Source organism: Sardina pilchardus, chromosome 9 (genome assembly GCF_963854185.1).
Source record: "Sardina pilchardus chromosome 9, fSarPil1.1, whole genome shotgun sequence".
NCBI classification, from domain to species: Eukaryota; Metazoa; Chordata; class Actinopteri; order Clupeiformes; family Clupeidae; genus Sardina; species Sardina pilchardus.
In genome coordinates this window covers 20047219-20118840 of record NC_085002.1, presented here as the reverse complement: position 1 = coordinate 20118840, position 71622 = coordinate 20047219, and the positions used below count along the sequence as shown (strand labels likewise).

Sequence of the window (71622 nt, the reverse complement as noted above, 5' to 3'; positions counted from 1 at the left end):
TGGTTCATCAAGTGTAAACAAGTTCATTCAGCTGTGCAGCTTTTGCGGCTGAGCGCCAGGAACAAGTTGACTCTAAAGTTTGCATGTATTTGCATGAAAGTTGTTTACATGAAGGCATTATTTTGGGCCTTTTTATGGCTCCAAAAATTCAAGTGGTGTGACTGGAAAGACAGCTCCAAAACATGAGTGGAGCAATGCAAAAAAGAAATTATTCAAATGTCAATGGTGCAAGGTTGGAATGGGGGATGTACCAGAGGTGAAGAGAGCTGGACGAAAGCAAAGCCACGGTTCTGGCCCGTCTGCTTGTCCTTGATGAGCCGGATGTTTCCTGCCGACAGGTTGGCATAGGGCGACAGAGCGGTCATGATGCCCTCCACCGTGGACAAAGAACCGATGTTCCTCAGGATGATTGCTGTTACACACACACAAACACACACACAAATTTAGCACTCAACTTGAAAAAGGTCCTTTTCTCAAAGCAGTAAGGATGCTTGTGAACACTACATTTTACTGAACACTTCCTCTCCACGACAGTTATGCAAATATTAGCCACACTGTTTGAGTATGATTATCAGAGCTGTCAAGGTCCGGCTTCAGAGAGTGAAAGTCCTGTCAACACACAAAACTGGAGACAAAGTCGGGACTGCCTGCGGCCCAAACAAAAACGAAACAACGCGTGGAATTTCTCTGAGAATATTGAAGGTAGGGGTGAGTGTGAGGTGAGGTGAGGTGTGTTACGTTTGGTCCTTGGATAAAATGTAATGTCATTCATTTTTCACATATCAAGAGTCTGCTAATAAATTTAAATATGAACATCAACACAAACAAAAGCGACTTCCTACACAACCCCTGACTGCAGCTTAAACGCAATCAACACAAACAAACAAACAAACAAATGTATGTATAGAGAAAAGGCAGCAAGATTGCTTACTGTCGCCATAGTAATCCCCACTGGGCTGCGTATCCGTGGTGCCAGTGGTACTCGGGGTGTCGGCATCTGCGGACGCAAACAGAGACAAGACACCTCAACCTCACCGCAGCTTTTGAACGCTGCTCTGTCAAACCAGAGGACATGGGGGCCTCAGTCCAGTAGAGTGCCGCTAACGCTAAGTAATGGCTGAGGCACCATCAGCTGGCTGCCTACTGAATAAATGGTAGTTAGCCTAAGCATTAGCAGTGGATGCTAAGTGTTTTAGAGTAGTCCCCTTTTCAGAGGGTGGTTAACATTTGTGTCAATAAAGATCAAGGCCCTGATAACAGAGAAATATGGGGAAATGACACCAGGGCATGGCTGAGACTGACTTGACAGTAGTGGAGGGGGAGGACATAGCGATGGGTGTGGCCTCCAAGTTGGACTCTACTTACCTGCTTTGGCAGCGCCACACCTGAAGCACTTCAGCCTTCTCCGGAAATTGTACAGGCCGCACTGCAAGTAACCGGTCAGAGCGTTTTTTTAATTGAAAACAGCAGCTACTGGCTAACGTCTTCTCTCAGGAACACAGTACTTACCTTAGGTTCAACATAGGGGTGGGCAAGGTTACCTGGGAAAGGGCTACTGGAACTGCAGGTTCAACCCTGCCTCATACCAGACCTCTCAAGAGTAAGCTTGCCCACCCTTTTCTCCACAAACCCCTACTTCTACCAAAGCACTAACACCTGGCTACGACAACAGTATATATAGTTCTGGAATACAACCTCACCTGAGCATGACCTGCAATACTATTTACTGTAAATAGCATTGGGGATTTCTGGAACATTTGGACTTGGCAAGTTGTTTGTTGTTGTTTTTTTTAACGGCAAATAACTGGATTTTAGCTAACCAGCACTGATGGCACTGATGTTTTCAATACCAATACAAAGACACATCATACCCTCATCACTATACATTTGTAGTGTAAATTTAACACTGCCTTTTCGCTCGGGTTGTTTAGCAACCTGATTAACCACATTCTGACAGGTCACACCCACATAACTGCATGTCTGATCAGATTCAGGACATGGTAGCCTACTGCATTTTGAAAACACACTTTTTGTAGGTACAGACTACACACTTGTAAGCTAGCTGCTTTCTTCATCTGTGGTTGTGTGTGTGTGTGAGTGACTGGGGTGTGGGGGGGCGGGGTGCATGTAGCCGACTTGGCAGTAGTTTCCACTTACTGAGTTGCAGAGCCAATCCTCAAACTTGTGGCGGGGGTTGCTGTACTGCATGGCCACGCTCTTCCCCTGGATGATCAGCAGCTTCTGTGGAGGGAAGTCAGAGGCCATGGTCATTCAGGATTCTTGTCATGTGCCTTCCAACTCTCAGCCCAAGAACAGCCACTACTAGGCAGGCAAGGCAGGGTTGGGGGGTGAGGGACCCCCTTGCTGGCTGAACTGTGTGTGTAGGTGTGTGTGTGTATGTCTGTGTGCATGGGGTGCATGTGTTGACGGTGTTTGGGACCCGAGTGTCCGGGAGGAGCCGGAACAGAGTGTACAAAAGAAGGGTTCGTCCTAGACTCTCACTTTCCCGGGAGCTTTCACACAACCCCGTCAGGTCTATATAAGCACAAGCTATGAATGCATACAGAGAATGCTATTAACAAAATGATCTTGCAAAAGTCTTTTTGAGTGACCCAAAGCTTAACATGAGACCATAAGAAACAGATTTCGTAGAGTGGGGACATTTTCAAAATTGTGCATTTTGATAGATGCACACTATTGAGAGAGGCTTTTCAAGTAGTCTAACCCTTAGTATAGTTCTGATAATGATCTTGAAAGCCATGACAAGAGACATTACTAATAGTAATGAGTCTTCATTTAACAAATTCCCCAGACAAATCTTGTCATCATGCGTTTCTGAAAGATTTTGGTTAGCTAGCAACTTATCCACTAACACTTCAGAGAAAAAGACTTCCCAAGAAACTTCCAAAAATCCTAACACAGTCCATTCTTTCATGGGGTTTCAGTCTTTTATTCACTTTTTTTCCCTTTCTTGACTTTTTTTTTTTTTTTTGATAGTTGCATTTTTGATCCCCAAGGTATAACACTAGACTTGGTGATTAGGAAGCAACCTGATTGGTCTCCATCCATCTGGTAGCATCTTGCAAGTGATAAAACTCCACGAAGGCGAAACCTCGGCTTATACCTAGAGAAGGCATTCAGATATAGACGGGAGGCGTGTTAGTTCAATAGCTCATTGGCATAACATTCAAACTGTCACAAACTGCTTCGTAAAACCCCTCCAAGCCTGATACAGGCCAAAACGGTGGAGGAGTAGCGGATCAATCGTTTGCCATAGCAACAAAGTCTTGGTTTTCCATTAGGAAAAAGAGAAAAGAAAAAAAAAAAAAAAAACTGTACACTGCCCAACTTCATGTCGTCTATAAAGGAAATCAAAAAGGTCAGTTCAACGCAAGCACACAGCTGTACATGCTTATTTTGCTATTTATTGATGAAGTATTTCTAAGGCACAGCAATTCAAAGGACAGAAAGTCATTTTTTTTATTATTATTACTAATGTAATACATTTCTGATGTATTTAATAAAAAAACAAAAGTTAAACTGACAACTGGCTAAATGAGCAATTCCCTCTAACACACTTAACTCAATAAATGTGACTACTTTGATGTCATTTATTAAAAAAAAAAAAACATTTTAAAAAAGAGCATCCTCCTCTTATAATGGGTCTGCTTGCATCGGACTACACACAAGAAACTTACCTTTGGCAGAACCATTAATGGAAGACCATGTTTACAAAGTCACGTGTTTCCCTTAGAGAATGAACTTAATTTCTACAAGGTGGTCCTGACATCTTTTTTGCTATGGCAAAACGGATTGGGAATGGAAGCAGAATGGCCCAGTGGACACAGGATTTGGGAGAGAAGGGAACCTCGCAGCGCCAAAGCCTCACCTGTTCTCTTCTTCATCAGGCGGATGTCCATGGGCTGGGGTCCCTCAAGCTGCTCAAGGGCGGACCGAATCTAACACCAACCAAGAAGAAGACATGTTTACTAATTAAAATAACTACACTTAAGTGAAACAACACAAACCCAGCGCCCAAATGTCCTAAGCTAGAATGAACTCTATTCTTGTCTGAAGATGATCTAGGAAGGCAACACTATGTTGACAATCTAAGTGACTGTTAGCGGATGAGGACCCTTACATCTTGCTCAGTTACGTTGAGTGACAGGCCCCGCAGCATGATGGTTTTGCTCTCCTTCTCTTCGCCAGGCTCGCCCCTGTAGTCCTGCTCACAGTAATCTCCATCCGAATGATGGCCATCATCTGAGCCATCGCTGTTACGCCTTTTTCTCCCCCTCTGCAAAGAAAAGAGTATTCAGGAAATCCTACACATTTACATTTATTTACATTCAGACTTTTTTTTATCCAAAGTGACATATAAAAATGAGGAATAACAATCAACTGCAGAGGAGACCTTCGGTAAAAATGATTAAATATCAACAAATTTCAACGAGAGTGACAGAGCACCAACCTCAGGACTGTCCCGACCCCACCACCTTTCTCCATCTCCGTGACGATCGCTGCGACGATCATCGCCCCAGCGATGAGAGTCATAGCCCCTGTCCTGATCGCGGTCTCGTCGATCCCTCCAGCTACCTTCGTCCCGGGACTGCTCTGAGCCATATCGCCCACTGCGTTCAGAGCGACTCACCCTGAAAGATATTATATTGACATGATTTTATTCCATGAAACTGAAAGAATGAAAAGTTATGAAAAGGCATAGGAGGCACTGGAGACAATGTTGACTAGCACTCACCGTTTATCTCCTCCCATTCCTTGCAAATGTCAGGCAATTAATGAAAACTGAAGGTGAAAGAGGAAGAGAAGCTGTTAAAAAACTGTAAAACTGAAACCAAAAACTGACCTAATCAACTTTGGCAAGCATGCACAATACACAAAAGTTAAACATTAAGGCTTGTCCAATTTCCAAGAGTACCTTTAGCTGCTAGGTCATATTTTGCTGAATGACATTTTTTTTACAATTTTCATTTTCTAGCCAAACCCGCAGCTACATTTTTAGCTAACACTACCCAAAGCCATCGATATCTCATAAATAACTTTGAGATATCGATGGCTTTGACACTACCTAAATAGATTAGAAGTCACATTTCCTGGTTCACCACCACCTTCAAGTAGCACAAGCACTCTCAAAAGCACCGTGGTAGTTACTGTAACACTAGGCCTGCATACGTTATCATGCTAATTTCCTTGCCATTTGACAGCTTCAATAATTATTACAGTAACAGCTAGACTGAGAAGTTAAATTCCATGCTAAGGCCTCTAAGATGAGCAGTAGGCCACACTAAACTAAACTTGATCCAAACTATTCCGTTACATCAAACTTCAGATATCTGTAGAGGCCGGTCTCTATGAACATAATTTGTATCATAATGGTATTAACCTGTCTGACCAGCAGAGAAATAACATTACCATTGGGATTGCAATGGCCTAGCGTTACGTTTACACTATGACGACGTTAACAGCGACTACTGCATTGGCACAGGATTTTGCTCGGCTCTTTCTGAATTCTCTGTTTAAGTGACATTTAGGGAGATCAATCTCACAATAACTACCCAAAGCACCAACAAAGTTAATGTTAGCGCTATATAAAGGTAACGTTACAGCTGTCTGCTACGAATGTTAACGTTAGCTTGCTGCCTCAAACAGTAACGTTAACGTCAATCATCAGAGATCACATTACCGATGTTTGTCCACGTTAGCGCGTTAAACGACAAGGTTTGAAATCTGTCATTACACTTAATCTATTACTGTTACACGTCTATTAAATCCATATTGAAGGACATGTTTAACGACTAAGCTTGTCTGGTCGCCAGTTAACTTAACAAGCTAACATAATACAACGTTAACGTCGCGCGCAGGGCCCAGGCAGTCAAGATGGAGACGTCCTGTTGTAACCACAAGCGCGTTCGGATTACCTTTCTCAATTTGCAAATTAATCATACGATTCAGTATTTTATGGCTTACCCTTATTTCGAATTATTATATGCAAATTCTGTAATGCTTCGCCGACAGACGCAACTTGAAGCCCTGCAAAAAGCCACGTCTAGGCTTGAGCGTTTGCATGTAAATGCTTGTTCCAAAAGCTAACGATATGATAGCCTACAAGCTAAGAGAGAAAATGGTTCACACTTCTCTTTCCCAGAGTTCTCTTGGTGAACGTCTCTCTTGCCGCATAGGTTGATGGGTAATGGAGTCCTTTGCGTTTTTGATAAAATGACCATTTGGTCCCACAGTGATAAAATGACCATTTGGTCCCAGTCATCTTTGTCTGTCTATGGTCAAAACTAGGCTACCACATAAAATCACAGTAGAGTTAAATTGCCAAATTAAGTCAATTGTTCAATGTCATGTCAGACTGAAATGGATTAAAACAAACTTTCTCTTTCAGTCATGGCCATGCTACCTAAATATAGACTGACTCAAGACAAAGAAAGTAGAAATATTTTGAATGCTATGTAATTGCAGTTTAATTGCTTTATCTCTTCACAAGGCTGGGCTTCTCAACAATGAAATAGCCTACCTTCACAAAATCCTTAGGCCTATCAAAGGGGCCACCGAATAACTTCACATCTTTGAAGTTTCATTAGGCTACAATAAAAATAACTATCATTAAAAACAAAGAATACAATTCCCAAGTTACTGTAAATGGACACTTCATTGTAGTGATGCGCAGGTCGTTGCTGTTGTTTTTTTTTTTTCTTTTTTCATATAAACCACCACGCACGGCCAACCCATTTTGGAGGTCCCATCCAACCCAACCCGACAACAATGCCTCTATTAGGCCTAACCCGACCCGAAATTTCCGCCGCCCAGTCCAGCACATTCTCTCCACAAAAATGAATCACGCTTGTCAATTTGTCTCCATCTCCTACAGTACTTTTGTGCATGTAAATGAGTGTGTACAGAGTGTGTGTTTGTTTTTGTGTGCTTATGTGTGTTTATTTGTATGTGTGTGTGTGTGTGTGCCTGCATGTGTGTGTTTTTTTTTTGTGTGTGTGTGTGTGTGTGTGTGTGTGTGCACGCGCGTGGGGGCGCGCGTGTGTGTATGTGTCTGTGTGTGTGCATGTGTGTGCGTGTGTGTGTGTGTGTGTGTGTGTGTGTGTGTGTGTGTGTGTGTGTGTGTGTGTGTGTGTGTGTGTGTGTGTGTGTGTGCATGCATGTGTGCATGTGTGTAGCTGATGGCCATGAATGGAATTCCACAAGACTTGGCATGTATTCAGAGAGTGATCCTAAATTTTGTGCAGTTTTTAACCTGTCAGCCAAAGATACCTGCGATTACGATGCTTTGTTTTTTTTTTAAAAGATAATTTTTTGGGGCTTTTTATGCCTTTAATTGGACAGGACAGTAGAGAGAATGACAGGAAGCGAGTGGGAGAGAGAGTCGAGGTGGGATCCGGAAATTTTTCATAATTCAATCATTTGTTTGACTGTGGAAAACACCACAAGCCTTGGCAAAAATAAAAAAAATAAAACAAATACCCCAATTGTCCCTAGATATGAACCCGCGCACTGTTGACAAAGGAGATTCAGAGCCTGACACGCTATGAGACACTATTGAGCTTGTATACAACAACATTTCTTCAACCTTTTAGACTTATGCTACCTTACCATGTTAACTTGGGATAGAAGCCAGGCCTAGATAACGTTTTCCACAAACACATCAACGCTGCATTGCATTATCTTGCTGGGTGTAAGAGGGATAGCCTAATCTCTTCTAAAGAAGAAATTAACCCACAAGAACCCACCCATGGATGTATTTTCTGAAAAGAGGATTGTGGGAAATGGAGAGGGAGGGTGGGGGGGCTTCTAGGGAAAGTGGCACTGAATTGGTTGTGGCACCCGTGTCTCTATGGGGCCTTATGGGTTTCATCAGGTCCGTTTCCATGGCTGTATAAAATCAAGCATTTGATTATGAACAGAGACGGTTGATAAAGTGACATGATCCATAAAAGGGTAATTTCCTGTAGGAGTCCGGAGCTAGGTCAACTCCAAAGTCTAATTGGGGGCCAAGCAGCGAAGCTGCGAGGACCCCATTGTGTTTGTTAGTTTTCTTATTATTATTATAAACTATTATTGGGGGCCAAGCAGCGAAGCTGCGAGGACCCCATTGTGTTTGTTAGTTTTCTTATTATAAACTATTATTATTCCTCTGTGCATTGAAACCAATGGCAGCCCATAGAACCGACTACGGAAAAGTTGTGAAATTTTGCACACTGATTAGGGTCAGTCTGAATATTCTTGTGACGAAGTTTCATGTTGGCAGCTCAAACCCTCTAGCGCCACCAACAGGTCAAAGTTGGACTTGCGTTCACGCACGTAACTTTTGAACCCTTGGGCCATTTTTCAAAAAACAGGTATCTTTGTAATCCTTGGGCCAGCCCGAGTTCAACGCACCCTATGACGTCATTTTCCGCCATGATGGATTTTCCGCCATTTTGGATTTTATCAAAAACACTTAAAATGTATTGGAGGTCACAATTTTTCTCTGATTTTCACCAAATTTGACAGAGAGCATCTTCTGACCAAGACAAATACAGCTCGTGCTTTTCATCTTCGGAACTTTTACCGTTTGCCCATAACAGCCAATCGAAATCCACGGCGAAGCCGCCAAACAGGAAGTGGGATCATATTTCAGCAACCCTTGCACGCATCAAAACCAAAATTAGTACATGTACTCTGGACCCCATTAGAAGGAGGCTCAAGAAAGTTGGTGACCTTTGACCTCTAGGGGGCGCTGCAATTAGCAAAAAGGCCTTTTGGCCTGTAGCTGTTGATGTGTTTGGAATTAAAACTTGCTACTGGTGCCTGGTTATACTGTTGGAGGTCCTTAGGTTGACCCAGCTCAATTTGTGACATTATCATATTTGAATCGGCCTCCATATTGGATTTAATGAAAATCCTTTAAACATTTCCACATGTCGCAAAATGTATCCGATCTGCACGAAACTTCACACAGATGATCTTCAGCCCGAGTCTAATATAGGCCTTGCTTTTCGGAGGGATATCTTAAACCGTTCGCCCGCAACAGCCAATCGAAATTGGCGGTGAAGCCGCCGAACAGGAAGTGAGCTCGCTTCTCGGCCAATCTTGGGATGTTTGACATCAAAATTCTTGCGACTGTTGAGAACTACATACCTGACGTAACAGCATTGAGTTACCGTGGCAACTCTGGCCTTTTTGTCCTGCCTGCTTGGCCCCCACATTGCTGCTTGCAGCTATATTTATTGTTATTCCTCTGCCATTGAAGTCAATGGCAGCCCATAGAACCGACTACGGGAAAGTTGTGAAATTTGGCACACTGATTTGGGACAGTCCCATTATTCATATCACCAAATTCCATGTCGGCACCTCGAACTCTCTAGCGCCACCAACAGGTCAAAGTTGGACGTGCGTTCATGCACGTAACTTTTGAACCCTTGGGCCAATTTTCAAAAACCAGGTATCTTTGGAATCCTTGGACCAGCCCGAGTTCAACGCACCCTGTGACGTCATTTTCCGCCATGATGGATTTTCCGCCATTTTGGATTTTATCAAAAACACTTAAAATGTATTGGAGGTCACAATTTTTCTCTGATTTTCACCAAATTTGACACAGAGCATCTTCAGACCAAGACTAATTCAGCTCGTGCTTTTCGTCTTCGGAACTTTTACCGTTGGCCCATAACAGCCAATCGAAACTCGCGGCGAAGCCGCCAAACAGGAAGTGGGCTCATATCTCAGCAACCCTTGCACGCATCAAAACCAAACTTAGTATATATACTCAGGACCCCATCAGGGGGAGGCTCAAGAAAATTGGTGACCTTTGACCTCTAGGGGGCGCTGCAATTAGCAAAAAGGCATTTTGGCCTGTACCTGTTGATGTGTTTGGAATTTAAACTTGCTACTGGTGCCGGCTTATACTGTTGGAGGTCCTTAGGCTGACCCAGCTCAATTTGTGACATCATCATATTTGATTCGGCCGCCATATTGGATTTAATCAAAACCCCTTAAACATTTCCACAGGTCAAAAAATGTATCCGATCTGCACGAAACTTCACACAGATGATCTTCAGCCCGAGTCTAATATAGGCCTTCATTTTCGCAACAATGTCTTAAACCGTTCGCCCGCAACAGCCAATTGAAATGGGCAGTGAAGCCGCCGAACAGGAAGTGAGCTCGCATCTCGGCCAATCTTGGGTTGTTTGACATCAAAATTCTTGTGACTGCTTAAAACTACATACCTGACGTAACAGCATTGAGTTACCGTGGCAACTCTGGCCTTTTTGTCCTGCCTGCTTGGCCCCCACATTGCTGCTTGCAGCTATATTTATTATTCATCCTGTGTCCGAAAGAGTGTTTCATTGGCATCACACACAATGGGTATATAATAGTACATATCACATTTTAAAATATATATATTTATCTTCTCTTATTGCTTATTAAGAGAACAGTTTATGTTTGACTTAATGGAGTCTGGAACTACGTGCCATTTGTTCCATTGGCAAATCCCTTTATGATTAATCTTGGTGACTATATAAATGCAGACTGCATGGTGCACTTGATTAATACAAAGGGACCTGATGAAACCTATGAATAGGTTACGTGCCGAAAACGAATGGCCTCGCTGTAGGCTATGGGTATTACATTGTCTACATTTAAATGCTGTAGGCTAGCCAGCAGCCAGCTGACATTGTTATAATCTGCTGTATTGAGAAGTCTGAGATGGTGCTCCTGATAGCGTGTCAGCCGACCATGTGTGGATGTTTTGTGTGGCAGGTTCAAACCCAGCTGATATTGTTCTTGTTTTGACAGTACACTTGTTTATCATAATTTAAACTCTATATCCTAGCAACACACTCTTCAGGAGCCAATGACAAGTAGACCTACTGAAGCGAGGCTATATCTCTCCACCTCCACAAGTTAACAGCTGCTTAGGCTGCACTCTTCCAAATTGATATGAAAGTAGATCTGGTGCAATGGCTCCATGGTCTTCAACTAATCGCAAAAATAAGGTTAAATTGCATGTCAATTTATTATGGACACGTCAAGACCATGTATGTTCACGCAGACTTCTTTATTGCACAGAAGTAGGCTTAATTGATTATTTGTCGAGTTACATCCCGACCCAGGCAGGGTAAACCCTGAACTGCTAGCTGATCCAAAAGGTGCACCCGGATCGTCCATAGGGCACTAGGCTGAGTGAACCCTGCCTGACCTGCCGGCGAATTTGGATTCTGTCTGGCAGCTCAGGCTGTAAACCTGCACATCTATCTCCTCTGTCTCCCCTGCCAGAACCTTTGGCTCCAATCACAAACTAGTAGCTTATCCAAAAGATGCACTGGATCATTGGATACATGTTCAATCTTAAGAGATTGAGTTTAGTATGGTGACAGCCAGACTAGGGGCACAAGACTTCCGCATGAGTCTCTGAGCAAAAAAATCTGACTCAACTTTGTCAACAAAGTCATTTTTCCTCCATTGGGGATTGGAATTTTGGAAAATCCAATGTGGCAGGAAGGCGCTAAGAGTCATTTGAACTATGCCCATTGATCACACCTTTTGTGCAGTAGAAATGGAAAAACACTGTGTTCGTTTTAAGAAAACCTGCTAGCAAACATGGTTGGTTCTCAAGTTTTCTGACACACACCATTAATTAACAATGAAACCTTATAGCCTAAAGAAAGGCGTGCCTCTGTCAAATGAATTAGGCACAGGTGGACTCCAATCTAGTTGTAGAAGCATCTCCAGTAGCCTAACTTAGAAGTAGGATGCAACAGAGCTATATTGCAAGCGTCATAACAAAGGGTGCATACTTATGTGAATGGAATTTTTTTTGCTCTTCCACTACTTCCTGCACAGGGGCAGCACAAATGAACTTCTGTTCACAGTTCTGTGACACTGAATTTGGAAATGAAGGAGTGTGGCGTCTATACAGATATGGCTGGTATCTCTAGACATTAGGGAAAAGAGTACATATATACTATTCAAATAAAATATATTTTATTTTATTTATTTATTTGCTATTTGATAGGTACAATGCTCACTGATTGACAGACAGTAACTGTAAATAAGCAGAGTTAGCTTGTGAGTGCTAATTTTCATCCGATGCCCTAGCCAGTTCTTACAAAGGCAGCCTATTAAGAGAGCAAACAGAAAAATCAAACAACAAATAAGGGAACCTCTGCACACTAATATTATGTAAACTGTATAAACTTTACTCTGGTTTATTTCAAGTGAACAACATGTTTTTTTACGGGCATGGAGCGTCATCAGGTAGGTATGATCATTCACATGATCAAATATGGCAGGTCAACAATTAAGCAATTTACCATTTCAAATATTTTGACAATAGGCTAAATCTGTGTACTTAGTCTGTTGCTATTGATACTTCTGTCTGAGCACACTGAAAAACAAAACAATCCGAAAAAATACAAGTAACTAGACAAACTGTGCAAACTGGTTCCTAGACACCCATCAGACACACTTATGAGTGTGTGTATTGGGGTAATTCCAATTTTAGATATCTGACATTAAGGATGGGTCGCTATTCCAAATATCCTGTGTAATCCTGTTTTTGGCTGCATGCATAAAGGCCGACATGAACAATTCTTTTTGTTCTCAGCTCGGGGTGCTGCTCAATAAATTTCTTCAAGGTTGACAGTTTCTTGCAAACAAAGTCAAACTTGGCACAGCACTTGCTCATGTCCTGGAGACACCTGCCAAGCCAACCAGACAAATGGTTTGACAGACATGCGAATAACACACAAGCTCACAGAGAGGAAGTAGCCTGGCATAGCCCTCCGTAAGCATCCGCTCAATTTTCATTTCCCTTCGCCATTACGTCTGGGTCTGATCCCTTTGAACTCGATTTCTCAGGATGCATTCCGAACAGACCAATCAGCGAACGGGGGGGATGGGGGGAGGCGGGTGTTAACGATGATGTGTAGCATATGCGCGTTGTATAGTCTCGAATTGGGGAAAATCAGGCCCAATCGTTTCAAACTTCAACAGAGTTCACGCCTCCTGCCTGAAATCGATTCTGAATGGAGTAGGTCCAGACCCTCTGAACGATATACGAGGGTTTGGTATGTTGGAAAATTAACATTTTAAAGAATATCTGGGTTCATTGAATTCTACATAGAATTTTAGAACCTTGAATTGTTGCGGAATGGAAACTTGTGTTAGAATGTTCAAAACCCACCCTTTTAAAGGTTATCAGTGGCGACTACTGACTATGCGCTTAAAGGTATGAGAATATTATGGTTTTGCAGTGATTTGCTGTTCTGCATGGATGCATTCCCTATGCTAGACGCTGTCTGATATGGATTGCCAGGTTGGCACTAATAAAGGTCTGATTTAGTGTGGTCCAGCAGGTAATCAAAATGCTGCTACACGAAAAAGTAAAAGTGCTTGGGGCATCTGCTAATTTAGTCAGACTATCAATCATGCCAGCTCCTTGTTTTGCAATGTTTATCTCACGGTACAGGCTCTTCTGTTGAATCTCATTATGCATGCACACCGTTGAAGGTATGATCATGATATGCGTCATCCTTTCTTTGAAAAGCACAAACAGATAAGCATCTTGTGACTAAATATTAGCATACCTCATACCCCACCTCATTACGTAACAACCTACAATGTTGTGTAAGCAGTGCCTTAAGGCTATAATAAGACCATGGATATTGTTTGTACCAACTCCCCTGACAATGTAGCTGGCTTCACCCACCTAGATCTTCGTTCAGGGAGATCTAGTCTGGCAACCCATTGCATAGTTCAACAACCGTTTCTCTCAGACAAGAAAAAGTGATGAGAGGGAAAGAGAAAATGTAAAGTTATTGTGATAAACAGAGGCAGCAACACCTGCAAATGTCAAATGCAGTTGGAAAAATGCAAATATTTATTTACAACAAAGGTAGACCCACATACATTGTTTCCTGACTGTTGATGCTGTTTATTGTCAACTTGTAAAATTGAGGCGAAATACGAACTAACGTTAGGAATCTCTGGTCAATGTGATTGGTAGGCTGGACCAATGATTTCACAGTTAGTGCTTGTCACAAAGCAAATGTTGCAAGCCTTGCAAATGTTTCCCAATCGAGCATTCCCAATAAGGTTTAACATTTAATAGCCTACTTAATATTTTTCCAGAAAATTAAATTTAAATTCAGATCCCGGGAAAAGACGACCCATTTCCCGGGAAATAGCTGGTTTTGTTTGTTTGTTTGTTTGTTTTTAGCCCAACAAATGTACTGATATATCATCAAGTATGCGTTCCAAATCCCAAACTGACATTTTTTTTCCGATTATTACATTACCGTACAATATCAGCATTGCATTGGACTTGTGACAACTTATAGGCTACATTATATTGCCAAAAGTATTTGCTTACCTGCCTTGACTCACATAACTTCAGTCCCATCCATTCTTAATCCATAGGGTTTAATGACATCAGTCCACCTTTTGCAGCTCTAACAACTCTTATGAAAAGGCTTTCCACAAGGTTTAGGAGTGTGTTTAAGGGATTTTTTTTCTTTCAGAAGCGCATTTTTGAAGTCACACACTGATGTTGGACGAGGAGACTGGCTCTAAAATCCATCCCAAAGGTGTTCTATTGGGTTGGGGTCAGGACTCTGTGCAGGCTAGTCAAGTTCATCCACATCAAACTGTCATCCATGTCTTTGGACCATGCTTTGAACACTGGTGCATAGTCATGTTGGAATAGTAAGGGGCCATCCCCGAGCTGGGCTTGGTCCCTAAGTACCAGTGAAAGGAACTCTGAATGCTTCAGCATTATGGTTATGGTTGGTTATTGTTATTTAGCAGACGCCTTTGTCCAAAGCGACATACAAATAAATAACAATACAAATGAAATTAACGGTGAACAAGTACAGAAAATAGGGAGAATAGCAATATTATCATTTATCATTATCATTTTAAGCAACAACCTAATGAGAAATAAACAATGAATATATAGGGGAATAGCAATTAAAAAGAATAAGTCATTCAATCAATAATAACAATAACTATGGTATGATAAGGCTAAATTTAGAGTAGCAAAAATAAAAACAACAATGTCAAATTCAATCAATGGATTAATTATAACAAAAACAATTATACAAATCACAACACATAAGAAACGCTCAATAGAATAAGTGCATATTAACAAATATGCCTTAAGACCTCTTGAAAGATCCAAAACTGATGCTGGAATGCTGCAACTCACTCCACGAACATGGAACCACTAATGAATAATCTAGAAATTAACCTAGCATTTATGGTTGGTCGACACAACAGACGCTCATCAGAAGACCGCAGTGGGCGGTTGGGAATGTACATCTTGATCAATAAACTGAAGTAGCAGGGAGCAGATCCAGTCAGTGTCCTGTAGGCCAGAGTGAGAGATTTAAATTTAATTCTGGCCACTAGGCAGCCATTGAAGAGTAACTAGGAGAGGAGTTACATGTGTCCTCTTTGGCTGATTGAAGACCAGTCGTGCCGCAGCCGTCTGAATCAATTGTGATGGTCTTAATACACAAGTAGGTAGGCCAGCTAATAGGGAATTACAATAGTCCAGCTTGGAGATAACCATGGCCTGTACAAGAAGCTGTGTGGAATCTTGTGTCAGATAAGGTCTGATCTTCCTAATGTTGTAAAGGATAAACCAACATGATTTTGCAATTGAGGCTACATGCTCAGAGAAGTTAAGTCGGTCATCAATTATGACACCCAAGTTACGTGCTGATCTAGTTGGAGTCAGTGAGGATGAGTCAAGCTAGATATTAATCTGTTGGGGAATAGCTGTTTTTGCTGGAAACACCAAGAGCTCAGTTTTTGAAAGATTAAGCTGAAGGTGCTGATCCTTCATCCAGATTGAAATCCTTTAGGCATGCAAAGATCCGATGGAAACACTAGAGTCCTCAGGTGGGAAGGATAGGAAAAGTTGAGTGTCGTCAGCATAGCAATGATATTCAAATCCATGAGAGCGAATGATCTCACCTAAAGAAGTGGTGTAAATAGAGAAAAGGAGCATTAACCAAGAGATTTTGGACAATTCCATGCTCTCAACTTTGTGGGAAGTTTGGGGACCTCACAAATGCTTTTCTGAAAGAATGGTCAAAAAATCCCAAACACACTCCTAAACCTTGTGGAAAGTATTTCCCATTTCCCGTCATAACCTTTCCCGAGAGTCATTCTTGATCAAATTTCCCATGAATTTCCGTGTCCAAGGATTAAACTCTAGTTCCGACTACTCTACTTTGTGAAAGAGTTGGACAGGGCCAGGCTATAGAAACCTCCCCTGTTGAACTGAGTTTGAACTGCAATTTGAAGTGAGACTCATTTCATCAAGTCCAATCTCCAGTTCTTCACCATTCTTCATTGTCATCACTCTCACTTCTGCTCTCCCTGCAGCTTTTCAAGCGTAATTTGCAATTTAACAGCTTCGGAATCACTGGCATGGTTATATGATTTTCCTCCGAATTGAATGGTGGCTGTCTCTTTTCCCCCTCAAACCTGTGAGCGGAAAAAAACAGACATGCAACTTTGGTCCAGTGAAGCACACACAGTGGCAGCACACTGGCAATTGGCAGCAGTGCAGCACATTTAAAAGCAATAGCATTGCACCAAAGTGCTTTACATAAAATAATTAAATAATAATAATAATAATAATAGTAACGGAAATAATAAGATTGATAATAATAATAATAAAATATGAAATAGGCTAAATAAAGAAAATTGACAAAATCTTAAAGAAAACTACAAAATGGCCCTTGTAATAATATGAATGTAATAATAAAAAAAAAAAATTAAAAAATAATTGAGGGAGAGGAGGTAAGTCTTTAGGTTTAACGTGTAACTGCACCCTAAAATATGTTTTTTGAGCTGTTGATTGATTGAAATTACTCATAAGTGGTGACCTACACTATCACCAGGGTTCATATCGACAAAAATCGTGTTTCCCGAGAAAAGTAACATTTCGTATGATTTTGTATTGGAGATACAGCTCTCCGCGCCCTCTACAAACATGCCATGGCATTTTGGTCCAAAATGCTATTGGAATGCTGACGTAGTCCTGCACTTTTCTGCCGAGACTAGTCACCGGGTCGTTACAAATTAGGAATGAAACGCCCCAACACCTGCTGCCCTGATTAGCCTACCTGTGATAAGCCATGTCTGCAGCACTCATTCCCAGATTGACACGGAATCACCATGGTTGATTGGCTGCAGCAGTGCTGCACTACCGTCCAAATTTCAGAACGTCCTGCCCATTTTGAAAGCCTTTTTCAGAAATGTGAAGCGGGTGGAGCTATGGGGTGAAGTTACTCTTTAATTTAAAGCTACTAATAGTGGGGCAAGATAATATCAGGAAAGCTATTCCAAAGCTGGGGAACATGGACAGTGTCAATTTTGATTCAATTTGACTTTGCTATGTTGCCCGCCCAAAATTTTAACCAGCCCATCCAAATAGGCTAAACCGAGCCTAGCTGTTGTTTGAAATTAACAGTAGGCCAAGGCTGTATTGAGTTCAAACTGGTTTAACCCAAATCTGTCATTCTGGAAAGCATGCTTCGGAATATGGCAAGTGATAGGATATTTTAAGAAAAGTATGTAGTTAATGAAATAGGGGTAACGAGGCATAACTATATAAAAATAGTCATAGAGGCAATGAAAAAAAAACATCTCAATATCAATCGCGGTTAACAGTTTATTAATTTACAGATCTACACTTGATTCAGATTTCTCTTGGTACAGCTACCAGAAGAGTCATATATTTCAGACAGAAAGACGTTCCATCTACGTTATCTAGTTCAGTCTGAGGCCAGTTTGAGGCCGCCCAGTGTTCAACAACGTCTCAGGTAACTACATTTCCCCTGAATTCTAAGGGTTAAAAAATGTTATTAAGCAAAGCTAACATTTTGATATAATTATGTTTGGCTATGTTCCGTTGTACTAATAATACAATGTAATCTGGGTTGGCCCCTGGTCAAATTGATATGAGTCACTTAATGGTGCCGCTCAATAAATGAGTGGTATAATGAGTCATGTACCTCTGAGTAACCAACTTGCCATACATTTCATTTCCAGAAAGTGTTTTGAAAATAATCCACTTCAGTTGGTGCTAGCATGAAGGACACACCCTCCTAAAGCAAACCTATACCGACTATGTCGGCCTACAGCATGCAATAGTGAATTTGGATATTGACAGTGATGTAAGGCAGTGTTTCTAATTTGATAAGTTTGATAAGAGTTCATGATAAGGTGTATTTTTTAACCCTTATGTTACCTTTTTTGTGTGGCAGGTACTTAACAAGAGTGTAATAACCACCATCAAAAGTCCTACAAACCCCCCCCCCCCCACCCACACACACACAAATGTAACAAATATGTATAGCCTACAGGACATTGGAAACATATTATTGTGCACATTTCATGCTTACTGTACTCGGTTGTACCCTTCAAATGAGGAAAAGTCATGAAACATGAAGCAAAACAAAAAAAAGTGAACCATATATTTTATGATGTTAAACATTATTTGGGGTCAAATTGACCCCAAGGATAACATGAGGGATCTGTAGTCATCAAATTGACCCCAAGGATAACATGAGGGATCTGTAGTCATCCACCTGCAAGATTAGGGTGATCTGTTCATCATCATTTTTTCTTCAAACCTTCCTTTGCCAAATGGCTTATTTAAACAGTGTTTGTTGCAGCAACAAGAGCTTGATTCATATCTGTTGCCTGCTTAAATCAAACATGCATGAATGTTATTAGCCTATGTGTGATAATTGTAAAGAGGCAGCAAATGACCATTAGGATCCTTGCCATTTGTATGTCTAACAAAAGGAGCACTTGACACACAACTGAAAAAGACGATGTCTGATATTCTTGATTCTGAAGGCTAACACAGCTATCCTATCAGTTCTTTAACATCTGGTGTCTCCCTCCTTGCATTTTCGAGTTTCGAGTTTCGACAACGGAGCAGCAGGAAGGAATTGAACGTGAATACTTGTACAATATCCTTCAGATAAGCTGGTTAAACCCATTTTATGCATCTTAATACAACATACGGTTCGACTATAATTCTATAGGCTACACAGCCTACTTTAATAGCCTTAATTTCATTACGCATATTTAATTTGCGAGAGTGCAGTGATCTGTTCAACTTGAAATTTCGAGAATAAAGTTGAAATATCATGTAGAATTTACTCTCGACATTATTCTCGGCATTCAAAACAGTAGTTGCTAAACCCAATATTGAAGTAGGCCTACAATTTAACAAAATCATCAGACAGCTACACGCCTTTTTTTTTGAACAGTCGTCGGCCAAGTGATTGAGTCTGAAATTGACTGTTCAACTTCAGTGGCAGCTGTCCCGTCGCAGCTCTCTGCCAAGTTGAACTGTTGAGAATAATGTCGATGTCATGTGGCGAATCTATTCTCGAAATATTCCCGACGGGAGACCGATGCATTACATTAGTGGCGCGGGATATCAAGAGACGGGATTTTATTTTAGGAAGGCAGTCTGCCCACTCTTACAAAAAACAACGGCGGAGATGAGACGTAGACTTATTGCATTTTTTTTTTAATTTTCTGATATCTGTCCTATTATATTGTTTTCGTCTATTCGTTTTGAAGCAATCAATGAATTTACGTTGTGCTGTAGTGCAGAGTGATTAGTGTCCAAAACTCGCTAAACAACGGTTGCAGTTCTGATATTTGTTGCCTAGTTGTTTTTGTTTTGAGTTTTAGACTTATAACGAAATTAATAGCCTTCGATTGAGTTACCAATCTTCACCAAAATAATTCCTACAGTAGGCCACCCTAAATTTAAAAATAAATCTACCTTTTAGACTATCGAATGAAGTTAATCCAATACGTCAGGTGTGCGGATACCAACCATACGCCCATAGTTTCAACTTCCGCAGAATTTCACGAGAATACCATCATGTGCAGACTATATATAGGGTAACGATAGTTTCCTTCGGGGGATGGACGACGACACACGAGCCTGTCAAAGGCGTATCAAACCGCCCACTGAACCACATGGATAGACCTACAGCGCATTGTGCGCAATGTCCGAACTCGACGATTGTCCTCCTCTGGCTCCAAGGAAATCATGCGCCAGTAGTCTAGCCGAGGATTAATGGAGACACTGAGCAAGAACCGTCACCATCGTCATGCTGTGAAGAACATGACAGGTAAGAGACTGAATAAACCCGGTTGGGAAAAAGGCCCATAAAAACAGCCGAAGTGTTAAGATACTGCGCACAATAGGGAAAACCATTTCACTTAAGCAGAAGTTCATTTTTGTCAATAGCATACGTTACAATATTTTTTAATTTTATATATATTGAAACTACGGTAACTACTACTTGGACAAATAGCCTAACAGTTTATAGAAGCCTAACATTTCACTGGATAGAGGGAATGTGTTTATCTCCAGCATTACAAAGGACCTTAGTTCGTTTAAATTTCCATACAATTTGCATAGCAGTGCCAAATGGGTTCAACGAATGTTTTATTATCCTATTCCTATGCGAGACAATGAGGAACTTTTCCTCATTTCGAGGGTGAACACTTGTATAAACAATTTAAGTAGTTTGATTTCGAATTAGTGTTCCATATTCCTGTTCTAACTGCATGTTTCCCTAAAGTCTTGAGTTACTGTAGCCTACAGTAAAGCTCTTCCTCGATTATTCACTACAAAACAAAACTCCTATATTTCTCTCCTTAATTTTGACCTTAAACCCCTTCTTTAATTAAGCAGCCCTAGTTTTTAAGTAGAAATGTGCATATGTTCGGGGGTTTCACACTCAAACCTTAAAATTGCATTTTATGGTAAAATTAAGGGCCTGTGTCACAAATGAAAGGCCAAATAATACAAATTCAAGGTCTTGAGTGCATCTTGAGAACATCATTTTTCAAAGTGATTTGCAAGTGTGTATGCATGGCAGAGACACCTGCAGGAATGAATGCCATGGTACGCACACCCATCTACATCTCCATCCTTATAGCCATGATGGCCTTGAAGTCTTGAGCCAATGAAATAGCTTTGTGTGCTGATAACTGCAATCATAGACTGTAAAAGAAAGCAACAAGTAGGCTCTAGCCTACAATTTCTATTATTGCTGTGTGCATGTGCTGTTATTTTCTCTTCTGCTCAAACAAAATGTGTGCGTGTGTGTAGTTGTGCATTACGTTGATTTTGGTAACGTGTTTACTTAACAGCACTGGCATGCAGCTACGGGATACTGCGCAGAGTTAGGAATTTATAGACCAGTTTGGTGTGAATACACACACCAATTATCTCTTGTTGTTGAGGATAGCCTGATGGTCCGCACAGTGCATACGGCCGTACACCTGCAGGCACGCCCGCACAGCAGGTTTTTAGTAAGATCCTGCCACGTAGAGCATGGGATGCAAGGTTTCCCTTAACTACTTCCCTTATCTCTTTTTCCAGACAGAACATGTCAATGACATTTCCTCCTCAGTCCCTTGGCCAACCACCCCACCAGACCATCTCCTCGCTCAACGCTTCGGAGTGCAACAGAACATGTGCCACAGGAGGCAACAGCGATCAGGACTTCAAGTCCATGGCCTACATCGTGACTTACTGCATAGTGTTTCCCATTGGCTTTTTATGTAACTCAGTGGCACTCTTTGTCTTCCTGCGGCTCACCCGTAAACGCTCGGCCAACACCGTGTTCATGATTAACCTGGCGCTGTCGGACACGGCCTTCTCGCTCACGCTGCCCTTCCGCCTGGTCTACTACTTCCGGGGCAGTCAGTGGGACTTTCCGGACTGGCTGTGTCGCTTGTGTGTCTTTGCCTTCTACTTGAACCTGTACACCAGCGTGCTGTTCCTCACAGGCCTCAGCGTGCTGCGATACATCGCCGTTGTGCATCCGTTCCGAAACCGCAGCCTGGTGACGGTGAAACGGGCCGCGTGGATTTGCACGGGGATCTGGGTGGCCGTGGCGTTGCTCTCAACCCCCTTCCTCTTGTCAGGGACCCTGGTGAGGGGGGACAAGGTGCGCTGCTTTGAGCCAGGAGCCACCAAGTCCTGGTACCGCATTCTGATGCTGAACTATGTGGCCCTGTTGCTGGGCTTCCTCCTGCCGTTCGCCACCATCTTGGGCTGCTACGGCTGCATCATGTTCAAGCTGGTGAGCGAGAAGAAGAAGCCGAGGAAAAGCCGGCAGAACCGCCGGCGCTCCGTCTACCTGGTGACGGTGATCCTGAGCAGCCTGCTGCTGTGCTTCCTGCCGTACCACCTGCTGCGCTCGCTGCACCTGCACGCCGTGGTGCAGTGCTGGAACTGCCGCGTCACCGGGTGGCTCCTGCGCATGCTGGTGGTGTCGCTCTGCCTGGCCGCGTCCAACAGCTGCCTTAACCCACTGCTGTACTACTTTGCCGGAGAGTCGTTCCGCACCACGGTGCGCACCACGGTCCGCTCCACCTTGAGGTCAGCCTCCTTCAGCTCCGTCGGTCAGGGCAACATGCCTAGCTGGAGGAAGCGATCACAGTACCCGTCATCCTCCACTGCTCAGGGGCTGCCAGACATTTGCCTCAGACCCCAGGACTGAGATGAGCAGTGATGACGGGCCACAGACATGTTATGGAACTCGTGTTAGAGAATTCATGCTATGGGAAAAGAGACAATAGAAGTCATGTTAAGGAATTCTTAGGAATACATTGCAACTGAAATTATATGTTGAACTATGTAATTATTGAAAATTGGTCATTAATGCTATATAATTAAATATGAAGTAGAACAATGTGAAGATGATGAAGGCGTAGCCTGCTAGGGTTGGGTATCGTTTGAATTTGAACAATTCCGATTCCGATTTTGATTCCTTGTTTCGATTCCGGTTCCTAACGATTCTCGATTCCGATTCTTGTAAGAGGCACGGTCAAAAAAGTTTGGATATTTTAAATGAGCTAGCTAACCAACGGTCTGATCTTCTCCATCAATTTTAATTCTATTAACTTTTTACTTTTTTTTTTTTTTTAAGTATATTTTTTGGGCTTTTGTGCCTTTAATGTTGACAGGACAGTAGAGAGAGACAGGAAGCGAATGGGTGAGAGAGTCGGGGTGGGATCCGGAAAGGACCTCGGGGCGGGAATCGAACCCGGGTCGCCGGCGTGCGGTGCAGGTGCCCCAGCCAGTTGCGCCACGGCTGGGGCCTAACTTTTTACTTTTTATGAACTTTACTATAAATTTCTCACAGGGCTGTTTTCAACTACAATATAAATATAAAATCTATGAACTGTCGTCTTGTTGCCTCAGCTCGGTTATGCAAACACCTTCTTCGTTGGTGTTTAGCGGCTTCTTCTTCCGGTTCGCGGACTGGGAATCGATACTAGGAATTGAAATTCAAACTTTTGAACGATTCCGGGAGAATTGGAAAGCTAGTCCCGGTTCCCATCGATTCTCGATTCTCGATACCCAACCCTATAGCCTGCTGTTAGATGGAATTTGTACTATTTGGCATTGTGGCTGCCTGGCTAACATCAATCCAGTTGTCAAGAGAGATTTGATCTGGAAGTCCTTGGCTCGCAACCAAATTTCAAGAGGCAGAAGCCGCACTAAAATTAAACTTAATTTGGTCCATTAAACTCTTACCAAATAATTTTAGAAATACAGCAACACACATATTTATTGTAAATGTAAGAATGAAAAGCATTTCATCTGAAGTTCAAAGTGGTAGGCTGGGAACAGAAATTAACAAAAATATACTACATTTCCTGACACTGTAAAACATTGTTTATCATCATGTGTCACATTCAGACTGTGCTGGCTTGGTGTCATATATTAAAATAGTAATATTGGAAAACACGTCATCTATATATACAAGTATTCTATAACTGGATTCAATTGAGCAGCAGGATGTTTAAGGATGATCTGATTACATTAGACAGTGTTTCAGTGGGAAATAGGCCATCTGCCAAGAAGCAACTAACACACACAATGTAACACATCATTTCTTGATATGTGTAGAGTACCATCTACATATCATTGTGGATAGATTAAAACTGACCATTTGACTGCAACATAGCAATGAAATCAAATTTCTTGACAAATGAGACTAAAACAGTTTTCATTAGAAATGAGTGTTTATATTGTTCCTGCTTTGCAGTTGACGAACAAGACACAATACTGCAGTTGCTAAAAGAGAAAACTTAAAGAGCTTGAATTTTTCCACTGTACGTCACAGTCTGTGTATGTAATCCAACACACTTTTTGGCAAATTTATCAAATTGCTATCACAAATATCTTTGTTAATAATGTTTCTAAAAAAATCACCAGACATAGACCGGTGGGGTGAGCTTTAACACCAACTGTTGCATAACCATTATAATGTGTTACGTGCTCACAAAGAACCAATGTTTGCACTGTTTTCAAGAGACAGATCCTTTTTGTTAACGAGAACTGTCTTTGATATCCCCATGGAATTCATCACGAAAACAACCCAGCTGGAGTAACCGAAGTTCCTAATAAACAAAATAATGTTCTGTAAACTGCACTTACCCTGTGGTCTTAACTCAGCCCAACTCCATTTCGACCAATCAGGGGTAAAAGGATTAATGAATTCTTTGGGAAGTGACAAGCATGTCTAAACATGAGCATGACCCGAACAAGTTGTTATACTTGTAGTACCAGGTGGTTTGATTCAGTAAACATCATTAAAATATCTCAATGTCACATGCTTGAAGTTAGAGTAGAGCAATCATAACATTGGAGAGACAAAAGAAGGTGACAGCAGACTGCACTCACGCCCAAACAATGCAAAACTTGACTGGTAACCAATGGAGCTGCATGAGGGTGGGGGTGATGTGGTGGCAGGTATGGCATTGCAGTAGTCCAGACGGGTAAAGATGAAGCAGTGGATGAGGGTTTCGCTTACTGAGTCGGATAGTGAGGATCACTTCAGACGTTTTTCAGGTGGTATGGAGATTTTGTTTTTAATGTGGGAAGGGTCCAGGGTGATGCCAAGGTTGTGAACTTTGGGGGATGACTTGACTTGACTCGACTTGGCTTGTGTCTGTCACCTTGGGCTGTCAGATGTAGGGTGCGTTTGAAAATTGTATCCGACACTGTCACACTTAAAAGAATAATGCACGGTTTAACCTACACAGGAATTGTCAAGTTGGCAGTAATCCTAATGTTAAAGCCTAATGTTAACCAATGCAAAAATGTACTACGAAAACAAGCGGTTTCAGTTGGAATGTCCTGACAAGTATAATTGTTTGCATTGTCTTGAACATCAAGTAATAAACCATTTCATAAAGTATTGTATTTAACAGTGACATGGTTTTATATGACCTAACTTCGTACTGTATGTGAGTGGTTTAAAAAGTGCATTGAACTGAGGCAGATAACACGGATGATGTTGGAAAGAAGGATCATACCCTCCACCTTCACCTGAAACTATCTCAAAACAGTAAAAAACAGTTCAAGGGTCCTTTTTCTTGAACTACACCCAGTCATTCACAGCTCTCAACAGGCTGAGAGCTGTGATAGCATATCTTTGTATAGCCTGGACATTGACCCATCAGCCAACATAAGATACTTTTTACAGAGGCTCTTTTATAAATATATGTAAAATAGCTACAGATAGATATAGCACCTGATTGAGGCATTAGTAGGCTATGCTAGTTATTGTTTGTCAGTAGGCCTAAGTTTCACTGTGATTTGTTTTGCAAATAGGCCTATGAAATATGACAGAAGTTTGATGTTAATGATAGTGTGCCCATCACTTGATTGAAGCATTAAAATGCTGCTTATTCTTAGTGTTTCATTGGTTTATTTTAAAATATGACAGAATGTAGACAGCTATAACGGAAGATGGGTATGAATGTTATATATTCCATCTAATCCCATGACACAGTTTTACTGGATTATTTGACATATGAAACTAATCTGGACCTGGAATTGGAATTGTTTTGAGAGCCTATTGATGCATCTCAGAATAAAGTACACCACATTCAGTGTGTATATATATATATATTTTAACCGAGCTTATTAAATATAGCTGGATACTTATGCCTGGCCCACTTTGTCTAGTGTGTGCGCTTTGGCATGGGTTGGGCCAAACACATGAAGTACAATGGTAAAGTAATTCAATAGACCCCTTCAATGTTTGTAATCATCCAAAGCCTAGGTTGGGCGGATGTGCATGGATGTTGGAGTCACTCGGGAGAATGGTTGCCCTCATTCAAAGAGCAAGGAAGGAAACATGCCTGTTTCCTTTAAACAAGGACACACATATAAGGCCTAAGACACAACCTTGTTATACATAGTCAACTTTTTCCACATGAATTCACATGAAAAATCACATTCTAAAAATAATATTATATCCCAGGCATCTGCCTGAGGGGTCCCTGGTGGCTGCAACATACAGAGGAAATAGCCTGTGGAATTGGGCAAACAAACGTAGCCTACTAAATATATTGCCAAAAGTATTGAGTCACCTGCCTTGACCCCCATATGCACTTCAGTCACATCCTGTTCTTAATCCATAGGGCTTAATATGACACTGGTCCACCCTTTGCAGTTATAACAGATTCAACTCTTCAGGGAAGGCTTTCCACAAGGTTTAGGAGTGGGTTTATGGGCATTTTTGACCATTCCTTCAGAAGCACATATGTGAAGTCACTCACTGATGTTGGACGAGGAGACTCTCAAAGGTCTTCCCAGAAGAGTTGAAGCTGTCATATTAAACCCTATGGATTAAGAATAGGATGTGACTGAAGTTCATATGGGGGTCAAGGCAGGTGACCCAATACTTTTGGCAATATAGTGTAAGTTTGATCATGAACAATTACACTTATTGTGTAAACAAACATGTTGGTAAACACATGAGGAGATGAAACAAAATCCCAACACTTGTTGAGAAATATTTTCCTTGTGTTTGAATCAAAATAGAACAAATGTTAAGATTTACTGTGGAAAATGTTGACTTGGAGAGCAGACAGCATCAGGGCAAGTGGAATGTCCTGCGAGCGGTACTGTGTCTGTGGGAACTTCGCAGAGCTAGACTTTGTCATAATGACCTTATGCCATCATAACCCCTATCAGTGCAATAGTTATATCAACACTTTGTGAAGCCAGCCTCAGAGATTAAAACATCTGATTAACAGGAAATACATTCTAATAGTCCTACCTGGCTGTGTACAGCGAACAGATCCTTTACTTCCTGTGAGGTGGACCGCCCCTTTGACAGACAAGACATGCACCAGGACATTTCAAACCTCTTTATTACATTTTAAATAACAGTACATTTTAATATAGTATCTATCTTGCATCCATCTCTCTGTTGTACACCGACAGACTGAAATAAAATACAAAAGGTGAGAGTATAGGGCTCCAGAAGGATGCGGAGGTCTACAGGTTAATAATGGAGAGAAAAGGGGAATTCGTCTGTATCTGCAGTTTAACTTTTTTCTTCTTTTTTAACCAATGGCAGCACACACAAATACATCACATTTATTGTACATTATCGCAGAGAAATAAAACAATTTTAAAAAAAGTCACAACTATCAAAGAAAGTGCATCTGTTTACAGTGGGAAAAAAAGAGAAATCTGCCATTCAGATGCCAACCCAAATTAAAGAAAGCCACATGGAATCCTTGTCTTTTTTTCCTCTATGAAAGAAAAAAAAAAAACACACGCACAAAAAAAAAAAACAATTTAACCCCCCACTTTCATAATTTTGCTCCATTTTCAAATAGAAAAGTGTCTGAGTGGACAGGTGTTGGAGGGGAGGAGGGGGGTTATGTGGGTCAGGAATTTGTTTAAAGTAGAACTTTGAAAAAGATCTTTATTGGGACCCAGTCATTGTTTTCCTTTTAAAAAAAAGTAACAAAAACATTTTCTTCTGATCAGAACATTTATACTTAGAGTGTGTAAAAGGCCCCCTCCCCCCTCACTCGGGTGCATAGCTTTGCCAGGAGAAGGAAAGTGTGTACGCAGAAGCCAAACCATTCAACATTATGCTGTGACTGATTCAAGGGTTAATACATTATCCCAAATTAACATCAGATGTACGACAACCGTATGCACCTTTTCTTTGAAGCAATTGTACAGCATGCGACTATAAGTTCAACTCATGGCAGATTCAAACAAGAAAAAGAACATTTACGCTTAACTTAAAATTTTCAGTATCATTATTTTCAGACATTGATTTGTACAACATTTCATTCACATAAGAGGAACTGCATTTCCAAGCACAGGAAGGGCCATCTCTTGTTAAAACCATCATTCTGAAAATGGGCGAGGGTGTAAAAGGGAGAGAGAAAGAAAGAGAAAGAAAGAAACAAGACAAATCTAAACCCACACTACTGTGTTCCCAGTTTTTCATCCATAACCACGCCCCCAAATTCAACAAATACAAAATCTATCAGAAAGGGAGTTCATAACATAATATTTTTACGCTACATCACCCAAAGAATTGGAAAAAAAGACTTTAAAAATAATTTTGATGACTTTTGTTTTGTTATAATGCGCATTTCAAATGTGATAAAACATGTGCTTGGTTAGTAACGCTTGCAACGTTAGTCAAGTTTCTTTATTGTGCAAACAAAGCGGTGACAAGACAGGAAAGGAAACAGCTTGAATACAACGCTGTGTTTGCGTGCAAGTCTGATACTCATATTTACAGGCGGTCATTTCTGAATCCACTACGAGAGTACCTCAAGACTTGGAAACAGTGAAAAACTTTAAAAGATATGGCATTTTGCTTGGTATTCATAAATGAGATTCTTTTTTTAACCACTCTGATTAAAATCAACTAATGCACACATTTTTTTAAAAAAAGCTAAGGCTGTATTTCATAATCATCGGCGATGGTTGGAGAGAGATGATGACCCACAGGAGGTTTACACGACGAGCCGGTCAGATTGACCTCTTTTGTGTCTTCCTTTCTTTTTTTTGGCCAGACTCAGAGGATCATGATTGACAGGTGAGAGGGGCATGTTTATGAACTTTGCACACACTCGTAAATGCACCATAGATACATGATTGGCATTCTTTGAAAGCTGCTCGTGCACTCTCTTTTCAAGCTTCAGCATTAATATTACGTTGTTTTTTTTTTCTTTTTTTTGTTTTGTTTGTTTCATCTTTCTCATACAATTTAATTGGATTAAAAGAAATGCTAGTCTTCGAACATATCTAAAGAGAAGAAATATGACAAAAAAATTACTACTATAAATCATACGTCTGAGAAATGAGCTTTTCACAAAAAAAGTTAAATAATTTGTACAATTACACTCCAACATTTGCTTTCTAGACACATGATAGCCAAGCATGGGATGGGGGTGAAATTGAATGGTCCATAAAAGGAATGCACAGTTATTCATCAAACTGATACCACAGGAATTCTTCTTTCTCACGTAAGCTGGGTGATCAAACAAATTGTGCTCTTCTTTGTGTAGGAAAGGCATCGGTTTCCCTTACAAGTTTCTGTTGTTGTTGCTGCTGTTGTGTTCGAGTCAGTTCTTGTTTTTTTTTTTTTCCTTTTTCTTGTTTTTTTTTTTCGGTGTTCGAGAAGATGCTGTGAAATTGAACATTCTAAAGTTGGAATGGTCTTCCAGTCAACTTTGGAGTTTAAATGACATCTGAAGGGGGGAAAAAGAAGACACAATAAGTACTGGTATGCACATACATCCAACAACACCTGTATTCCCAGATACTGTTGCACCCTTCAGCAGGTACTGTCACACCCGTTTGTTGTAAAATGAACGTTCTAAAGAATATTTGGGTTCATAGAATCAACATGGAATTTTAGAACCTTAAATAGAGTACCGAAGTGTGACCTTCCATTTCCATGACAGCAGTTTCACTCGATCTAAACAAACTTTCTAAGTGGAGTCGGTAGCACTGCATAGACAAGTGGCATCATTTAAAATAAACTGTTCTTATTTACTAATAAATTGTTCTTAAATGTTGGCTATGTAGCAGTTAAAACGTGTTCTACCTAGGCAGCAGCATAGACACATAACACAGATCAGGAGTAGAAGGAAATACAATGCCAGTGGATATCGCATCTTATCAAAGGCTGGCAGCAGTTAAGAGTGACGTTTTTCTTGTCTCAGTCAAGACTTGTTGAGACGTGCATTTAAGGATTTTAACCGCTGGCTGTGAAGTTAAATGCACTTTTCTTATAGGCAACCCATGCTAAAATAAAACTTTGAAGTTACAAATCTGATAATGTTGGTATGAATATATGTTGTATTATCTGATTCCTACGGCGTCAAAAAATATATGTTATGGCCACCAATATGGTTAGATTGATTTGTTTAGATCCATGAAACTGCTACCCCAGCTGAAGAATTAAATCAAATGAGTCACACTGAAACCAGTTATTATCAATACCGTAAATTGTAAGCACATTCTACTAGGAAGTGTGGGGTGCAGAACATAATAACATTACTAACATGAAGCGACTAAACTCTCATATCAGGAAGATTAACAATAGGTCTCATCCTTTGTGAGTTTAAACAGTTAGCAGAGAGGTGTTCTATTCAACAGCTGCATCACGCTATCCTCCTTTAATCAATCTGAAATAGTCTGCAATCGTAAGTGAGTTTTCTGCATTCCTGTCCAGGTAATAAGTTACCCAAAGCTTCTGGGTTTGTTCAAACTAAAAATCATTCACAAGGTTCTCCGGTTCCATGACAACTAACTCAACATATGGTAATATGATTAATATGTTACCACTCTACTGTGGCTGTGCAAATTGCCTCTTGGGGACAAATAAAGTGTTTTGAATTGTATTGAACGAGTGCGACCAATCTTTTTGGCGGTATTTAAGGAGCGGGCGAGGGGAGGCCGAACCTTACTATCTCTGCCGCGCCGTGGGTGGAGCGCCTGGCGTTCTCAGTTCCAGATCTTCAGGAAGCTGTCCCAGGAGCCGGTGGCCACCGCCATGCCGTCGTCGGTCACACCCAGGCAGCTCACGCGGTTGTCATGGCCGGCCAGCACACCTGTGGAAAGGTACAAGACCGCACGCTCAACAACCAACTTGCTGCAGACATGAACAGGTTGTGTCTGACTACGGAGTCAGAGCAGTGATGGAAGCCTATGTTGAAAGGTATAACCCCCACTAACAGCTAGCATGAAAACCAACCAGAAAAAAATAATATCAGCTGACATAGTTTGTGAACACCAACTTGAAAATGGGCATTGAGTAAACTGCTGTAAACATCATGCCCTGGTTCAGTGATATGTGTCAGAGCAGTGATGGTTCTCTCATTCATCACATTAGGATGACGACCGACTGAGATTGTGTGCTAGTGCCCCTTCTTGCAATGTAACACCTCCAATTATCCGCTTGCCATCTGACACTGACTGACACCCACACCCCAACCCCAACCCCAGATGGCAGCTTTGGATCCTTTTTGTAGGCAAACTTCAGAGGTCTATGGGTAAACTATGAGGCTGTTAAGAACTAGTCTGTCTACTTTGTGTTTACTTTCTAAATGCCTTCCATCTTACCATAGCTTCATTGTTATCACTCAATTGCATGCTGCTTTGAGTAACAGTGCCAATGAATAAATATTTAAACGATGACCAGAACTACACTTACAGGAGTTAGAATACAGATACAGATGTCGATCCTTCCTGTTATGCACAACCTCTCCCGGCACAGACTTTGTTACAGTGCCCCCACCTCCTCCCAATAAATAACACTGTTTGATAGCGGAGTGTCTCAGGAATTGATACATGTTAAGCTTTCTGTTGAAAAATGTTTTGTGCATTACTGTATTTGATTTATATCACTATGCATCTCACTATGCATCTCAAAATGCTATAACACCAAATGTGGGCAGAGTTAGATACGTATGTTACCGGATGAAAGAAAACAACATTGCAGCTCGGTAACTTGTTGCCAGTAGCACACAGCCACACTGACTGTTTCTGATAATTCTACAGGTCTCAGTTTTCAAAAGAGGTCAAAACTTTGATGATGAACCAAAGTATGTGGGAGCAGTAACATCCAAAATAGATGAAGTGCAAAAAATGGGGCCATAACTTGGGGTTAAGTGCAAAGCTTACGGAAAACATGATTTATTGCAACTACTCAAGTCTCAAAGCCCATGTATATTTTAAAAGTCATCTTGGGCTACAACAAGCAACAAACAGATCACAATTGAAACATCATAAGTTTACACACTCCACGTGAGAAGGCATTACTTATTCGAGTTTTGTTGACATTAAGTGTGTCACATGTGATAAACATTCATAGGGTTCCCAGTCAAATGTAAAAATCCATGACTTTCCCCTTACTTTCCCGGAAAGCGAGAATGGTAGGTTCCAGTTGGCTGGTCATTACTGATATCTCCTTTTTAATATAAGAAACTTTCAAAAAGAAAATCGTGAAGGCATTAGTAGTTCTCACTACTGACCATTTATGAACTGTGAGAGAGCACAGCCAGAGACATATCTGAATGGAGTTGGCAGAAGATCATTGTGAGAATGTGTAGGCACAATGCTCTTAAAGTGATTCATTTATAAATGAGTTAGGCAAAATATTATAATTTCTTAAGAAATTAAAGGGATAGTTCGGGTTTAAGTTATATGGGTTCCCTGTCAGCAACGTTGTGCATCAGCACTGACTTACCCCCCGACAGCGTCCTGTGAGCCGAGATCCAGCCGGTTTTTGATCGTTTTTGATGCTGAAGAAAGTAGTCCGGCAAGTTGCTGGGGTCACGAAAGTAAAGTGTTTTTCTTCTCAAAACCATATGCGTTCAAAAGAGTGATCTATTTGCACCACAAAAACGTTGTCCAGGAAAAATTCAAACCTCGTTAACACTTGGCACTATTTTTCTCGATTCCCATCACTGCGCGCTACTGACAGCTGGACAACATTTTTGTGGTGCAACGCATATGGTTTTGAGAAGAAAAACACTTTACTTTCGTGACCCCAGCAACTTGCCGGACTACTTTGTTCAGCATCAAAAACGATCAAAAACGATCAAAAACCGGCTGGATCTCGGCTCACAGGACGCTGTCGGGGGGTAAGTCAGTGCTGATGCACAACGTTGCTGACAGGGAACCCATATAACTTTGTGTCTTAAAACCCGAACTATCCCTTTAACATTTCCAAAACAAAATGACTTTATTACTTATTGTTGTTGGCTTTGTTTTTTGTCTGGGGGCAGCCTGCCAGCCAATTTTCAAAACTTCAAAACACATTGAGTGAAAAAGTTTGCCCACCCCTGACATAATGAATGGTCCAATATATCGACCAATAATTTCAGAGCACCCGTGTAGCCTTGAATAATCATTTACTTTTTTTGAGTGTGAGATGAATAAGTGGGCATAGAATAAAGTTAAAGTTGGGCTACTCAAGCTAGCAGTAAACCTAATAATCGGATATATACACAAATTCTGCATGGAAGTATTTGTATTCATGTATTTAGGTAAACAAAACAAAATTCTCAACTTTGCCTCTAAAATGATAACATTCCCTGTCTTTCCATGTCTGGATAAACATAGCAAAATTCCATGATATTCCAAAAATGTCATGACCCGCAGGTACCCAGTAGAAAGGCAGGTGTAGGTCTACTTACCGGCGCGGTCAGCCTTGAGGGTATCCCAGACGTTGCAGTTGAAGTCGTCGTATCCAGCCAGCAGGAGGCGGCCGCTCTTGGAGAAGGCCACGGACGTTATGCCGCAGATGATGTTGTCATGGGAGTATACCATCAGCTCCTGATCGGCACGCAGGTCAAACAGCCTGCAGGTGGCATCGTCCGATCCGGTGGCGAATGCGTTGCCGTTGGGGAAAAACTGTAAAGCAGACACACACATGAATTACTATTACAACCTTGGTAACACTAACACCACCAACTGGCTCTCAGTACCCCTCAATAGCCCTCCATACCACTCAGTTAGGGAGTATGAGGTGTCCACCAATGGTTACTACAACAATGAAATACTAGCTTGAAGATTCACTATTGAAAGTGTTCTGTTCCAGGTTGAACTGAAGCCCAAGCACTGAGCCACACCGTGAGACTAGCGGAGCTTAGATACACTGTCCTACTCAATTACAGTTGAGCCATTAGTCCAATTAGCTTTAAATGTCCCCTAAGTGGATTTGGATCACTGGTGGAGCCGTTTATATCTACGCCTGTTAAGAGGGAGCCTGATTACCTGATACAAATAGGATAAACAGGAACAGACAGGTAGGACAGAGGAGGAAGAGGGGGGGGGAAGGCATGAACAGAAGACAAACACAGGAGGAGAATGGAGGATGGAGGACTTGACTCACGCAGATGGCGTTGATGTCTGACTCGTGGCCGGTGAAGGTCTGCCGGCACATGCCCTCCCGTACGTCCCAGAGCTTGGCTGAGGCGTCACACGCGCCCGAGACGAATAACCTGGTGTCCGGGGCCAGGGAGAGGCTCATCACATCGCCGGTGTGACCCGCAAACGTGGTGGTCTGCTGGCCAGTCTCAATATCCCAGAGGGCACTGCGCAGAAACATAAACTTCAGTTTGACCAAACCCTGCTCAGACACTTGCATGTACAGTTGGAATAACGTCAGCCGTGGGATATTGCAACCACTACTGAAGCTACAAGGATATTGCAACCACTACTGAAGCTACAAGGAGGTTTATTTAAGGATACAAAGATAGAAGGAGGTTTATTTGTCACATGCAACTAAACCCTCAGGACACACCAGAGGGAGCAGTGGAGTCGCCTAAATGCAGTTCCCTCAACTCACCAGGTGGTGTCGCCAGAGCTGGTCACAATCTGGTTGTCATCCACGAAACGGCAGCAGGACAGGTAGCCTGAGAGACAAGACAACATTCACAACTGGCTGCCAAGTGGAACAAAACTCACCACACATTTACTGGAAAACCCCTGAATTTGCACTTAACAACACTGGGCCTGTCAAAAAGAATTTGCACGACTGGCAAAAACAAGTCCTTACGGAAAAGTCCAAAACAAAAACATTGTGTTGGAAGCGTTTAAATACAATGACATCAATGTTAAATCTACTTCCCTTTCCTGTTCACGTCACAACTTTGTACCCTTTATGGCAGCATCATACAGTTACATATCAAAACAAACATCTGTGCTGCAAGGGCCATTTCACTCATTACAGTTAAACTGTCTGCCATGACCGTTAAAATATCATCCTCAAATGTTTGACAACTAGGCAGTAAAAGCTTTAAGTGTGTCAATGCACTAAGGTGGAAAGATACAGATGTCGCCTAAAGGCCAACAGCCACTGGCGCAAGGCTGTATGTTAACTTTTTTTTCCACGTAGCACTGCAGACACAAAATCTGTAGCATCATTATAAAACCTCTAAAAACAATCACAAATAGGACATCACAACATCACAGTTCATCAATTGTGGTTGAGATATAGGCATACTGCAACTGGACTGATAAAACTTTCGTGTAGTTTCAAACATCTCATCTGGCTACATTGGAGAGAAAGAAGGCGGTCATCATGATATCATGACATTATTTGGTTGTTGTGTGTTTATGCAAACAATCCCTGTCAGTTCGATATAGTTTGACTTTTCACCAGGTGTAAGGAATAGAGGTCATGCCATGGATTTTTTTCTACATACGCATCTGAAGTCAGCTTATTAAAGGTATACTATGCAGGATTGGCGATTTCATCGCCGGTTTCGCTTTTCATTTTCGCTCGTTTTATGCTTGCATATTTCTCTGCAGAGCTTCCCCTACAGCTTTAGCGTGTATATTTGACAAAACTCCTCAATCGGTCAGTCTGCCGTACCTTTTCATGAGACTTTACATGACACTTCCTGGAGTAGAGCATGGGTGCGTGCCCGGTGTCTCCTGAAGTTGCAAGTGTGGACCACTAGAGCGGCCAAAAAAAACACCGTTCCACCGGTAATGACCCATTTAATCATATATAACAGTATGAAACGAATTGATTAACTGAAAAACGTTGCATAGTATACCTTTAAGATTGGTGGGCGCTAATTGGTGTAGCCTATTGGTGTAGCCCTGTCAGCCTCACACGCGTGCATTGTATCATAAGCAAAGCCGTATCGCACCAGTGCTACGTTGGTAAATCATCCACTGCACAGAGTGATTGTTGTGGAGCATGTGTGACAAATATGTCGCGCTATATAACCCTGCACTGGTGGCAACATTCACGTCGATGGATTTGATAGAGCAAGTTTCGAAACTTTGGCTTTGCTCCGTTAGAAGCAATGGAGTTCTAAACTTTGGCATCACTGGACAAGCGTCAGACGCCCCCCAGTGAACGCTGGCCTTCAGAACAAGAGTGTCTTGACCAAGGGGGCAGGCGAACGTTCAGAGAGCGTAGACAGTATAGAATAGAAGAATAGAATATATACTTTTTTGATCCCGTGAGGGAAATTCAGTTCTCTGCATTTAACCCAATTTAACCGAATTAGTGAACACACAGCACACAGTGAACACACAGTGAGGTGAATCACACAACCCAGAGCAGTGAGCTGCCTGCCCAACCAGCGGCGCTCGGGGAGCAGTGAGGGGTTAGGTGCCTTGCTCAAGGGCACTTCAGCCGTGGTGGACTGGTCGGGGATCGAACCGGCAACCCTCCGGTTACAAGCCTGATGCGCTAACCAGTACACCACGGCTGCCCTGTATGGCGGACGCCATGGTAATCAGGAGACCAGTCCCAGCTAGCCATTCCATTGAATCCTGTGGGGCGTTAAGCGCCATTTTTGACACCAAATAACGTTACAGCTGAAGCGTTTTAAGCCTTTGTACGAACCTTTTCTATTTTCGGAGTAATACAACATTGTGAGATTGGTGTTATAACCTCGTAACTGTCTTATCGGCTTATTTTCCGAAATCGATACTAAAGTGACATAGGTTAGGTAATGCGCATGCGTCCAGAGAGAGTAAAGCGTCGCCATAGGTCAGACTCTGTCAGACTACGTGCCTACGTCACATGTACGTCCCCTGAGCCTGCGCTGGAGACACACAGACCAACAGGAAAACCGGTTGAAATTTGCTTCATTGGTCTCTGCTGACGTCTACGTGATACAGTAATTTCCCGCATATCAGCCGCATTGTGTATAAGCCGCAGGACATTGTTTTATGCAAGTTAAAAGAAACAAAACCATAGTGTCACCATATTAACTGCCCCCCTGTATTAACCTCGTAGCTGAAGAAATTTTGCAAAATCAATGTATAAGCCGCGGCTAATAGTCGGGATTCGGGAAATTACGGTAGCTCTGTCCATATCTTTTAATGTCTATGGTCTTGACAGGCAGCTGTGTGGAGTGCAGGTCTGCTCTCTGTGCAGCGACTCCTCACCCGTGTGGCCGGCCAGCTCGCGGCTGACGCGCACGTTGCCCTCGCGGGTCTTCAGGCTGTAGATGGAGCAGATGTTGTCCAGGCCACCGCAGGCCACGTAGTTCCCTGAGGGCGCGTAGGCGCAGGTCATCACCCAGGACGAGCGCAGTGGGATGGCGTGGACCTGGGGGGACACAGCGAAGCCCACATTGTACAACCTCAACTGGAAATGAGTCTACGGTCTATAGAGCCAATCACATTTTGGGACTATGGATTATTTTATTTATTTATTTTTTAAAAGGCCTGCCAATAACTAGCACATTTTTTTTTAATTGAATTCACTGCTTAAGTCTTATCTCAAGGGCTCTGAAGTGTGCCACAAATGTGAAGGATAAATCAGTTACCTTGTTTGTGGTGTAACTGTCCCAGATGATGAGCTTGCCATCCTGAGAGGCACTGACCAGGAGCCTGTATTGGAATGAGGAGGACATGAGCAGCTCATGAGAAAAGAAGAAGCTGAAAGGTCACAAGATCAAACTCTTCTCTATCGAGAGGATTTAGTGTCGATCCATCCAGGTCCCCATCCACCTCACACACACACACACACACACACACACACACACACACACAAATGCTGTAAGAAACATTGGAAATGTACGCAGAACTAGACAACCACACAATATTCAACATCTCACAAGCTAATTAAGGCATATTCTAGTTACACCAGAAAGAGGCCCGCAGTTCAAATGTGTCTATTGTACTGTAGTTTAATTAAGATATCTTGATCACCGGTGGATCTTCGTGTGGTCTCATGGAGATCTAGACAATTGAGACCTTGAGTCTAATTAGAATACTGAGATGGAGGGCAGAATTCCCTCTTGCCATCACACTTCACTTGAACAGATCTTAAGCAAAGCATGTCTGGCCTCAATGTGCAGAAAGAGCCTGTTCGACTAGGACTGTGACATTAGTTCCCTCCAGACAGAAGAGAAAGTGGTACAGCTTCAGCAATACATGCCTGGGTCTTTTTTAAGGATGTACTACCAAGCCTACGTACAGTTAATGGTGCTCTCCTTTCTAGTTTGAGGGGGCAGTTCGCTCACGGGCTCTCCCAGTAGCCTGGGATGGACGCTGCTGCAGCAACTCACCAGTTAGTCATACCATCCTACAGTGTGGATGGTCTCCTACTCCCGACACAGTGCTGGGGTGTAGGAACCCACCCGTCTACCTGCTACCTGTATCACCAGCTCGCCAGGACGCCTCACCTTCGACAACACAATAACTAAATGCCAATATTCACAGCAATCTTTTTGAAGGCAGCGCAGAACTAAATATTGCAATTTTATTTTAGAACATCTGGGGGGAGAGGGATGTGCTTTGTTGAAATATCAAATATTTTACTTTAACAGTCTGGGTTCAGTGAGGCTCTGAAATAAGTCTGCAAACTAAGTTGGCCATATACACTACACGCGAGTGAATAGATTTCTCATATGTGCGCACCCATTTTTAATGCTTGTGAATAGATTTCTCATATGTGCGCACCCATTTTTAATGCTTTCTGAAGAGTGTTCCTGTCCTGACCATCCTGACCCTAGTCATGTCCATTTGTTTCGTCGATCAGCATCTCCTGTCATGATACAGGACCAACTAACCTCCGCTGTTGACAGACCTATTGGCTCTGAACTGAGCTTTTCCAACTTTGTACTGCTACCATGCTGTTGGCAGCTTACTGACCATTTGACAAATGCAGATGTCAAAAGGATTAGCTTGACAGTGAAAACAGGCTGAGACGAGATGAACACACTGTTGTCTTCAAGACACAAGAAGTCATTCCATACACTCTTGGCATTTGAATACTTAAAGGCCGCTTATGACCATATGAGCAGTAACATGACCACATTCTTTCGTTTCCAAATCACACAGAGGTGCCCGCTGGAGACAGAGGTGGCACAGCCAGGTTACATAACCACCAACCATCACTGCCTGTCGATAAGGTTTACCTTCTACACAAATGCATGCCCAAATAAAAAATGGCATCAACACGTATTTACAGTGTGTTAAAAAGGACATTACCTGGAGTCAGTGCCCCAGTGCATGGCATAGATCTTTGCAAGATGACCCCTCAATGTTCGTCTTGTGCGCATCTGAATCCTTCCAACAGGGTCAATGTTGGCGGTAATCTGAAGAAAAAGGAACAAGCAACAAGTCAACAAGGAGACAATGGCACCACAGATATTGCAACTGTGATGTTTGCTGGGGTGTACACTTTTAAAACAATAAACAAGGAAACAAATGGAAGAAGAAGCTGAAAAGTCACCTATTTTGCATTTGTCTGGCATACACTGTTCCACTGAAACTGGAGTGACTTTATTATATCTGTGTCAATAGCAACACGTTCTGCTGCTCTTTCTAACAACATAATCCCAAATGTGTAATGAATCATACACAAATGGGAGCATAATATGTTCATGTCCAATTATGGATCAAAAACTATGCTAATGTCCAATTTCAACTCCAAATGCTGCAACTGAGATGGGGTGTTACATGCCAACCAGTGCCAGCATTCATGTCAAACATAAGTTGATCATTAAACCATATTCAGGTAAACATAACAACTGTGCCTTTTTTGCCACACTCATTACAAAGAGAGGTAATGGAATGTGCATGTTTGTTTGTTTGTTTGTTTGTTTATGACTGCAGGAATGGGAGAGGGCATGACGTATCAGGGTACTGTCTAGCATGGAATGTTACCTGTGAGAGCGTAGCATCGGCACAAGCTTTCCTGGCATCCTGGAAGTGGATGAAGAGATGAAAAAACATTACTCGCGTGTTAAGACTCATCAGACTCTTGGTCACCCCCCGCCACATAGACAGACAGTCACCTAAACTATTTCCCTATTTGCACACCATAATATTTACAACATGCTCTCACTTCCATTTACACGCTTAATGCCATGGCAGCTATGGAAATGGGCATCACCAGATTTGCATGTTTTTCAGTTATGCAAACCAGCAAAGCCACACTGTGCTGTCACACTGTTTCCCTGGCCACAGATCCACAGAAATAAAAACCACCAGGTCAGGCACACATCCATTTTGTTACTGGAATTATCAGAGGAATTTGTTGTATCTCTGTTTTCATTTGGGGAATACTTTTTTGAAACTAGCCTGGACTACAAGAGTTAGTTTGTTGCCTAAAACAGCTACTTGTGCGAAAGGGAAGAAGAACAGGAGGAAGAATGGGTCCTTACTCGGATCTGGTTCTTGAGTTGCTCAGCCTCCTGGCGTAACTGGTCCAGTTCACTCATTTTCCTCCACTAGAAGTCTGCTTCTCTCCAGCTGCCCACACACGGTCTGAAACACACACAGATCAAGAGAATTCACTCACAGCCCCACACAACACCAAATACACTCTTCTCCCAGCTCGCCCACTGTGAGTGTTCACACACATACACACACGTAACCTATGATGTTCACACACTTTTAACTTCATCTTCACAGAAGTGATGATCAACCTTAAACACTGGCAGTCTTTACAATGTTATCTAACCACAGACGCATCAACTTATTTGTGGACCTCTGTTTTGGATCCTTTTCCAACCAAATGGGAATGACACACAATTCTCTTTCAGTTTCATTCAAAGCCGACAAACCTAGAAGCTGTAGTCCAACACAGATTACGTACGCTTGTAGGGGAGGTACTGGGGGCTGAATTTGACCAACTTCTGCCAAGCTTGCTAAAGGTCTAGCAGACCAATTTGTCCCCCCTCTCTACCCATAATAATCCTTTCTATATCCATGTTGCTGTCGTCGTCTCTGCACTTTGCCACTGACATAATCCTGGGACACACTTGATTCAACCTCTGACAGGTAAATCCTGTTTAAGGTTGTTGGGATATGAGGACTTGCTGATGGGAAAAACAGCACCTATTCCACTGACCCCAATCCTCAGAGGGAAGGTGCAAGTGTGTGTGCGCGCACACATGTACACACACACACACACACACACACACACACACACAGCAGTCACCACCTCTCAGGCTCAGACTAAGCATCAACATGTAATTGTCACCACTCATTGCTTTCAGAAGAATAATGAAATCAAACTGCTAGTTGGCAGAAAAGGTGGGAGGAAGAAGGCATGTAACATGTGGCGAGTCAGAAATAGATCTTAACAAATCAGAAATGTAACAAATATGGTGGTAAAACCAGATAGGAAAAAAATTGTATAAGGAGTCACCAGCTCTTACCTGATGGTGTATTACTCATCCCTTTTTATGCTTAAAGAGCTCATCCAATCAAAAAACACATTACTGATTGTTACTATACACAATCTGTATAGTCTGAAGAGTGAGGCGAGTGAAGAGAGAGAACACAATGAATGGCCAAAATACCAAAACTCCCACTGGCGACAATACCTCAACACTCCTCCTCCAGACATACCTTGCATACCTACTTCAAGTGTTACAGGGCTCTCCCCTTACCTGGTGATGGTTTTAGAGTGGTCGGTGAGGACCTGAGAACCAGCTCCATTTCAACATACACCATCACTCCACATCATGTGTGATTTAATGGAAACTCCCTTTCCCTGACCCAGTGAGCCAGAGTTTAACCTGGTCATTGCTTCCAAATCCTCTCATCTTGCTTGTCAAATGTCACCATTATAATAACAATAATAATTCCTCCATTTCACCTTCGATGGACACTTGCCAGACAAAATCTGAAAACTGCAATTGAGGTACATCCACACAAACATTTGCTGACCTGACCTCATTCCACCTCATAATACTATCCAGTAGGCCGTACTCCTATCCCCAACCACGCTCCCTCCCCAAACACAGAAAACCCTTCTTTTGTCACAGTAGAGATTCTGAGATACAGAGAAAGCCATTTCCTGCTTCTGGAAGCTTTCAAATACAGCTGATGCAACAGCCACCCTCAGGAGAGGATGAGATTTTTTTTTTTTTTTATGTTGTGCAATTTATTTATATCAGGAGGATTTCTTGGCTCTTAAAGTCGGAACCTGAAGCAAACCCACAGCTTTGTGTCTCGGGCTCTAAAAGGTCCATGGCATTGGGCATGCAGTTTGTTCTTCTCCTTCTCATCATCGAAACAAGCACCTGACAAGAGTCAGCTGATAGTGTGGCAAACAGAGGAGCTGGCGAAGGGGCCCGAGGGTGTGGCACGCTGCCTCTCCTCAGGGTCTCTCAAGGAAGAACACTCCAGCCAGACGCTTTATTCACCATTCCAATAACACCCAACCGAATGGCAGTTTGCTCATAGTGACAACTCACTTCTGTGTTAGAATTCAACTTCAACTGAATCGCATCAAGGTGGAATATGGTAGCTGCATTGGTCAAAAAATGTACTTTTGTGCTTTGGTATAATCTTCAAATTCATTTAGTTGGTATACGGTCATGTGAACGACCAACGAGTAGATCAGTTGTTGTCATTAATCTTGGATATGCATTTATCTATCTCTTGATAGAACACGGCAAAACCTTTGAAAGCTTTTCTTATATTTTCACATCACATCAGCTTTTTAAGCAAACTTTTATTAAGTAGGCTGTGGCTGATAGAGGTTTGTGGAGGCTTTCAAATGCCTCCAAATCAAAACTAAAACCGAACCACATAAAATTCGAAGACTGCTCTGAGGCCAAATCAAGGCGCAATACTGCATCTTGCAACATTTGTAAAAGTGAAACTAAATTTGTCGATACATCCGATGAGTCGTAGATGCTGAACAATTTGACAGGCTTTTTCGTGAAAACCAGGCTGGTCATTTTAAAGTTGTATTGGATAGAAAACAAAACACGTATTCAGTACGGACCTGTGTTGAAGTCACAGTTCTGCTAATTCTCCGGCACAGAAAGCCTGAAAGTACTGATGCTAACCTAACATTCACTTCAAGTATAGCTGATGCTTAACCCACATAAGCAAAAGTAGTATATTGAAAAGGTGTCAAATACTTTTTCTGTTAATTAACTGAACTGACATATGGCCCACCTCTTAATAGGTTTGTGTGGGAACTGGAATTTAAAATATGGTCCATGCATGAAACATGTACTCTGACACACAATGAGCTCCATTTATGATATCAATAAATATCCATTATCATGCAGCCTTAATTCAGCTACTGGGGTATGCATCCCAGATGCAAACCCATCCAAGGTGAAAAAGATCAGGGGCTGATTGTCAAACTGGCACTTTGGCTTAGGAGCTCAACTCAAGGTGTAATATGCAAAATGGTAATGTTAATAAAACTAAACATGTGGTCCCAGAGTTCTAACATCAGCAATGTATACAACTGGACTTTGGAACGGCAGGTATACTACGAAATGTTAGGGCTACATGGAAATTATGTTAACCACAAATTCACATTGTGAATGACGTTGCCAAATTCAAATTCAATACAACATATACCCAGTTATATACCATAATCATAAAGCTACTGTAACAACAACTGACATCGTTTTGCATGTCACAAACACTGAAGCCAGGAGCTATTTTCACAAATCTGAGGGTGTGGTGCGGTTTGTCATTTGATTCCCTAAAACACTGTCCTGGCCATCATTTCATTCTACATAATGTTTAGAATACTGGATTAGGGGGGGTATACAATTTAAGAGACTCATGCTTGCCTGGCTCTGTTATATTTCTATGGCCGTTGATACAGCTTATTTTATGACCATCTTTCAACAATTTCAGTTCAGCTAAAGCAGGATCATAGAAAAGACCATAACCAGCAATATCACTAACGGCAGCAGTAATCCCAAAAGCTAAAATCCACAGACAGTAAGTCTTTAATCCCATTCAGAACCTTCAACAGGAAAACAGCTGGCCAAAGCCAACCCCGGGGTCAGGAAACCCTGCAGCAGCATGTTCTGGTTTACAACTAGGACATAATCTTTTTCCAGCACCTCTTATTTAACCCACTACTGATGGTTTCAACTAATCCCCATCAACATCTGAAAACATGATGCATATAAAATACCTAATAATGGCAATTTAACATGGGTCGACCTCATTCTTCACATTTCCATAAACAAAACGTTTCTGTGCCCCCCACTGGAGACTATATATAGTCTCTATATAAAGACTATGAAGTCTTCACGTCCTATCATACATATGGTTATCACCAGATCTGAGCATATGAATGATCAAACATATTAATGACTACTGGGAAGTCGAGAGGGGCGTGTCACTTCCAAAAATAGCAAAGCATGGTGTGAATAGATAAGTGTCCGTTTATTTAATACTATGGTGTGCTACAATAATAATGTATGTATACAACAGTTATTCTTCATCAACAGAACGCTATCTAAACTCACATAAGACGAAACTGGGGCTCAATTTCTTGAAATTAATTCGTCTCACTGCCTCTCTTATAAAATACCTTTAACACATCATCTGTCTCTGACAAAAACCTCCTTTTTTAATGCAAGAAGACATCAAACATATAAACAATGTCTTTGAATGTCTTTTAAAAGATGCTTCCTTATTCGTGCTAGATTTCTAACCAGGGACTTGAATGCATGAGAAGTAGGGCTTACGATTTCCGAACTCTGAACAAGCACTTTATGGCAGAGTGATTACGTTCGATTCAAGAGACGAAAACTTCCACTACAGACAGTATGCATACCCCATTTTACACGATTACAGTTGTAAGTACCTCGAGGTATTTATCTTGGATAAAAAGTCCAGCTATTTCGCATCAGAATAAGACAACTGCCGTGGTGAAATTTGGTTTCTATGTGAAAGATGTACCCACAGCTCGACAGGCCTCCCGGTCCATTTAACCATACAAAATGTACGAACGCTGAGATGAATAATTACTTTAAATCAATCGGAGCAATTTGTTGCATTTAGGGAAACCGCCACGCCTAAAACTAAGAGAAAATGAATTCATTTTACATAAACTACGGCGCTCATGTAGAATTGCCACCACGCAAAATTATCCAGGTCTTTTCGAAGGTTCAATCGATGTCTTGCAGAGTGAAACCAGCAAGGATTGCAAACGCCATCTTGTTCTGTAGCTACCGCTATTTAGGCCCAATACTGCATAACTCATTGATCCCAATAAGTTCCCAGTCTCGTTGTAAAGGATAGAGTCTGAGTTTCGTACAGATCTTAAGAGCACACTTGGATTTTAAAACATGTTAAGCTTCCTAACTTATACCCTCTGCCTAATGCTACGGGGGTAAATTTTCACCAATCATTCAAGTGACCTCAATTGCGGGCTAAGCTAAGTAGCTAGCTGTTTCTCGTCCTTTAACGTAGGCTATTCATTCCGATAACTTGTTAGGAAGGATAACCATACACACGTATAATACAGGTCTAACTTGCATTCGACTTTAATCAAAAACACAACGCAGTTTTACATCAACTGTGATTTTCTACTTGCTCTACACAAACTGATACTCGTCTGTCGAACGGCGCATCATTGTGGCTTTGGGCAGGGACCTACGTTAGCTAATGTTAGCTAGCAAGCAACGGAAGAATGTGTTAGCAAACCAGCTAGCACTTATTACAAACAAGACTTTAAAACAAGGCCTGTAACGTTAGTTAGAGGGATGAGAAATCACAGGAGCAACACGACGTGTAATTCTAAATCTCTGAGGATAAGCCAATTAACGTCATCTTATTATCAAGTTGTTAAAGGCGACGGTCCTATTTAATTCGATGAAGGATTAACCAATTAACCTGGGAGCTCACCACATAAGTTAAACCCAAGCTTGAATAGTAACACTGAGTGAAACACTGATATCGCTCACTGGGAGAGCTAGTAATAGCTGTATACACACTTGATTTCCAAGGCAATGTGAATCACCATACCCCTTCCAGTACGACCAAGACAGGAAATACAATCAGTAACGTTAGTTAAACTAGATAAATGAATCGACCTTATATGCAGACTTAGCGGGGAAGCCTGTAGGCTTGGTCAAGTAATTTGGCTTTCAAATGAACTAGTTGTCTAGCTTTGATGTAACCGGTCATGGTTACATAATGTAAAACTTGTTGTAAAGAGCAAAGTAACTTAAGACTGACGTTACATGGAGAACCTAAGGTTCAGCATTTCCGCCACCTAATATTAATATTGTGCACTCATGCGACAACTTATTTGCAAACTCACCAGCTACTGTCAACCATGTGAATTTCCATATGATTTGCTGATTCTCCTAAGGGAGAGGTATTTTTCCAAGTGACACATGCTGGCCAATTGACGAGATCTAGCAATATTTCATTAGCAGAAATGGTAATGTAGGAGTATGGCACGAGACTTGATTTGGGATTATGATGTGACCTTAGTTAACGCTGACTAGGTAACGAGGTAAACATTAGTAATATAGGCTATTCAATAATCACAGAGTTGTGACTTGTGACAAACACGCAAAGTTACTGCCAGCTTCGTCATCACACTTGTCTATTTCTACTGCTGGATAACGTCAGTCTGAAAATACAACTCGATGTCTTCAATTAACCTATAGAGTAAATTAACGTTACTTGCTAATACTTAGAAAGTCAGGTTGATAGGCAGATGGACAGCCAAGTTAACCGTAACGTTAATTAATGTTACCAATGACTGGAGTTGCAATATTAACGTTAACTTAACCTGATTAATCAGGGAGTTAGCAAACAACTTACAATACGGCGTAGGTTTAAGCCAACCCCTAAGATTAAGTTTACATTAACGAAACAAAAAAATAATAAGTCTCACTAATGTTGTAACGTTACTGTCTTTATTCTTTAAAAAAAAAATCTAATTACAGGCCAATTACACAACGTGAGTTAGCCAATTCCCTCAGAGGCTTGTCGTTTGCAAACCAGCTAATTTGCCTCTGTCTGTTATCTGGCTAGCTAATATTAACATAACGTTATACAACACGGTTTAAACGTTCCTGCAACTTTTTGTTGGATTGAAAGACAAAATGATCGAATATAACCAGTTCATTGCGCAATTTAATTAGGATCACTTTATTTGGGGCGAACCTAATTAACCTCAACTACTAACTGTTAAAATGAAGCTAACGATGTAGCCAAGTAACCTAGCGTTACTTCAACCATTTCTCCTAGCTAGCTAGCTTTGTGTCTGAAGGAAGTCCTGTGATGGCTAGCTATCTGAAATACTAACGTTACCCCACCCCCCAGAAAACATAGAGAACTATTGGCAATAACGAACAGTGATTTTAGAATCTTGTATCCACAGATTAAACAATATGCATCTCCCCTTACCTGTACTCAGTCGTTGTTGGCCTTCGTTTAAATCGCATTGACCGGAAAAACAATAATGTTGCTCTGAAATCCACAGATCAACGAACAAACAAGACTAGCTAGCTTGCTAACTAGCTTCGGAGGAGCGGCACTTCCCGAACGAGCCCAGTATTTCAAGAACCTGTGTTAACTGTGGAAAATCACAATGTCTTTGAGGGCGACAAGACGGAGATATCCGTTTTAATCACAGGGAGGAACAATCATTGATGTCCATACACCAGTTTCACTCCGTAATATGTCCGTTTGGCGTCCCTTCCCGTGGGTTTCCTTGAAGGAACAGTTTACTGACAATTCTGTCCTCACCCGGCCATCAGAAAGCGAAGAGATGGGCGCGGTAACCCTGCAGCCTGCCTTGGGAAACCCCACGCTGCAGTAACGTTGTCACGCTCAGTAGGAGCGACCACCCGAATTTTGAACGCCGACAGGGGTCCAGGACAAAAATCAAATACCCTTACATTTCTCCGATTAGTCTAACGAATACATTAAAATAAACAATACAATCTACATGTTTACCTTAAATATACTAAAATCTCAACAAAAGTTCATTAATAATAATCAACATATCTGTAGTTAGATAAACGGGTTTTTTTTAGTTACAGATTTTCCCAGTTTTTTACGGTGGTTTTTGACTCAGCTGTCGTTTTCAATTTGGCCTATTAACTAACTATAACTAATGCAGAGTTGGGAGGCTAGCTATGCTAGTCTACTGGATAGCTTTGCAACACTTTTCAAGAAAATTATGACATATAGTAAACATGTAGCCTATTTTCAAGATGTTCTAAAATTAGAATAGTGTAAGATTAAACAGACACTTTTAACACTCAGTAGGCTAGCTCAAAAATATATCATAGCCTATTTTATTTGAAAGTGGTAGAATACTATCTTTGAAATAACAAAGGAATGACAACGTTTTAATTGAGAAAATTACATATGTCTGTTGCCAATAGCTGTCAATAGCTGTAGGCCTACACGACAGCCATTTATTGCAATAGCCTATTATTTATCAATAGTTTCAGGGGTCTTTAACCACATTGCCAGCATTGCCAATTTGCAACCAGTGGCTCACCAGGCCGTTGGGCTTATTAAGCAGGGCAACCTCCTCCGCAAGATGCGGCACCCCCTTGTATTTCTTCATGCCCCCATAAATTCTATTGTGTAGGCTATACAGCCTTCAGACGAGACTGTTACCCATCCTGTTCCTTATTCCATTGATTCTGAGTCTTCTGAAGAGACTGATCAGACAGAACATCAGGGACTGATCGAACAGATCCTCTTACCGAAATCACATTCAGCAAAAAGTTACCCACCTGGCTTGGAAGAAGACTTATGGAAAGAAAGTTAAGAATAATATCCATACCATCCAATAAGAGACACATAAGTAAGTATTAATTTCCACCAGTTTGCAACACAATAAAGCCACTTTCAGACCTACACTGGAATCTGGGCATAATGTTGGACCTAATTATCTGTTTGGACCTTGTTTACACAGTCTAATGTCTGGATGTCATGTCTGAAAATGGCTTTGAAGTAAAACTGAGGTGATTTATGGAAGATCTGCTGCCTTTCATCCTGCTAATTCATGGTGATGTCCAGCATACACTAAGACAATCCAAGCTCTGCGGACTTCCTGTCCTTGGTACCGAATTCTGACCAAAAAAACGGGTTTGCATGCATCTAAAAGCCAAAGCCAGCAAAGAATAGCCTGGAAAGCCAGCTCAAACTTAGCCCCGCGCCCACAAATTTTGATGTTGAGAAGTTTGATCTCGACTTGCTCTATTGCAACTATGCCTGACCCAATCAAATTGTTTGGGCAGGCTTTGTATGATGAACAGTTGAGCAACAGTACTTCATCTATCATGAGCATGCTTCGGTTTCTTTTGTTTGCAATAAAAACGCTGTCGCTAGAATCTAGACATCTAGATTTCACTGTCGTGTTTGTTGTACAAGATTGACAGCGCAAAAACAACCAGAAAACAATGTGCAATGTGAGAACGAAGACATTTGTGGAGAGGAAGGATGGTTCGGCTGTTCTCCCTAGGATTCATGGTAAGCCATAGGCCTATGTGTTGCTCTGATTGGTTAGATCCATATCTATGGGTTAGATCTATCCATTTGAGTGCAGAGGCATTTCCCCCTCTGTATCGATAAAAACACGCCCCATAATGATGTCCCAATGGAGCAGTATCAGTAATCAGTATCATAATTTTGACTAGATTTGAAGTTGTGCAGGTGAAGATTTCAGCCTCATGATTGGTATGTTGATTGATTGGTGATTGATTGGTTGGTTTTCAGCATATTCTTCACTGACCGTATGGTTCTCTCAGCCAACCCATCTGGCTTAGGGTACAGTAGGTCGTGTTTCCTTAAATCCTTCTTTGTAAACTGAGCCATTTCAGGACAAGGGTATACATGATCTGCAAGCAGCTCGGTAGGTATACCATGCCATGCAAAAACACTCTTAAGCTTAGTTATACAACAGCTTTGACAGTACTTGATGTCTTGTCATGTCCTTAGCACCTCAGGATATTTGGAATGCAGCAAGAATCCTTGGAACTCAAAAATTACACAGCAGTTATGGTGCATCAGGTTCTGCGTGAGGAAGGATGTGCTTCTTCTGGTTGGGGCATCAGGCACCGTGTGTGTGAGGAAGGAGGTACCCCTTCTGGTTGTCAGGCAGCTTCTCTTGACATGAGGGGCATGATGAACCATCATCTTTACATCTTCAGTGAGGCCAGGTCAGTACACCATCAGGGCTTTGCTAGTGACGACTGGATGCCCTGGTATCACTCAATGGTGTTTTTTGCCCCCAACGGCACCTTCCAGGCAGCACAGCCTAAAAGGCACTAGCTTTACCCTATTCCTAACCCTAACCCCGTCAACCCTCATCCTACCCCTAAACTGAGAGGAGTAGTGCCTTGAAGGCAGCGCTGCCTGGAAGGCACCATTGAGGGCAAATAATACCAAAGACCGTCTCGGCTCTGAAGCCACTAGGAATTATCAAATGGAAGTTGTCCATGAGTAGTGAGATGGATTGTCTGTTTTCAGCACAAATGCAATTTTTGGCATGCCAATAAGACTGGGCTCCTGGTGGCAAACACTTCTGTCTGTCTGGCCACCCCTCTTTGCGCAGCTTCATAAACAGCTTTGTTGGAACTGTCAATTGTTTCCTGACAGTGCCATGCCTAGGCTCCATTGGCTGGATGTCATACACAACCTTCTTTTTCCCAAGCTCACAGTCTTCTTTTGTGGGCAATGGGGGGACAGCCCAGGAGAGTGTGTCCACAACCATCATGTTCTTGCCAGGGGCGTGGATTCTGTATCTAAGGCGCCCTGTCTATAGACCTCTGAAGTTCGCCTACAAAAAAGCCACCATCTTTGCCCAAATAAGGAGATCCGGTAGGGCCTATCTTGAGATTTTTTCTATGGGAAAATAACATGGGGATTTTAAATTATCGCACCTGTTAAAGTCTCGCGGGGATGATGACATTGGATATGCAGACGTTTTTCACTACACAGTTTTGTCCACTGCCGTCTAGTGGATACTGTGATCTTCGGTAGGTGAAGACGGCACACTTTGATCTTTGCTACCCCAGAGCTAACTTACCATGCAACTTGCCATAGGCAGTTAGCTTCAATTAACTCCCGGATCTCCTTATATGGGCAAAGATGGCAGCTTTGGATCCTTTTTGTAGGCGAACTTCAGAGGTCTATAGGCATGGTGATTGTGTCTTTAAGTGACTTGTAAAAGCAAAAGTAGTGCTCCAATGTTTACACACTCCATCGACACATCTTAAGTGCCAGTTTGGAAAGACAAAGCTACCCTTTCTGGCTCATGCAATAACTGCATCTGGCCTCTGTCCTGACTAAGACTATGTCAAAGCTGTTGCTGATGATCCTCCTGCATATTACGCTCCTGCCCTTTGCTCGTTCCTTGGCTTTACCTCCTTCTACTCCCAGTTCATTCCAAACTATGTGGTGGTATAGGCTCTACCTCCTATACCTCTACGACAGTAAAACTTGGCAGAGTAAATACAAACTCAGTTCTTTGCTCAGTTCTTGTCATCTACCGTCCACCAGGACAACATGGCACAACAAGAAACCCAAAATATCTGATTGCATGTCCTCAATCTCCCCCGATTTCTGGTGCATCGTTTCATTCATTCACCCCTTTCACTGAGACTGAGGCGTTTAACTCCTACTACATGCCCAGTGGACCCAATTCCAATGAACCTTTTCCAACCAACTCCTGGTTTGAATCCTACCTGGGCAATCATTAAATGTGTCTGTGTCTCTGCATGGATCTCGGATTGTCGCTCTGACATGTCCACTTGGATGAAGGAACTATCTAGCTCCTACCAAGGCTGCAAGAAACTTGGGTGTCATGATTGATGATCATACCTGTCAACCCTCCCTGGTTCCGTGTTTCTCTTATATTTTTTTCCCCCTGATTTCCTCCCGTTTTAATTTTTTTCCTTAAAATATCCCGTATTTTAATACTCCCATATAGAGCCTGTTCTAGCCTATTACAGGTGGGCTCAAATATTAACATAGCAAAGCAGTCAATGAGTTAATTGATTACACTCTCCAGCATCCAGAAAAACATCCCACCCTCCTGTGATTCAGCCATTCAGCACAGGTTTTTTGGAACTTTTGATCATGTGGCGGCGACATCAAAGAGCGTCGCAGCTCTGTCTTTTCTATGGATATGGGTTGACCACCCTCCCCTGCCAAGAGCTGGTCCTGCTCTCATAGCATTAGCTCTACCATCATGTCAGTCTCTGTTGTCCTGTTGCTACTCCCTTTACCTTCCAGTGAAACAGATGTTTTCCAACCATTGGTTTGCTTGCTTGAAGGCAACCGTGGAGTGATGTTGGCCTGTTTAAGATAATGGTGTGGTTGTTGTGAGAGCACAATTTGATTCTGTAAGCAAAGTCACGTTAGGCAATAGGCTGGGTGAACCCTGCCTGACCTGCAGGCGAATTTGGATTTCGCCCAGCAGCTCAGGCTGGAAACCTACATATCTATCTCCTCTGTTCCCTGCCAGAACCTTTGGCTCCAGTCACAAACTAGCTTATCCAAAAGATGCACCGGATCGTTGGTCTGATTGGTTGAAGGATTATCCAAGCGTACAGAGTCATGATTTGAACAATGCACCTCTACACACATTATTTTCTTTTGCAGTTCCCTGATGGCGGAACAATTTAACAAGTGCGTCCCTACCTCTATCTTCAAGAAGTGCTTAAAGGAACACTTCACCGTTTTTTTCATATTAAACTACGTTATTCCCTTAACTAAGACGAGTAGATACATACCTCTCACGTTTCAATGCATGCACTCACTGGCTCTGGCGCGCGGCGCAACTTTGATAGCATTAAGCTAGCCCAATGCATTCATTAGGATACAAACAGAGATGAAGTTAGAAGCGACCAAACACCTCCATGTTTTCCCTGTTAAAATACAGTTACACGAGTAGTCATACGACGAAGTATGGTGAGACAAAATAAAACGTGGTGCATTTGTAAGCAGGTAAGAGGGATAACTATATTGTGTGGCGCAGTAATATCCTCACTATTGCACTTTCAGTTTCACTTTGGAGTGAGGATATTACTGCGCAGAGTCTAAGTGCTCCCAATGTTATTCCGCCACACAATATAGTTATCCCTTTTGCCTGCTTAGAAATGCACCACGTTTTATTTTGTCTCACCGTACTTGGTCGTGTGACTGAACCTTCATCATATACAAATCGTGCAGTCTTCGTTCATAGTCTTTTAGATTTCATTTATAACACTATTATGGGTTTGCATCAAAAATACGGAACAAAATGTGTTCCATATTGCTTTCAATATTGCTTTTTTTTAAAAGTATTTTTAAGGGGCTTTTATGCCTTTATTGTTATAGGATAGTGGAGAATGACAGGAAGTGAATGGGAGAGAGAATCGTGATGGGATCCGGAAAGGACCACGGGGCGGGAATCGAATCCGGGTCCGGCGACCCGGGTTCGATTCCCGCCCCGTGGTCCTTTCCGGATCCCATCCCGATTCTCTCTCCCATGCAGGTTCCCCAGCCAGTTGCGCCACAGCTGGGGCCATAATTCCATAATTTACAGAACTATTGCCAGCCCTAGTTGGGAAATTCGGTCTGGCTTTGCTCCATTGATAGGCCTCTATGTGTGAGAATCAGCCATCCAATCAAAGTCTAGATGGACAGATGAGCAACAGTGCCTATTCATTCATACAGTATGACTTGAGCATGCTTCGATTGATTTTGTTGACAGTAAAAAGCTTCTTGTTAAAGAAGCTAGACATTCAGATGTTGCCATCATGCCTGTTCTGCAAGATATTGACCTCGCAATAACTTTAGAAAGTCAAACAGAAAACAGTGATTAGCATTTGTCAAGAAGAAGGATGTTTTGACTGTCTACGGGATTCACGGCAGGCCATTTTGTTGCGTTCATTGGTTAGGTCTGTCCAATTGTGTGCAGACGGAGGCATTTTCCCTCCAGTATCGGTTGTCGTATAATTCTCATGTTTCAGTTCTAGTTCTGAGTAGAATTGAGTTCTGGCTACGCCAGGCTAACACTTACCAAGATCTCTGTGCTGGACTGATTGTCTGAAGTATTGTCTTACATCATATGATCTTTCATCATAGGATTATTTTGTGTTCCTCTGCCCTGTTGGTGAAAGCTTCAATATGATTGGTTAAATAGGAAGAGGGCATGGTGTAGAAAATTTGGGATAAATGGTCATATTACGAAAGAGACCGATCAGACATTTATCAATGTTTATGATTCATTTATCACATGCTAGATCATGAATCAGTGGATTGTGAAGTTGTTGTTTATTTGCATATTCTTCATGCTGAACTGCTTGACTCACGTCTTTGAGCTCGTATTGTGATTATATGATTAAACTCAACATTTAAGGCATTGATTATTATCAGTATATGATTTATGATTGCAATCAATGTTGAGGGCATTAATGCAACACTCTTGCAACACAGTTGAAGAGCTCCAAACCTTTTCACTCAATTTCCACATCAACTTGCACAGACCAGGTAGTGATTGAATTTTATTTTAAAAATTTAACATTTGTACAGATAGTCAATCATAACTCTGTTACAATGACCCTAGTGCACCATGGACTTTTTTAATCTGTAGAAATATAAATATCTTTTCATATCAAATAGGAGTCAAAAGTAATTAATAGCCAATTTTGTGATGAAATCACCAAGTTTCAGAAAAATCCCAACCTCCAGCATTTGTTGACTCAGAATGAAAGGCATTATAGGCTTCACATTCACAAGTCCACATTCAGTGGTGTCATTATTTCCAGCATCCCTGATGGGGATTTCGATGTAATGGTCGAAATAACACAGGGGCTCAAGGAGTGCCCTTATATGGTGTTCTTCAAAGCCCCCTCACTTGGGAGTTCACAACACCTGCTGACACGCCTGAGCTATGACACGCCTGAGCTATGACACGCCTGAGCTATTAGTCAATGGCAAGAATTGCTACATATTGCTCATTGAAGTTGGAGCACTATTATGCAAATGTATTACATTTGCAAATATATTTACTTTACTTGCTCTGAGTGTCTCACTTCACTTGACTTGTGCAATGTTGTGGTAATGTTGTTGGCCCTGTCTATGTTTGCATACAGAAAATTATTCTTAGGCCATAGCAATCACACATATAGGCTAAACTTACTTTTAAGTGATTGTAATGTTCTCCAGAAATATTTTCTTAACTGTTTTCAAATTGATTGCATCAAGTTAGATTTCTCTCCACCCAAAACCATAAGTGCTGGTGGATATTGCAGCTGTATGCCTTAAAAGGATCAGACAAGTCCAAATCCTGTGGGATCTCTTTACATAGCCTCCCAACAAATCTTAAGATCTGCCATTTCAGTCACAAGTACCATCCGTGTCTGTGGGCTCAGTGGAGGATTTCTCGTGTCTAGAATGGTAAGTTTAAATCTTAAATCCATTCATTATTTAGCATCGCATGTGGCACCCAGACAAGGCTTTTAATTAACTCCTGGTTGTGTTCACAATAGGATCACATTTTCATAGTTTTGAAACTTTGAGCTTTATTATGTCTAGCACATCCTCCAGTGATTTGAAATGGAGATAATAATAATAATATTAAGATAATGGAGATTAAAATTTGTTGCAGTTACCTTACCTATTCATTTGTTCACTGATTTAGTTAATATTCTTTTCAGTGGCCAGTTGAAGTGAAATAAGTATCTGACAATATCACATTAACGTAAATGTTTGTGTACATTGGAATGATATAGCCTGTTGTTGGGTGTTATTTCTTTTTTTTCATTTTTTCCCCCAACCAAACAGGCAAACAAACTGACTCCAGAACAGATCACAGAGTACAAGGGAGTGTTTGAGATGTTTGATGAGGAGGGAAATGGAGATGTGAAGACTCAGGAGCTGGAGAGGCTCATGAGTCTGATGGGCATTAACCCCACTAAGAGGGAGCTTGGCCAGATGGCCAAAGATGTGGACAAAAATGGTACAGTTCTGTGGATTTTGCCCTAGTCAATGCTCTCGTCAGTCTCTCAAGTCAATGTAATATTGTGTCAGTTTTTTTTTTCCGTTCAATTAACATTATTCTAATTCAAATTCAGATACTATGATTCCCTTTATGACAGTGCAACTTGGATGACTTGTATTCTAGAGCCCATTCAAGTGGCACATGTGAAACTTGTCTGTCAGTTCCTTAATGGGTTGTTTTAAAGCAGGCATGCAAATGGGCCAAACACTGATTGGGGTCACTTTTGGGGCATGGGGTTAAAAGCCACGAAGGCCTCGTGAATTGTAAGGTGAATGTACCAGAAGAAACTTGTAGAGAGGAATGCAAGAAGAATGCCTGAGTTTGCGAGTTTGAGGAAATTGTCAGCAGAGAGTTGCCAGTAAGGAAGAGAGTAGCACCCAGACTGTTGTTGCACAACACTTATTCTGGAAGGACATGTCAGACAGGAAGACTCTAAGTGCACAGCAAAGTGGAAAAAGTGTTTAGGATGATCGTTTTAACAATTCATGATTTTTGTACTTGAAAAAACACAAGCTAAATATTCAGATCAGATAGAATGTGTGAAAAGTGTTCAAATGAGAATCTGATACAATTAATATATATGCCTACTTATTGCCATTTCTTTTCATTGTTTAAGTGAAGGATTGCAATGCAATGTATAACTGGAGGAAAGAACATGACATAATCCATAAAAGCCTGCATTCAAGCAGTTTTCCATCAATCTCATATCAATGGGCCAGGGCTTTACTGACCTCTGGTGGCACATTTGTGCAATTGCAGGCAAAGGAACTTTCAATTGTGACAGCTTCTTGGGATTGATGGCCTTGTACCTTGAGATGACAAAGAACCAGGATGCAGAGCTCCGGGCTGCTTTCAAAGTTTTTGATAAAGACGCAAAGGGCTACATAGACTGGAACACACTGAAGTATGTCCATAAAATATATGTTTAAGTGTTATTTGCCTGCAATGAAACTATGCGCTCCTGCATGGACTTGGTTTTTATTTAGCTGCTGTTTGGAAATCAAAACTGGAATATGGACCTCAATAATTAAGCAAGAAATTATAGTCCAAAGAGGATCACTCCCATTTTGCCTGTAACTTTGTGCACGTTGAAGTCCAAGTAAAACTAGAAATGCAATTCCAAGGAATTACCAGTGCATGAAAATGCAAAAATAGATAGATAATGTAGATATGGTTACTAAGGTGTAGCTAGGGTAAACATGGTGGTTGCATTGTTTACAGAGAGTTGATAGTGTGAAGGTAGACAGTTAAAAGATGAAACATTCCAGTTCTAACTTAACTAATGATTTCTATTCATGTTAAAATGTTGATTTGCTAACTTAGCTAATGATTTCTAGCAGTTACGCTAAAAATGCTAATTATGCTAGCAATGCTAACTTTACTAACAATGCTAACCAGGTTGACTAGCTAACTTAACAGATGATTTCTAGCAGTAATGCTAAAAATGCTAACCATGCTAACAATGCTAAATGTGCTAACAATGCTAACCAGGTTGATTAGATAACTTAGTTGATGATTTTTTGCAGTTATGCTAAAAAATGCTAACTATGCTAACCATGCTAACTAGCTAACTTGCTAGTGAGGACTTTTATTTTGAAACATTTGTTGCTAGGGTATCCATGGTGGCCACTATCAGGAAACAAGAAGTTACTGCAGTATAATCATGTTGGTTGCTATGGAAACGGTCATAAACACTTAATTTTAATGGTTGCTATGTTGGTTGCTAGGTACATGGAGGTTTCATGTAGTTGACTGAAGGCATAACTGACAGTTGGAATGGTTGAACAGTTCAATAGTTGAGTAGTTTCAATGGTTAAATGATTTAATAGTGTATTATTGCAGTGAGGACTTTTATTTTGAAACAGTTGTGGACAGAGGAAACAGTTAACAGGATATGTAGTCTTCTAAGAGACTGTATGCTTAAAGCCAGAGAAACTGACAGTTGGTGCCCAGGTGGCCGGCCACCTGGCGTAAGATTCTAATTGCTGCCGTGATGTCATAATGAGCAATGTTAAGTCTATGGGGGAAATTGTAATAGTTTTTAACTAATAGTTTAAAAAGTATAAAAGTTACAAAGTTGAAAAATACAAAGCACACATCGCGTAAGTAAGACCTACGCGACATAGTTTGAATGGAGTTTCTACGTTAAGCGGTTGAAGCTGAATTGCGTGCGTTAGAAGAAGAACTAGAAATGCAATTCCAAGGAATTACCAGTGCATGAAAATGCAGAAATAGATAGATAATGTAGATATGGTTACTAAGGTGTAGCTAGGGTAAACATGGTGGTTGCATAGTTTACAGAGAGTTGATAGAGTGAAGGTAGACTGTTTAAAGATGAAACATTCCAGTTCTAACTTAACTAATGATTTCTATTCATGTTAAAATGTTGATTAGCTAACTTAGCTAATGATTTCTAGCAGTTACGCTAAAAATGCCAATTATGCTAGCAATGCTAACTTTACTAACAATGCTAACCAGGTTGATTAGCTAACTTAGTTGATGATTTTTTGCAGTTATGCTAAAAATGCTAACTATGCTAACTAGCTAACTTGCTAGTGAGGACTTTTATTTTGAAACATTTGTTGCTAGGGTATCCATGGTGTCCACTATCAGGAAACAAGAAGTTACTGCAGTAAAATCATGTTGGTTGCTATGGAAACGGTCATAAACGCTTAATTTTAATGGTTGCTATGTTGGTTGCTAGGTACATGGAGGTTTCATGTAGTTGACTGGAGGCATAGTGGATGATAACTGACAGTTGGAATGGTTGAACAGTTCAATAGTTGAGTAGTTTCAATGGTTAAATGATTTAATAGTGTATTATTGCAGTGAGGACTTTTATTTTGAAACAGTTGTGGACAGAGGAAACAGTTAACAGGATATGTAGTCTTCTGAGAGACTGTATGCTTAAAGCCAGAGAAACTGACAGTTGGTGCCCAGGTGGCCGGCCACCTGGCCTAAGATTCTAATTGCTGCCGTGATGTCATAATGAGCAATGTTAAGTCTATGGGGGAAATTGTAATAGTTTTTAACTAATAGTTTAAAAAGTATAAAAGTTACAAAGTTGAAAAATACAAAGCAGGCATGGCATAAGCAAGACCTACGCAACAACGTTTGAATGAAGTTTCTACGTTAAACGGTTGAAGCTGAATTGGCTGCGTTAGAAGAAGAAGTTTAATAACTAGAAATGCAATTCCAAGGAATTACCAGTGCATGAAAATGCAAAAATAGATAGATAATGTAGATATGGTTACTAAGGTGTAGCCAGGGTAAACATGGTGGTTGCATAGTTTACAGAGAGTTGATAGTGTGAAGGTAGACAGTTTAAAGATGAAACATTCCAGTTCTAACTTAACTAATGATTTCTATTCATGTTAAAATGTTGAGTAGCTAACTTAGCTAATGATTTCTAGCAGTTACGCTAAAAATGCTAATTATTCTAGCAATGCTAACTTTACTAACAATGCTAACCAGGTTGATTAGCTAACTTAACCGATGATTTCTAGCAGTAATGTTAAAAATGCTAACTATGCTAACAATGCTAAATTTGCTAACAATGCTAACCAGGTTGATTAGCTAACTTAGTTGATGATTTTTTGCAGTTATGTTAAAAATGCTAACTATGCTAACAATGCTAACTATGCTAACCATGCTAACTTGCTAGTGAGGACTTTTATTTTGAAACATTTGTTGCTAGGGTATCCATGGTGGCCACTATCAGGAAACAAGAAGTTACTGCAGTATAATCATGTTGGTTGCTATGGAAACGGTCATAAACACTTAATTTTAATGGTTGCTATGTTGGTTGCTAGGTACATGGAGGTTTCATGTAGTTGACTGGAGGCATAGTGGATGATAACTGACAGTTGGAACGGTTGAACAGTTCAATAGTTGAGTAGTTTCAATGGTTAAATGATTTAATAGTGTATTATTACAGTGAGGACTTTTATTTTGAAACAGTTGTGGACAGAGGAAACAGTAACAGGATATGTAGTCTTCAGAGAGACTGTATGCTTAAAGCCTGAGAGAAACTGACAGTTGGTGCCCAGGTGGCCGGCCACCTGGCATAAGATTCTAATTGCTGCCGTGATGTCATAATGAGCAATGTTAAGTCTATGGGGGAAATTGTAATAGTTTTTAACTAATAGTTTAAAAAGTATAAAAGTTACAAAGTTGAAAAATACAAAGCCCACATCGCGTAAGTAAGACCTACGCGACAAAATTTGAATGGAGTTTCTACGTTAAGCGGTTGAAGCTGAATTGCGTGCGTTAGAAGAAGAATAAGAAGAAGAAGAAGACCGAGGAAGAACAGTACAGTGCATTTTCATGCACTGTAATAAGAAGACTTGGAATAACAGTACAGTGCATTTTCATGCACTGTAATAATAAGAAGTTGAAGCCTAGGAAGAACAGTACAGTGCATTTTCATGCACTGTAAATAGTAGATAAGTAAAAGTAAAAATAGTAGAGAGCACCGATTAGAATAGCATGTGATGACTGACCAAACTATTTTTGCACCGATGTAGCTAAATTTGGAAGGAGCGATGACCTTCATGACGCTCATGGGAGTAATATGAACTGAAGATCATGTAGGAGCTATGTATTTATGTTAATGCTGAATGTAGGAGCTATGTATTTATGTTAATGCTGAATGTAGGAGCTATGTATTTATGTTAATGCTGAATGTAGGAGCTATGTATTTATGTTAATGCTGTGTGAATTCCCATCTGTGGTAGATATGTACTGATGAATGCAGGGGAGCCCCTGAATGAGCTGGAGGCAGAACAGATGATGAAGGAGGCGGACAAAGATGGCGACGGAACCATTGATTACGAAGGTAACAGCATTTACTGTAGGTTGGCTCCAAATATGAATAGGCTGCAGTGTAACTATTGCTACATGCAAGATTAATGGGTGTGTACATTTTAAATGTGCTTTATAAATAAATGGTGCTTAATTACTTTACTGTATGGCAATGCATATATAAAATATAATGCAATGGTACCTTTTTGGTATACCTTTATTCTATTTTATGTTAACCATGAATTAATTTTCATGTTCCCAGAGTTTGTGGCTATGATGACGGGAGACTCATTCAAGATGAGCTAAATGTCATGATGTGGATTGAGCAGTGTGTGGACTACATGATCACTATGTAGAACACCACTGAGGAAATAAAAACTTAACAGCGAAAAAAAAAAGTTGACTTTAATTTAAAATGGGATGCTATATATGAAAGATATTCAAAAGTTTATTTGTTGAATAAATTGTTTTCTATTATTTGTCATTATTGCATTGTCTTTTTTGACAGTTTTACACCATGTTAATTCAATACTTCCAGTCATCCTCAATAAAAAATACAAAAGAAAAGATTGTTTTTCCATGTTCTAGTGATTGTTCAAAAGAAAATTGTTATATTTTAAGATGGATGTTGATGTTTCCAAATGTTCAGGTTAGTACATTAAGCCATCCATTTCAGACTGAAACAGTGTGTGTGTGTGTGTGTGTGTGTGTGTGTGTGTGTGTACAGTATGTGTGTGTGTGTGTGTGTGTGTGTGTGTGTGTGTGTGTGTGTGTGTGTGTGTGTGTGAGAGAGAGAGAGAGAGAGAAAGACAGAGAGAGAGAGAGAGAGGGAGAAAGAGAATTATAGGTTGGGATAGACTCAATGCCTCGATCAGGATCAATACCAGGCATTGAACCCTGTACCAAATAAAGAACCAAACAGTGATTTTCTCTCTGAAGTTGTGACCTGTTTTTTTTTTATTTATTTGAAAGTCTTAAGACCTCTCCTCAGTGGACACCCTACTGATTCAATAAAAACAAAGACCATAATCTTGAGAATAGGCTTTTCAAATACCCCAACAAAATGAATGGAAAAGGGCTCAAGGGTATTAAAATTGCACAGCACTAAGCATTCCAAAGTTAACACATGAACATCCGTCGTATCATCAGTAAAACAACTTAGCCAATTTCTTTATTTTCTTTAGTTTGATGGTTATGATATACTGATCTACCATTATTATTTCAAGTATGAGCAAATTAAACTAAATGTCTTCACTTCTGCAAGTTCTACACTGCTGCAAGCACTAACTGCTGTTATGAGCGAATACATTCCTGTTCTGAGTATCTTTAGGTCAGCTATGAAAGGGTTAATTTTCCATTAGCTGCCTACCCGGATGCAGTCATGGCATCTGGTGTGCACAGCCATAAAATCCTGCTGACATCCCTGGTAAGACAGATGGACAGCCCAGGGAGCCAACCAGAATGTCAGATAACATCCCAGCTGGCCAATGGCAGCGTGGCGGGGGATGGCCTAGTGGCTTTGGGCTCGGAGAGCTCAGCCTCTGTGTGTGTGTAGCATCCCTGAAGCTGCTTGCGCTGCTTCAACGGCAAGGAGCAGCAGGAAAACAATGGGGTCTACAGGGAGAGCTCTGGGGAGCGAGCACTGCAATTAGCGCTTGAGTGGGCAGCGCAACCATTGGTGCATCCTTTGCTCCCGGAACTACTGCCTCACCGGGGATGGATTTTGCTGTTAAAAAATTAACAACCCTTCAGCAATAGATCCTCCTCCTCCTCCTCCTCCTCCTCGTCCTCCTCCTCTTCCTCGGGATCTGAAAGGAAGGAGGAGATAGAGAAGTGGAGAGGAAAAACAGAGCGAGGAAGAGACAGCAATAGAGAGAGAGAGAGAGAGAGAGAGAGAAGGAGAAAAGGCTCTCTCCTTTCTTTACGGGGTCCTCATCATCACACCATCCTGTGACTCCTACTATCCGCTGTGTCGGTGTATTTCTTCCAGATAAGGTAAGCACCTCCATCTCTAATCTAGAAGGTCAGGAGGGGTTATCCAGTGACGCTGGAGGGATTGTGAGGCCAGTGTTGCTGCAATGTGACAGACTCTTTGAAGGACACTGGTTAAACAACAACAGCAACAACAACAAAAAAACACTGATGTGATCGGGGAGGCAGTAGAGCATTATTTTTTTTCCCATCCTGGGAATATTGGTGTGTATGTCTTTGTGCAGTGCCGGAGCCTCATTGGATGAGAGGGGAGGCTCAGATGGGTCTAGGCTGTCTGATTGGCTGGGAGGTTCACATGTTCCTCATTAGTACCAGCAGACTGTGAGTACACACTCCAGGCAGCACTGTGGTCTCTGGCTTATTCCTGTCGACTAAATAAGTGTCAGAGTCTACCGTTACATAAGAGGATTACTTTCACAGCTATCCACACACACAAACAGACACACAAACACACACACACACACACACACACACACACACACACACACAGATCAGTGACATTTCAAACCAGGATGTCACACGCCATGCTTTAAACATTAGAAAGTAAACAGGAACTGGACATAAATACTAGGAAAAGACATGTCTCAGAAGGTGTGATTCGCAGACCATAACATGTTTAATGATGTAATTCTTATAGAATAATGAAAAAGATCATGTAGCATATTCCCCTTTTTCTTTCAGAGGATCATGAAGCATTTATCTGAGTAATATCAGTAATATCTTTGTAGACAAGAATATTATCTTTGTATTGTTGTCTACAAATTGTGAACCTGCAACCCACCAGCACCTGGCTTCAAGAAGACACAGTTGGCTGTGCAAAGAGATTCTTTACCTTTTCAGTAATATCTTTGTTGGTCTTTTGTTGTAGTTTTTTTCTTGAATGGCAACTCAAATTAGTGCACGTAGCGCTTTCTCCATTGATGTTATTGAATTAGCTAGTATGTGTAAGCAACACATGGGTAGAAACTTCCTGAAGAGGTGGGCAGAGAGGTAGAGAGGGTGGGGCGAAACATGCCTCATATTTGTCATGTTTTGACGGCCTCGGTAGAACACTGTCTGTTCTGTTCCCCATCATTACCATTTGCAATCCTTTTGTTTTGACTGCACCACCAGAGAAAAGAGGATTATAGGAGACACTGAACAGTGTCATTTAAGGACAACTCACCTATTTGTTTGTGGCAGCACGCAGGGTCACATAAAGAGAGTCCAAAATAGTCTGCTATTTTCTCCCAAAGCAATACACTAAAAGCAATATGCACCATAACCTGTGTGTTGACTTTAACACTTTTATTGGTTAGTTATGACTGGGGAACAGTCAGGTGCCTCTCGGTAGTGGGGCAGTCTTTTTTTCTCCCATTAAATATTTTTGGCTGCTGAGTAGTTTTGACACTGGTTTATGCATTTACAATTACAACAAATTAGCATATTAATTGCCTTGGGATTGCGCACTTGGCTTCTGACAAGGCTTAGAATATCACTACACTTCTGTGATATTGTGAAGAGGATCCCTACTGTCAACTCGGTGTCATTTTAACTTGTAAGCGTACAGAAAGATAAAAATGAGAATTTGGGTATTATTCCCTTCTGTAAGAAGACAGTCTGTACAGGTCATTAACCTCTCTTCCTTTTGCGTCCATTGACCGTAGTTTGCGTGGCATTCAGTAATCGACTTGTCTTGAATGGACTTCAAGATGTCAGCAACTGGAAGAAGAATTTATGTAAAGAACTGACTACACAAACAGTCCTTTTTTATCCTTTCTGTATGCATAGAAAGTTACAATTACTTTGTCTGTAGGCATCCTCTCCTCAGTATCAGAAAGTCATAAGTCCTCAGTCATAAAGTGGCTTATAAGTAGGTCTATAGTGATTGACTTTGATGTAGCAAGCTTGCCCCAAGGCCATTGCTATGCTATTTTGTTGTAAATGCATATTCCCGCGTCTTACTCAAAACTACTCCAATTGATATCAGTTTGATGCCCAGCGAAATGCTACACTTGTTACCATCCAAAAAATAGACCCTAGGATGTTCTAAGACACAAGGTGTCCTTTTAATTGGAGCTAAACTGGTGCCAAAATTAGCCATGACATTTGACTTTTAGATTTGGACGACATTTTTAACTGTATGTAACTCGAGTCCAGCAGCCAGAATAAATCAGGTCCTGAGCAACTTGAGTTTGCTGGTGTGTCAGACGAAGAGATCATGATGATCGTTTGGTCTGGCCTGTCTTTTTTTCCTCTTACACATTTTGTTTTGTCTGTGACCCTAACAGGGCTTTACTGGGACCCTTTAAGAAAATATGCTGTTTTTAAACGCTTTCAGATGTGGATCTGGAAGAAATATGCCATATCATATCATATATATTGCTTAAAAAAAATTAAAACCCTTGATAAACCCTAAAGCTGTAGAAGTGAATAATCGTATAACTAGTTTTAGTTAAGAGTTCCTAAATATGACATGTATGAAAATTATTTGACAGCTCAACATATTTTTTTTCCCAAGGACAACTACGTAGCATTACACTCTTTCAAAATTCTTTCTTAACCCTCATTACATTTTTTATCCTAAAGATGGTGCCAAATCGCTAGGCCATTACACCACTCATATACATAACCTGGAGTTGGTTTTTCTAAGTTTCAACTACCACTGATACGTAAATGGCAGGGAGACTATGATTTCGAATAGGCTACTCTTTCCTAACCCTTGATAGTGGCTGAGACAGATAGTCCTGTGTTTCCTGATGCATTAGGGCAGTAGGTGAACACATGTCAGTGTTTTCCAACAATGTTTTTCATGTTAAAGCTAACACTGCCATTCACATTTATAATAGGTGGTATGTTTGTAGTTCTAATAACAGCCTTTAATGTCTTATTCGCAATGAAGTAATTCAGGCAACATAATTGTTTAGTACCCTAGCCTACAGTTTACTTCAAATCTTATATTATACAACTGTTAGGTCCAGTCAAACTATTTATTCATTTCTGATAGGACGAGAGACTTTCCATGAGTCTTCACAAATGGTTATATCCATAGCCAAATCAATCCACTTATTGCATTAAATTATCCAACCCGAACATTCCATTCATTCAAAGTGAGAAAGCAGCAATTTCATAACATCACACTTGATGTTTGAATTTCAATTTCAACATTTGAATGTTCAATTTAATATGAGACGTACAATTAGCCGACTGTGTGTACAAGCACATATCCTCTCACTGAACTTCGCTCTCCTCTGGTGCAAGGCTAAGATTAGAACTACTTTTGTGGGCGAAGGGTTAACGAACAAAAATTATTAATCGAAATAAACAATAGAAAACACAGTTATCTTAAAACTAAATTAGTTTAAAAACTGTTGTATCAAAGCCATATGATACTGGTGGTTGTGAGGTTAGTAAAAGATATTGCTATAGCTGTATTTGCCTTTGGCGTGACAGCCATGGCATCACCCTTACCAGCCCCACACCCACTCGTGTCGTTGGGCTTCAGAATACATTTCTGTACCTTTTGGACCTACAAACTGAACACGTCATCATGGAGCCTGAAATGACTTTACAGAATCATCTGTGTCTGATTACAGTACAACTAAATAACTAAACCTGTACACATAAATTGTTTAATATTTTGAGATAAATTCTAATATAAAATCTTCTTAATATCTGACATTTCCTGTGTGTTATCTCTATAGTTACAAGTTTTAACATTTCATTTGCATTCAGCTATCGACTTAGAAGTACCGCTCTGGCATTTTGCATGTAATTCCCTATGCCTTGCGTCAAATTCCCCTTAAGGCAGGTGAAACTGTGTATCTACTGTGCGTCGATGTGATGTGCGTGTGTACTGTGTTCTCCCTCTTGAACGCCCCTTCACATACGTAAGCTGCGTATTCTGGGTATTGCTTTTCATCGGTACAGTATTTGCCAGGCTGTGCCAGGCTGTGTTCTCTGTGACCCTAACAGGGTTTTACTGGGACCCTTTAAGAAAATATGCTGTTTTTAAACGCTTTCAGATGTGGCTCTGGAAGAAATATGCCATATCATATCATATACATTGCTTTAAAAAAAAATGAAAGCCCTTGATAAACCCTAAAGCTGTAGAAGTGAATAATCGTATAACTAGTTTTAGATCCTAAATATTATGACATGTATGGAGATATTATGACATGTGTGTTATCTCTAGCTACAAGTTTTAACATTTCATTTGCATTCAGCTATCGACTTAGAAGTACCGTTCTGGCATTTTGCATGTAATTCCCTATGCCTTGCGTCAAATTCCCCGTAAGGCAGGTGAAACTGTGTATCTACTGTGCGTCGATGTGATGTGCGTGTGTACTGTGTTCTCCCTCTTGAACGCCCCTTCACATACGTAAGCTGCGTATTCTGGGTATTGCTTTTCATCGGTACAGTATTTGCCAGGCTGTGCCAGGCTGTGTTCTCGCTTTACCATGTGACCACATCCTGCCCACAACACTTGCTACTGCCCGGGCAGGGAAGGGCCGCTGGAACACGAGATGGTGCACTGAGCCGCTTCTGCTTCTTTCATTCCTCAAAGTAAACACAAATACACACACACACACACACACACACAGACACACAGACACACAGAGAGAGACACACACACACACACACACACACACACACAGAGAGAGAGAGAGAGACACACACAGAGACACACAGAGACACACAGACACACATGCGTATGCAGATGCTCAATTTAAGCTTCTCAATGTGTTGCAACACCAAACCCTGCTATTGCCAAATTGCTTTGAGACCTCGATTCTCGAGAAAACTAACCTAAGCAGAAACTGTCTAAGAACACTTTGACATCTTGAGAAACAGTTGGCCTCAGCTAAACAGATGCCAGTTGTGGCTCAAAGATATGAATGAAGTTCTCTTTAAATGGTGGAGTGTGTCGACACAAGCAAACCACACGTGCATGAATGACATTGGTTGCGTTTGACCTGCCAGTGTCAGTTCGAACCAGTGTGACTGCAATACTCGCAAAGTTGTGGTTAGACACAGCAGGCTTCCTTCTGTCTTAGACCCCACACACAACAAAACCAACATCCTAACGGTCTTCAACTGGATGTGAGGGGGCCCTTTGGTGGTTTGGACATTCAGTGGCACATGCCCATTCACTTTCACATGTATAGACTGTACTGTACCCACACACAAACACACACACACATACACATACACATACACATACACACACACACACACACACACACACACACACACACACACACACACACACACACACGTGCACACACACAAACACATACACACACACACACACACACACACACACACACACACACTACTCTCTCTCTCGGTCTCTTTCTCTCTCTCTCTTTAACGCTATTTCTCACACACACATACACACACACACACACACTCAAAAAAAGATCCAGCGGTAATTAACTGTCACGATCCAATCAGATGTCTTTGAATGTCTAATCCAGCCTAATGGCGATAATGATATCATGAGTGCTGATGAGAGACGGGGGCCCGTGTCTTGCAGGTCTATTTTCTGCGCCGGGGGCCCAGGGACATGTCTCTGGCGGAAGCAGCATCCTGGGAGCAGCCGCGCCGCGGCCCTGCGCCAGCCGAGGCACAGCGCTGAGGCGCAGATCGGAGACGCCGCGCCGAGATAACGGGCCTCAGTTCCAGTACCACCCCCACACACAGCGTCGCCGTCTGATCGTCTGTCTCGTCTGCCGCGCTTCCTCCCCCCCCGCACCCCCTACACACACACACACACCCTCTCTCTCTCTCTCTCTTTCTCTCTTCTCTCTCTCTCGTCTGCCTCTGTGCATCTCTAGCATGGCGGCGACGACAGCAACGGGGCCGGACCTCCTCCTGACTCCCACGCCCAACCCCACCACCCTGCCCTCGCTGTCCACCATGCCTGCCTCCCCCACCTCCTTCCCCGCCACCACCACCGTGGGGCTCGCCACCGCCGCCGAGAACGTCACCACCGCCGCCGCCGCCACCGCCGCCACCGCGCCGACTATCCCTCTGACCACCCTGCTGACCACCACGCTGTCGGGCAACCAGACGGCCTTCAACGGCACAGGGCTGCCCCAGGTGGCAGAGCAGGCGGCGGGCATGGGCATGGTGCTCGTGCCCTTTGGCATCATCACTGTCCTCGGCCTGCTGATCATCGTGGTGAGATGAGCCTTCGTTCGACCGGTCCACAAAAAATCAAAGTTTGTGCCAATGTCCAAAATGTATTACCATGGATACATTGTGTATAATACCCTGTATACATCATGGGTTTGGATGACCATTGGATGACCGGTATATTCCTCCTTCTAGGCCCACAGAATGAACAGATCATTTAGTTTCCTCTCTCATAGTGAATGTGAATGTCAGGCTCTGACCTTAATACTACCTTTCATGACATTTCTCCAGCTGCCACTTTTATAAACTTTTTTGCAATGCAAAATGAGTACCTAGATTCCCAAGAGTATAGTCAATCACATGCCTAGAACTTTTGACAATATAGGTTTATGACAAACTTGTCTGTGACTTTAATTCTATGATTTGCTAAACAAGCCACCTGTCAACACCTGAATAATCCTTTGGGTTTCATGTGTTTGAGGTTGGACAAGTGCACAATGAACACATGCCACTCGGGGAAAAGTCATGAAGACACTAAAAATTCCTCAATCCCCTCCCTCCCCAACCTACTGTATTACATATGAGAGATTTGTTAGCATTATTTATGTTGTCTTATAGGATAGGCTTGCCTCCAACTAATGTTTCTTTAAAAAGCTTAACGAATGATACTGATTTGACTGTTGATGTCTCTCCCACAGCTGCTATATGTAAGGAAACGGAAAAGGTAAAAGCTCTTATACACACCTTAACACACTGCTAAGCTTGGTTAATTAATACTTGGGTAGCAGACACTGGCCTTCATAATGGAGTTGAGTTCAGTGCATGAACACAGGGTAAATTAGTCACATCGTTAACACTGTGACCTCTGGCTCCGCCGACAGACTGGAGAAGCTTCGGCACCAGCTCATGCCCATGTACAACTTTGACCCGGGCGAGGAGCAGGACGACCTGGAGCAGGAGCTGCTGGACCATGGGCGAGACGGCAGCCCAGCCGGGCCCAACGCCAAGGTGAGCCAATACAGCACTGGGTGGAAACAGCAGCAGCACCACCACCACACAAACGGGCAGTCTGAGTGTTTGGATCAGGAGATTACTTACAATATTTTTTATATAATTCTCTCACAGGAGAATTTATTTTGCATGACATCTTTTTTCCATGACAATTGTCTCACTGGAGAATTTATTTGTTTTTTTTAATTAATTCATTTATTTATTTGCATAAAAGTATGCATGTTATTGCTTTAGTTGGTAACTATTTGTAATCAATCAGTTGCCGCTCCTAAGAGTGTTTTGATCACATGATTTTGTATGCTTTTGACCAATCTTTTTATCATTATTATTATTATTATTATTAAAAAAACATATCTGCTGCTTTTTGTTCTTTTTCTTTGCATGCCTTTTTAAGTTATGACACCTGACTGGTGAAATGGTGGTAGTTCCGTGTGGTAAAGTATGCCCAGTTGTGTCTTTGCTTTGAGTGTCTATCACTCTTGTGATCCATTGTTTGCTTCTTCATACCCATCCATGTTTATTTATAGAGCTTAAGCTCTCTCTCTACAGATCAAACCAGAGGAAACAAACACATGCTGTACCTAACTGTCACAACCAGCCCCTCCACCCCCTCTCTCTCTTGAACCCTCTTTAACTTAAGTCAAAAACTACGGCACATCCTCACAGTCAATGTTTTTCAGACCTACTTGTTCTTGACCCCTCTTGTCAGTAACAGTTGCATGATGGTTGATAACTTCTCTGTGTGTCAAAGCCCAAAGTCAGTGTGGAATTTGGAATGTGTTCAGCTTTGCCTCTTCACCGATTCTTTTCTTGGTATTAGGAACTTTTAACTATTTGAAAAGCTGTGACTAAACACTGTTTCAACTGACCTTGATTATGTCCTTCAGAGAGGAAACTTGTCACACACAGTACACACTTACCTCTGTATTTATTTCCCTACACTTTCTTCGGCTCTTGCTCTTCTCCCTTTCTCGTCTTCTCGTTTTCTCGCCTTCTCGCCTTCCTCTGCATTTTGTCTCTCTTTTTCTCATCATGTTTTTCATTATTCCATTGTGAGGTATGAGTAGTACGGAGCCCAGGAGGTGGCATTGCAATATATATTTCTGTATTGAGAGACTGTGCGCTCATTTGAGTAAATTGTGTGCACAATTTAGTATATATTTTTTATTTACTAAATTGTGTACACAATTTGTTAAATTGAGAACACAATTTGGTCAAATGAGCGCACAATTCAGTAATACGTGCGCACAATTAAGTAAAACCATGCGCACTATTTAGTAAAATGAGCACACAATTTAGTAAACTGAGTGCACGTTTTCTGGATATATAAAAAATCTTTGCAATGACTCCTCCAAGGTTCCATATGTATGTGAGAAATCAACAGTATACTTCTAAATGTTTCTCCTTTCCCCTCTCAGACACTGACAACAAGCCAAGGTGCCACTCAGAGGCCCAGCCGGCTGGTCTTCACCGATGTGGCCGATGCCATCAATGCATAATGCGCATGGACCTGACAAACTGAACTGAATGTCAGGACTAAAGATCTGAGAAGACAGACTGAAGACATTGGAGCAATGACATC

The 71622-nt window shown here is 41.5% G+C and overlaps 5 protein-coding genes across 7 annotated transcripts in view; 3 read left to right on the top strand and 2 right to left on the bottom strand.

Annotated features, from left to right (window-relative positions):
* Positions 1-6133, bottom strand: part of rbm5 (RNA binding motif protein 5) — a 12763-nt gene extending 6630 nt beyond the window's left edge. Inside the window, exons 1-10 of the mRNA XM_062546234.1 lie at positions 5986-6133; positions 4757-4803; positions 4472-4652; positions 4142-4297; positions 3890-3959; positions 3051-3124; positions 2158-2241; positions 1366-1426; positions 932-997; positions 252-412 (exon numbers count right to left, since the gene is read on the bottom strand). Coding sequence (XP_062402218.1) covers positions 252-412; positions 932-997; positions 1366-1426; positions 2158-2241; positions 3051-3124; positions 3890-3959; positions 4142-4297; positions 4472-4652; positions 4757-4773 — 870 coding nt within the window. The 5' untranslated portion in view covers positions 4774-4803; positions 5986-6133. The remainder of the gene's footprint in view (positions 1-251; positions 413-931; positions 998-1365; positions 1427-2157; positions 2242-3050; positions 3125-3889; positions 3960-4141; positions 4298-4471; positions 4653-4756; positions 4804-5985) is intronic.
* A 13866-nt stretch (positions 6134-19999) lies between these two features.
* On the top strand, positions 20000-22795 carry cysltr3 (cysteinyl leukotriene receptor 3). Its single transcript, XM_062546233.1, has 2 exons — positions 20000-20198; positions 21461-22795. The coding sequence occupies exon 2, from the start codon at positions 21468-21470 to the stop codon at positions 22584-22586; it is 1119 nt and encodes a 372-aa protein (XP_062402217.1). The 5' UTR covers positions 20000-20198; positions 21461-21467; the 3' UTR covers positions 22587-22795.
* A 4448-nt stretch (positions 22796-27243) lies between these two features.
* On the bottom strand, positions 27244-47906 carry gnb1b (guanine nucleotide binding protein (G protein), beta polypeptide 1b). Of its 2 annotated transcripts, none has more exons than XM_062546232.1 (11): positions 47510-47906; positions 40528-40630; positions 40028-40066; positions 39350-39456; positions 37681-37744; positions 37298-37460; positions 34731-34797; positions 34275-34476; positions 33577-33793; positions 30844-30987; positions 27244-29619 (listed from the first exon to the last, which is right to left on the bottom strand). In XM_062546232.1, the coding sequence occupies exons 2-10, from the start codon at positions 40582-40584 to the stop codon at positions 30881-30883; spliced, it is 1023 nt and encodes a 340-aa protein (XP_062402216.1). In that variant the 5' UTR covers positions 40585-40630; positions 47510-47906; the 3' UTR covers positions 27244-29619; positions 30844-30880. The 2 variants fall into 2 exon arrangements, with proteins under 2 accessions (XP_062402216.1, XP_062402215.1); XM_062546231.1 differs by having other exon boundaries at positions 30839-30987; positions 47510-47905.
* Positions 47907-55325: 7419 nt separating this feature from the next.
* Positions 55326-61303, top strand: LOC134092381 (calglandulin-like). Its single transcript, XM_062545192.1, has 5 exons — positions 55326-55510; positions 55898-56072; positions 56874-57018; positions 60851-60951; positions 61180-61303. Exons 1-5 carry the CDS (start codon positions 55508-55510, stop codon positions 61221-61223), a joined length of 468 nt encoding a protein of 155 aa, XP_062401176.1. The 5' UTR covers positions 55326-55507; the 3' UTR covers positions 61224-61303.
* A 1179-nt stretch (positions 61304-62482) lies between these two features.
* Positions 62483-71622, top strand: part of si:ch211-161c3.5 (uncharacterized protein C3orf18) — a 10543-nt gene continuing 1403 nt past the window's right edge. The window contains exons 1-6 of one of the 2 annotated variants that reach the window (XM_062546226.1): positions 62483-62912; positions 63134-63230; positions 68428-69074; positions 69728-69753; positions 69911-70037; positions 71459-71622. The exon at positions 71459-71622 is cut by the window's right edge and continues 1403 nt beyond it. In XM_062546226.1, the coding sequence (XP_062402210.1) occupies positions 68730-69074; positions 69728-69753; positions 69911-70037; positions 71459-71539 (579 nt within the window). In that variant the 5' untranslated portion in view covers positions 62483-62912; positions 63134-63230; positions 68428-68729 and the 3' untranslated portion in view covers positions 71540-71622. The remainder of the gene's footprint in view (positions 62913-63133; positions 63231-68427; positions 69075-69727; positions 69754-69910; positions 70038-71458) is intronic. The other variant, XM_062546225.1, reaches the window with a different exon arrangement.

Excerpts from the sequence above, each read along its gene's own strand:
- cysltr3 (XM_062546233.1), top strand. The coding sequence starts at position 21,468 with ATGTCAATGACATTTCCTCCTCAGTCCCTTGGCCAACCACCCCACCAG.
- gnb1b (XM_062546232.1), bottom strand. The coding sequence starts at position 40,584 with ATGAGTGAACTGGACCAGTTACGCCAGGAGGCTGAGCAACTCAAGAAC. Across the intron at positions 40,067-40,527 it reads AACTCAAGAACCAGATCCGA|GATGCCAGGAAAGCTTGTGC; the intron begins GTAAGGACCCAT and ends ATCCACTTCCAG. Across the intron at positions 33,794-34,274 it reads CAGACATCAACGCCATCTGC|TTTTTCCCCAACGGCAACGC; the intron begins GTGAGTCAAGTC and ends TCTGCTTTACAG.
- LOC134092381 (XM_062545192.1), top strand. Across the intron at positions 56,073-56,873 it reads CAAAGATGTGGACAAAAATG|GCAAAGGAACTTTCAATTGT; the intron begins GTACAGTTCTGT and ends GTGCAATTGCAG. Across the intron at positions 60,952-61,179 it reads CGGAACCATTGATTACGAAG|AGTTTGTGGCTATGATGACG; the intron begins GTAACAGCATTT and ends TCATGTTCCCAG.